Source organism: Helianthus annuus, chromosome 10 (genome assembly GCF_002127325.2).
Source record: "Helianthus annuus cultivar XRQ/B chromosome 10, HanXRQr2.0-SUNRISE, whole genome shotgun sequence".
Taxonomy (NCBI): Eukaryota; Viridiplantae; Streptophyta; class Magnoliopsida; order Asterales; family Asteraceae; genus Helianthus; species Helianthus annuus.
In genome coordinates, this window is record NC_035442.2 from 177,856,063 (window position 1) to 177,928,151 (window position 72,089).

The window sequence follows — 72,089 nt, forward strand, 5'->3', positions numbered from 1 at the left end:
CCAACAGGCCTCCCCCTACAAGACGTTTAAGCGTACAAGACACGCGCGATACAAGAAGGGAAACGGATAGTTACTATGAATATCCGTCGAACCTTCAACGAGGCCCTGTTCACAGCCGGCTCACGCCGCGCAACATGAACAATGAATGGGAAGAAACCGACCCATATGATCCTACATGGGAAGGTGACGAAGAATCATCAGTCTTTAATCGTTTACCAAAAAACCATGAGTACTATAAGCCAAGACAACACATTGGCTACACAGAAGAAGCTGAACGAGATTTCCGCCTGGCATACAGACCAGCGGAAGCTGCGGAGCACTCCAAGTTTATCCCAAAAATCGCACTCGCACCGCTCTCACGAGAGAAGCTACCCCCAACCGTTGGGAAATTCAATGGGTTGACTGACCCAGACGATCACGTCAGAACATTCACGAGTGTGGGCTGCATGGGAGGTTGGAACATGCCCATGTGGTGCCACCTGTTCATTCAAACTCTTACCGGAGCGGCTCGCGCCTGGTTTGACAGCCTTCCGCCCGGAAAGATTAAGTCATGGACAGATTTCAAGACGCAATTCTTAAGCTACTTTAGCCAACAACGTCGCTACCAACGCGACACAGCCGAAGTAGAAGATATTTGGAGAAGAGATGGTGAAGGTCTGGAGGACTTCATCACGCGTTTTAACAAAGAGTGCCTGGAAATAGGCGGCGTCAGTGAGCAACTCATGCGCTGTCACTTCAAAAAGGCTATACGCTGCGATAGTCTCATTAGAACCATCACAGGCAAAGATGGAATGCCGAAGGAGTGGGATAAACTGATGGAAGCCGCAAAAATCGTCGCGCAAACTGAGGAGTCCCTTGCTGGTGGAAAGGGCTACTATCCAGAAGATCGATTTTCAAGAGGAAGTACGCGCGACAACAACAACAAGCGCAACAAATACAAGAGTCATGACTGGAAGTCTGAGAGACCAAGAGGCCGTGACGACAGGCCACGTTACAGAGAAGATGCGCGAGAAACGATTGACCGAATCGGTTACAAGAAAGCAGTCAGAGACGACAATCGTGACAAACACTGGACTCCGCTCACAAAAACTCCAAAGGAGGTATTGATGACGGAGAATGTCGATTTCAAGGCGCCAAGGCCAATGACAAACAAGAAAGGGCAAGACCCTAACTTGTACTGCGATTTTCACAAAGATTCAGGGCACCTAACCGACGACTGTTACAGCTTGCGCCAAGAAATCGAGAGAGCGCTCAAAAGCGGCAAACTAAGCCATTTAGTGAAGAATGTACGCAAGGAAACCCGTCAACTCCAGCGCCATGATGAAGGTAACCACAGAAAGGTCCGACGACTAGAGACTCACATGGTCAACGGACCCAGGTACAGCGCGAAAGAGAAAGGCAAACGCCCTTATGAACCTTCGTGGCAAGAGCAGCAAGTTGTATTTCCAGTAGTGCGTGGCGGACCTCGCGCCACACGTCCTGTGGTCATCACCGGCATAATCGGGCATTATGAAACTGACTACATATTCATAGACCCGGGAAGTACTGCCGACATCATTTATGAACAATGTTTCAATCAGCTGGATGAAGAGGATAAAGCGCGACTCGAACCTGTCGATTATCCTTTGTCTGGATTTTGCAACGAGATGGTTTTTCCTCTCGGACAGATCAGTTTCCCCGTCACGCTCTCTGACGGGAAACACTCAAGAACAACAAATGTGAACTTTATGGTAATGCCAGTGAAATCGAGGCATGATGTGCTTCTTGGGAGGGAAACACAAGGCGAGCTAAACATGGTGACGTCAACGCCTCATTCTGCAATAGGTTTCCCAACCAAAACAGGAGTAGCAATCATATACGCCAAGAAAGAAGTAATGTCAACTGAAGAGCTGCGCCCAACAAAGGCGGCAAAGGTCTCCACGACTGAGCCGGAGAAATGGGTTTTAAACCGAAAATACCCCGAGCAGACCGTGACAATTGGCCACGCCATTTCGTCAGACGTCAGAACACGTCTAAAGCAACTGCTGTTTCGAAACATGGATATATTTGCCTGGACACCGTCAGACATGACCGGTGTCCCGCGCAACATCACCGAGCATTGCTTAAACACGTACCCATCTGTCGAGCCAAAGGTCCAAAGAAGGCGCAGCCTAGGGGCAGACAAGACAAAAGCAATGAACGAGCAGGTATGTGAGCTGCTCAAAGCCGGGATCCTGCGAGAGGTAAGATATCAGAGTTGGGTGGCGAACCCCGTGATGGTCGAAAAATCAAATGGCGGATGGCGCATGTGCGTAGACTACACTGATCTCAACAAGGCGTGCCCAAAGGATTGCTATTCCTTGCCTGAGATCGATAAAAAAATAGATTCTCTCGCGCCATACCGATGGAAGTGCTTTTTGGATTGCTATAAAGGATACCATCAAGTGCAGATGAAGCTAGAAGATGAAGACAAGACAGCATTCAGAACAGATCTTGGAATCTTCTGCTACACAAAGATGCCTTTTGGTCTGAAGAACGCAGGCGCGACATATCAACGCTTGATGGACAAAACCTTCGCAGGTGACATCGGAAAGCATATTGAGGTTTATATCGATGATCTAGTGGTGAAAAGTCCCGAGGAGGACCAAATGTTGAAAGACATCGAAAAAACGTTCAACTCATTGCGCAGCGTAAATATGAAGCTAAATCCAGCCAAGTGTTCCTTCGGCATGGAGGAAGGGAAGTTTCTGGGCTTCATTGTCACAAACGGCGGTTTCAAGGTGAATCCAGAGAAGGTACAAGCTATAGAACGAATGCCCTCACCAAGAAACATCAAGGAAATGCAACGACTAGCCGGCCGGCTGGCCGCGCTAAATCGATTTCTCTCCAATCACGCCGCAAAGTCGTATCCCTTCATTAGCACGTTGCGCAATTGTGTAAAGAAGCAAGAGTTCAAATGGACCCCGGAAGCCGAAACAGCTTTTCAACAAATGAAAGCGTGTCTGATCGAACTCCCTACCCTGACGGCACCATTTGAAAAAGAGCCCCTTGTGCTGTACTTGTCCTCCTCGGATAAGGCAGTAGGGTCAGTATTGTTGGTAGACAGGAACAGTGTGCAAACCCCGATCTATTACGTCAGCAGGGTACTCACAGACCCAGAAACAAGATATTCCACAATGGAAAAGCTGGTCCTTGCGCTATTACACGCCTCCCGAAGGCTGCGCCGATACTTCACGGGCCATGTGATAACTGTGCTTACAAACTTCCACATTGGCACTATACTACAGAAGCCTGAGACATCAGGCAGGTTGGCAAAATGGGCCATTGAACTGGGCGGCCATAACATCTTGTATAGGCCGCGCCCAGCCATCAAGGGGCAGGTCCTCGCCGACTTCATCACAGAAGTGCCGGCTGATAAAATCAAGGAATGCGAGATGATAGAGACTCCCAAGGAAAATACAACAGAGGAGACTTGGATGCTTTACACTGACGGGGCATCAAATGAAGATGGCGCGGGAGCAGGTTTACGTCTAGTGAGCCCAGAAAAGCACGAGTTTACTTACGCCATTAAGCTCGACTTCAAAAACACCAACAATGAAGCTGAGTACGAGGCTTTTCTGGCAGGCTTACGCCTCGCCATCAAGATGGGAGCAAAAAACTTGCGCGCACATGTTGATTCACTCCTGATAGCCAGTCAAGTAAATGGCATATACGACGCGAAGGGAGAAGTCATGGCTTTATATCTGGAACAAGCGAAAGAATTGCTCCAACAATTCAAAACCCACAAAGTCATACATATCAATCGCTCAGAAAACAAGCCCGCAGATGCCCTGAGCAAACTCGCCTCGACTTCCTTTCAACATCTCGCCAAGGATGTAAGGATAGAGGTACTCAAGAACCCGTCAGTATTGCTGCGACAGGTGAATGTGATCGAAACAGGGCAAACATCGTGGATGACCCCTATCATCCAATACTTGCAAGAGGGGGTGCTTCCCGAAAACAAAGCGGAAGCAAGAAAGATCCAAAACAAAGCCCTACAGTACGAAATGAACAGCGGTATCTTGTACCGAAAATCCTTCCTGGGACCACTACTGCGCTGTGTGGACCCCCAGGATGCGAATTATCTGATAAGGGAAATCCATGAGGGGATTTGCGGCATCCACTCCGGGCCACGGATGGTAGTCGCGAAGATCATGAGCGCCGGTTACTACTGGCCGGGTATGCATGTTGACGCAATGAAGGAGATCCGCAAGTGTGACTCTTGCCAGAGGCACTCTCCAAAAACGCTGCGCCCTAAAAATGATCTTATCCCCGTGTCCACCGCATGGCCCTTTCAACAATGGGGAATTGACATGGTGGGACCCTTCCCGGATGCTCCCGGCGCCGTAAAGTTCATCATAGTAGCTGTCGACTACTTCACAAAGTGGGTAGAAGCCAAAGCCCTTGCATCCACCACAGCTATGATTGTGCGCAAGTTCATATGGGAGCACATCATATGCAGATTTGGCCTCCCGCTCAAGATCGTGACAGACAATCGCACCAACTTTGCTTCGGACGATCTTAAGAGCTGGATGAAGGAGATGAACATTGAACACACTTTCACCTCCGTTGCGCACCCACAAGGCAACGGACAAGTGGAAAGTGTGAACAAATGCATCGTCGAAGGGATAAAGGCCAGATTAGGAACAAGGCGGCGCGGATGGGTTGATGAGCTTCCAAGCATTTTATGGGCTCATCGGACCATGCCAAAGACGAGTACCGGCGAGACCCCTTTCAGCCTGGTCTATGGCTCAGAGGCGGTAATCCCGGCGGAGATTGGCCTGCCCTCGCCACGCATGACAGCGGTCAACGCAGTTGACAATGAAGCGGAAAGGCGTCTAGACTTGGACCTGTTAGAAGAAAGACGCGAAATCGCAAGAATCAGAGAGGCCAAATACAAAACCCAGCTGGAAAGGTACTACAACACAAGGGTTCGCATTTGTACCTTCAACCCAGGGGAATACGTCTTTCGCGACAATGAAGCATCAAATGCGGAACGTCCAGGGAAATTGGCACCTAAATGGGAAGGCCCATATCTGATTCATGAGGTCCTGGGCAAAGGGGCCTACAAATTGCGCACCCTAGATGGCCACATCTTACCAAGAACTTGGAATGCGCAACAACTGCGCAAATGTTACATGTAATCTATTTCGGCCCTGCGCCATCTTTCAATTCACTAAGCCGGCTACAAGCCATTAGCAATTATGTATGAAGGCCTAAGCGCCCATTTCTGACTTGAATGAAAACATACGACATGTTTTTCTATTACATTTTTTCGTTACAAATGCATGCTAAACTTATGATTAGCGCGAAAACACTCCAGCATTTCAGGGTTGTTCAAACCACCTCCAAGGTCCTCCGCGAACAATAGCGCGAGACCGGGTGGATACCTTAATACTTAAAAGACGCTTCCATTTATTCGAGCCAATTTAACATAAAGTTTTTATAGCAATGCAATAATTGCAACGGAAAAAATCAAAATGTTTCATGTCATTTAAAACTTGCGCAAATGCGCAGCATTGTACATAGAGTATCCGAAGAAATTACAAAGCCGTAAATCCCTATCAACCACCTATTCAACAAACTATCCTATTCATCGCGGCGATCATCACCATCATCTCCGTCATCCTCACCATCATCATCGTTGCCATCATCATCACCATCGCCGCCATCATCACCAGCTGGCTCTTCGTCGGACAACTCGACGGTAACCGGTGGATCGAGGACTGCCTTAAGACGCTGGCACCAGTCGTCTTTCTTCAACGATTCAACAACCAACTCCATGATAGGCAAGGAAAGGTTGTCATAGAAGTTTTCAGCACTAGCCAATGCAGCATCAGCATGTTCCGTCACTGAGCAATGACTTATGTCAAATTCCTGCCCAAGCATCTGCTCAACGTGATCGGCACACTCCAGGTAGCCTCCCCGATGACCCACCGCACGCGCCGCATCTGTCAGAGCCGCTACGGCGCGGTCTAGCTCGCTCGCATTCAAGATGGAGTTGGCAACCTTCACAACAAACAAAAAGCATTAAAGATAAAACTCTCAACAAGAAAAAGCATAAGTCAAAGGCACTTACCAGCACTACTCCTCGAGTGCGCATCCATTCAGCCTCCGAGACAAGCGTATCAACGATGCCTTGGGTCTCGGAGTAGTTTGTCTGGGCCACATTAAGCGCAGCAGTGCTGACAGCACGCGCCTCCTCAGCATCAGCAGCCTTGACCTTCTCAGCCTCAAGGTCAATCTCCAAAGACTCGCATCTGTCGATTTGCTCATTCAAGCGACGTTTGAGTTCCGCAATCTCAACGTCCTTGGCGTGGAGATCCTTGTCCTTGTTGGACAATTGCACCTTGGCTTCAGTCAGCTCAACCTAAACATTGGCAAACGCCTTGAGAATTGACTTAGAGAAATCTCATAAACAAAAAAGGGAAGAGCGAGAGTCAGTAGAACTAACCTCCATCTGCTGCTTGGCAGCTCTTTCACCCTGCGCTTCCTCCACCTTTGAGGTCAAGTCCGCAACTTTAGCCTCAAGATCAACGATCTTCTGTCGTAGCGCATAAGCACGATCGTTGTCTTGGGCGCATATACGCTTAAACTCGGCCTTCTCCTTGGCCAGTTGCTCCTCAACATTGTGGAGTTTTTTCTGCAGCCCCTCGCGGCCCCACTCTTCAGCCTTCTTGTCAGCCTCAAACTTGGCTCTCTCCTCACCAAACGCGGTTTTCGACTTTTCGAATTCAGCAATACGTTTCAGCATACGCTCGCGATAAGCCTCCCAGTCGGCGCGCTCCCTAACCATCGTTCGCCATTCGCGAACTATTTGATGGTTGGCAGCACGAGCGTTGGCCTCACCAAGAATATAAGTACGATACAACATTTCGTGAGGTTTCGCCCTTTGCCGATGGACTTCAGCAGGTGTAAAGGAGTTCAGGAACCACTCGCGCGCAGGGCTGAACTCGACGAAAGTATCTTTCTGTTTTAAACTCCAGGGGGCTTGATGAGGAGCGTCCCCACGCTCTTCTTCAGTGTAAGTCTTGTAGTAAATATCCCCAACGGTGTCCTTCGCACCTATCACATTGGGGTTATAACCCCCAGCTCCACCAGAGCTCGCGCCGCTTGAGGAGAAGCGGCTGGAACCCTTGGAAGTAGTAACAGGACCGGTGTTGGTTGGTTTGGTGACCTCAGGACCTGGAGGTTTAAGAGGCTGATCCATAGCCTTTTTCGCCGATAGCTCCTTCTCCAAGGCCTGCTTCCTCGCCACTTCAGCCAACCTCTCCTGCTCCGCCCTCTGCTTCCTCTCCTCCTCCTCCTTTTTCTTTCTCTCCTCTTCTACCTCCTTCCTCTCTTCTTCTTTCTTTCTCTTCTCCTCCGCAACTCTCTTCTTCTCCTCCTCTCTCTTCCGGTCCTCCTCCACCTTTCGCTGTGCCTCAGCAGCCCTCGCGGCATCCTGAGCCGCAGTGTCAGTGGACTTGACGGTAATCTTGGGCCTCTTTACCCCGGCCTCACTAAACGTGACACCCTTCTCAGGGGTCTTCTTCTTGATTTCTGAAAAATAAAGCAAAAGCATTTGAGTAAAGAGAAAAGTATTAAGAAGAGAAGCGAAGAACTTACCAGGAGAAAATCTGTATAACGAGCGCAGCTTGCTCGTTTTCCCAACAACGGGAATCACAGCAGATGTAGGGGCGGAAGCCACACCAGTCGTGGCTTCGCTCCTACCCCTCTTCCGCCCAATAAGCCGGGCACCAGCATCTTCCTCTTCTACTTCTTCATCCTCTGGGAAAGACGGAGTCGCGCCAGCTTCAGGGTTGCGAGAACCCGCGCTCCCAGAACTCTTCGACCCACCAGCACCAGTTTTCCCCTTAGCTGCATGTGATAAACCTTCATATGAGTCACTGATTATCACATAGTCGTCTAAATCACGTTGACGAAGGCGAAGAGTACCTTTGACAGCAGCAGATGTTGCGCGACTAGGGCCGGTGCCCTTACTGGTCACCTCAGGCTCCACCTTTTTCTTCTTCTTCACCGGTTTTTTCTTCTTCTCCTCGGGGTCAATCCCCAGGTCGCGCAACACACCTGCAAAGATTTCAGACCAAGAGCTTAGCTCGCCGTTGGAAGAACCTACAGACTCCTCGCTGGAAAGATAGAAAGTTTCTTTCCCAGCGAGAGTCACAGAGCGCAATGGACGAGGTTTAGGGTATTGCGCACCTTCAGTAGCGGTTGGCGGCGAAGCGAAAGCATCAGCAGCTGGAAACATGAAGTTTCCTTTAATCTGGTCATACCAGCTTTCTTCATCATCGCGCACTGGGCGAACGCCCATGGAGCCACCAAACGTGGAGAAGGCAGCTTGATAGAGTTGCGCTTCTACACACAAAAATAAGTAAGTAACAAGGTAAAGCGAATACACTTAGAAAAGGAACAAAGAAAAGTCTAACCTTGATCACCGATCTTCAAGACCGGAACCTCCTTGCTGCTAGGTGACCACTGGTCACTCATCTTAGCAGCAACCAAAACACTTTCCCCAAACACCCGGTTAGGGGTTGGGGTTAGCTGCTGGTACCACCGAGCAGTCTTCGGGATCGGGAGATCTTCCTTGGGTATGACCTCAGTCCATTCCCTAAAAGGCATAGCGATTGGCAAAACTTCTTCCCTGATGAAGAAGAACTTGGGTTTCCAATCGTGGAAACTCTTAGGAGGATTCAGCAGAATCTTCTTCGCCGCACCTCGGCTCGCAAATGAGAAGAACCCCATCGTTCTCTGCAACTGGTAGAAAGCACGAAACTTATCTACCGATGGCTCAATGCCATGAGACCGGCACAGGAATTCGAAGTGCCGCACCCTCACCATCCCGGGTGGGCTCATCTGGGATATATGGAAGTTATAGTAAGAAAGAATACTGCCCAGGAAATTGGTCGCCGGCAGTCGGAAATTCCCTTGAAGAAAAAAGTCTTCATAAAGGGTGATATAACCGGGTGGTGCATCAGCCGCGGTCTGGCCCTGAGCCGGATACCGGGCATCCCACTCCGGTGGGAATCGGAAACTACGAACGATTTGTTCAAAAAGCCCTAAATCCCATCTGAGGACAGGAACGGGTCCTTCCTCACTAACAGGAGCCTCTTGATGTTCTTCACTCATCTTTGAAGAAGGATCTGGAAAAAAGGCTTGAAGAAAGTTTGAAGATTTGAAGAAATCTTGAAGAAACGAAGAACACTTTGAAGATTTAAAGAGTTTTTGAGAGAAAAGTGGAGAAGAAACGAAGAGAAGTGAGAATCTCTCACCTTCTCTTCGGATATATATACCCATCGCATTTAATGCGATGGGTAACCGTGCCGCATTCGCCGCTAGGCTAACCAACAGGAGGTTGCCACGTCAAGCGGAAAACCAGGAGTGACGGTTACCACGCGCGCGTGGGCTTCACTCTCCTGACATGAAGTGCAACCGCCGCAGGCGGCATGATGACACCCGTGCCAGGGGTCAACTCAAACGTCGCCCTCAGCGACTTATCTCACCAACCTGTCAGAAGTTCAAATTTTGAAGTTTCCCGCCATAAAACGGGCAATTAACTTCATGCAGAAGTCACATGAGTCGCGCCAGATATACGTAAACTACTATAACCTCGCGCGTCTAAAAGGCCAAGCAAGAAATCACTCGACACCTGCCTAGTCCCTGCGCGCTGAAAACGACAGTTTTCAACGTCCGCCATACAAGTCAGGATCAAAAGAATCATTTCCCCTTCTCCTATTTTTTATTAAGTCCAGAGCTCCAACCACTTGCGTTGCGCATGGTGCAGCACTGGACTGGGGGGACTTGAAGGGGTATGGTCCCAAAAAAGCCGCGCAAACCTCAGATCAGGTTGCGCGCGAGACCATACTCCTTAAACACAACAAGGTGTTAACAACAACCTCGCGCGACCTACATCACACTACGATTATCCCGCGCGAGAGAATGCACACAACAAACCCAGATATCAGCACTTAGCATAAAACAATGGAAGAAATGAGCCACTCGGTAGAGAAGCGCGCGACTACCTACAGTGGTACATAAGGTACGAGTGGCAGTAAAAGGAGCCAATGAGCGTCTAGCAGGCTCTGGTCAATCGTGCGCCACGATCGCCTGACGAGAAGTACACAAGGACGCCTACATGGCACCAATCAGAGGACGGAGACAACTGTCCCACGATCTCCACTTGTCTGCTGATGACAGAAGGACAACAAGGCCGACAACAATGACACGTGGCTCCAATCAAGGTGCGCCAGCACCAACGAGCATCTAGAAGCCACTAAGCGGTCGACGCCAGTGAGACAAAGAGCATATCCGTTTTGTTGTCCGCTTCTGGCCCAAGGCCCATCAGCCCATAACCCCTCACACCTCTCCGGCTATAAATAGAGACCTTACTTCACAGGTTAAACATTCTATTCTCTCGGCTCTTACTCTTGACACTTAATCACTCTCAAGGCAGTCGCTTATTCTCACGCCGGAGCCTGGTTAAGAGGGAAACCCCCACATTCCCCTCTTAACGAGTAACGGTGTTCTGTTTTGCAGGTTAGATCACCAAGTCGGAGCTTAAATATCTTGAAGAAGATTAACCAACATGAAAGGAACATAAACCAACCTAATTAACTCTCTAATTAGATCACTGTTTCTTCAAGTTCCCTCAGAAACCATACACGTATCTTGATAAATACCCAGAATGATTACAGAATTCAAAAGAAACGGGCAAATAAATGTTAACGTGTCAGCCCAACCCGAACAATAATAAGAAGTACCCCCTTTGACCAAACACGTTTTAACTTGTTACCCAAGCCATCAATTCTTTTTTTTTTAAACTCTACAAAGCATAAAATTTATGCTACCTGTTGAATCAACAGTTTGATGATGTTGTTCAAGTTCTTCCGTTAACCAAAGGAATTCAAAATCCTCTCAAGTTTTGAAGGAATTCAAGTAAAGTCATTAGAATCTTTGACCGGTCACGATGTGGAAAATGTTCAGACCTGAACTAGTCGGTGGCCGACTGAAACACCTCGCCCCGACCCAGCCCGTTACTGCTCCGAAACTCTTGACATAACCCGACCCGTTACGAACCAAAAACGTCTCGAACCGACCCAACCCATAAACGACTCGAAACATCTCAACCCAACCCAACCCGTTAATGAACCGGAAAGTATTGAACCAACCCGGCCCGATAATGACCCGAAAAGTCTTGACCCGACCCAACCTGTTAAAGACCCAAAAGGTCTCGACCCGACCCAGCAGTTGCTGACCCGAACTGGCTCACCCGATAACGAGATGAGATCGGTAGATTCCATTTCATTTCCCAACTGAACAATCAAGAATGGAATTAAGATTCCAATTCCAACAAATTCCACTCCCTATTGTAATGTTTAAATTCCAAATCCAATTCCTTCCAATTCCAACGCAAATTCTGATTCCAATTCCATTACATTCCATGAAACGAACACTACCTTATTGTTCTTCAAGCTTCCAATTTGTAGGTCTCATCTTTATTTCACCACAACTATGAGAGGTAATATGTTAATGGGCTAACTAGTAATATGTTGATTGGTGTATTCTCATTAATTCAATAATATTGAACGTATTAGCATATTTATTTATGGCAGCAGTCTAACATTGACCCTAACTCCAGGTAGATATGTTCATTTTTACGGGTCGAGTGGGTTGGTTAACCTGTATCCGCCAAGTAATTATTTTTTTTCAATTTGTAAAATAATTTGTCTTGAATATGATTAGGAAAATATATTGTTACAATAATAAGAGCTTTTTTTTTTTTACATAAAGTCATTTAATAGGCATTTTTTAACTGTTTTCTTTATGGCTACAACTTTTTTTTGGAACAGCCAATGAATCCTCTAAATGGGCTACTAGCGAAATTCACCACATCGGGATACACTCGCCTCCGAACTGGAAGCCCGTTAACACTCGCCCAAAGGCACGACACTGCGGTGAGGTAAAACCCGCTCAGTTTAAGGATCGAACTAGCGATCTCCGCCTACTCGCCTAGTCTCCCATCATCACCAGATGCCGCAGAAAATAACTGGGAGAGCAGGAATCGAACTTATGGCTACAACTTTTAATTTATCAATTTGACCCGTCAAAGTCAAGACAATTATGTGGCTTGCGATGCTTTGCAATTCGAAAGCTGATGTGATTTGTAAAAACTTACAAGTAAGGTATATTTCAAATGTATTACTGAATAAGAGATTCTAAAATTGGAGAAAATATCAAAGGGAAATATGGAATCCACCTTCATAAAGCATCAAATGGACAGCTTTCAAGAGTTATTGCAAACAAAGTTCCATATATGGGATGAAGTATTGGATTCCATACTTATTAGCTTTAAACTTGTTATTTAATTTATCTTTATTCATGCATGATTCACATGTTTCGGTAATATATTTGTTCAGCATCTGTAAATCTATGCTTGTTAAGTCCTTCTTAACACAAAATCCAATCCTAAGCTCTGCCCACATTATTTCTACCAGCCATCTTCATTTCCTAGACCCAACTTCAATTCATCATTTCTCCATCAAATCATCAGTTTCTTTCCCAGGAGTTATGGCTTACAACTCAACACATGAGTATCTTAATATTGTGGATAGACTCACTGATGTCTACAATATTCCTAACAATATTACGGATTCATTGTTGGGATACCTAAAGTTTGTATACCGATCAGAACTTGAAGATCGTTACAGCGCACCTATGTTATGGATTGGGATGTACATCGCGTTAGCGTCTCTGGTTTGCATCCTTTTCATGGTGGCTGATTTATTACATGGTTTACGTAGCAGAATGCTATGGGTTCCCTCTAAATATTTCACAATTAATTCTGCTTCTCTCACTGCAATATCTATTGCAATGAAGTTACCTGTGGATCTAACTGGTTCCATGCCGGGTTATGTGGACCAAGTGGCAAAGCTCGGAAGCATGGCCTTTATGTGTACCATGATGGCCAATTTACTGCCTTGTTTAGGAACCATGGACAGCAATGAGCTTTTGTCAAACATCACAGCTTTGGGGATTCTTGTAATCACGTTGGTTGTGAATGTTTGCATTCAAATGCAAACGGGAGCTGTATCCATATCAACCCATAAAGAAGATCCTCGTATCATCCAACTTACTTCACCTACACATATAAGTACCCATCCTAATCCTGTATTACCCTTTATTTATGTGATTTTGTTAGTTTTCTTATTGATAGTATATATATGTTCATCTTTGGCGATTCTAAAAACCAAACAGATGATGGACTCCAAATACCAAAAAGGTCATGATATAGCTTCAAAACACATTCAACCATCGCCAGGAAAAATAGTAACAGTTGATGAGCTAGAAAAGCATGTTAGAAATCACTGGGTAATGTTAGAAAGTGGCAGGTGCCTCCACTTCATAACAGCTTGCTTTAATACAACATCTGCTTCTGGGGTAATATGTGTTTTAGTCACCATCTTACATACTTATACTATGTCCGGGACTATTAAAGCTATGTTGGCTAAGGACTATGATTCGGATTATAGGTGGTCCATGCTAGTAATTCTCATAGTACAATCAATTGGAGTCCTGATTGGTACAATTGTACCACTTTCTAGATGTTTTGCAACCTTAAGCTTTGAAGGGTTCTTTTCAATCCACTTTAAGGTCTTTAAAGTAGAACGCTACTGGACTGATAAGTTAAATGATTGGAAACAAGCTAGTATAAGACTCCCATTTCATAGCCGCAGACTGAACGTAGTCATTGAGACTTCCAAAAGGCTATTTATCTACATTTGTCTACAACTTCAGAAGGGAGTTGTGGTGTTGTGCAAGATAATAGCCTTGATTCCATTAGTATTTGTGATGTGTGTCTGTTATTGTTGGATGCCCGTGTTTAGTTTATGGATAAGTGATGCTAATCGAAACATAAAGATATATATTTTGTATTTTAAAAATGGGATGTGGGTTGGTGAGAGAACAGTGGAAGGCTTTTCAAAATCAGTGAACCCATTGATACAAAATGGTGCAAAAGGCCAACCCAATTATCTAATAAAGCTCATTCGAGAAAAATCTACAGTTGGTTTTCATGGAGTTGCAGTATTTGACCAGACTGATGACTGTAATATTCCATCAGTATTTACTGATATTAAATCTTCAAATTGTTGGAGGTTAGCTGTGGTAACCCTTACAACGATTGCGGTTTCTCTTCCTGAAATCGAAAAGGAGGAAGTTGATTGCTTGTTGGAATGTGTTAGGGAAGGTCTATTATACGTTACATTGGTGGAAAAGAACCTCAATTTTATGTATGATTCTCAACAAGCAGCTGAAACTTTGTGGCGAGAAATTAGCACCAATAAATGGTTAAGAAAGGAGTTGCAAAACCCTGCTTTTCAAAAGTCTACAGCTGGACAGATTGTTAAATTGTTCAGGGATAACGCTACACATTACTTGGAGGGGGGAAGCTGGAATGAGGATATGCACATGCTTATTTGTGTCAACTCGATGTACCGTATAACCGAAACAATTCTGCATACCTACAACACCATTGATGATGGCACCGTGAGCCAAAAGGAACTATTTGATAGCTTATCATCAATGATCGCCGACATAATCGCAGCTTGTCTCACCAACTTACCACAAATCATAATAATGAAATGTCACTACATGTCTGCGATAAAGGAAAGGCGGACCCGTGTCAAAGATGCAGCCCAGCTTCTAGGTGAGACTACAGAAATAATCAGACTCCTTCAAGATCATCGTATTCCACGCATGAATCCAAGTGACATGCCATTTCTCAACAAATGGCGTGCTTATTTCAGGAATCCTTCTTCAAGTGATGAAGTAAGTTCATTTTTATTTGTTTTCATCTTTCGATTCCGTCCTTTTGTACATACTTATATTATTAACACTTGAGTATGAACCACAGTAACGCTAATGTGAATTTCATGGGCATGCATCTTTACTACTCGAAGTCTCAAAGTCATCCAGGACGGTCACTATGTTCCTTCAAGAAGTTGATTTGCACAATTAGCACCCACAAAGTATGGTGACCAAGTCCTTAGTTCTCATATTAATTTGTACTCTTTCCTGCTTTACTAGATTGTAAATTGTTGTCGGTTACAAGTGGTCGATTAGTATCTGGTGTGGCTTGAGGAATGCTTGGATGCATTTCTTTTTGGATTTGTTGTCGTGGTATACCACCGTTGGTTTGATTATACTCTCTGTTGGTGTTTATCTTATCATGTTAAACAAGTTACTACCGGTTTCACTTATTTAAGTTTTCCTCAAAACTAAAAAGTGACCACCACATTATTAATTAACTAATTTAGGTAGGTGTTATAACTTATAGCAATGGTGAAATTCGGTTTCATGTATATGAGGTATCGCTTAGGCCCAGGTCCAGTAGGCTTTCGAGTTCTGCCAAACCCAATGGACACAATGATTATGAAGGCAACAATTTTTTTTTTCAGTTAGTTTAACATTAGGTTTTCTTGGACGTTTTGGTGTCTTTGGGCTCAACAGCAGGCTGTCTTTGGGTGTAGTTTAGGGCTGTCTTGGAGCCCATTTGGTCTTGTATTCTTGCCTAATTTGAGGTTTTCAAAGCAATTATTCACTTTTAAAAAGATATTAATGTGTATATATCAAAGCGACTACAAAAGGACTCTGGCCTAGCTAGCACTCAAGAGGAATCCAGTTGTGTTAAATGGTGTCTATCGCCCCAATCTCGCTAACTGGGATGTTGTTACCATAAGAATAGTTACAAGGACCATTTTGTAATAATGTAGAAGTTAATAAGGTCTGGGGGGTTAATTGTAAAACTGTGATAGTATGGGGTTATTGTGTAAACAAGTTAGTTGGGTTAGTTAGTCGTTGTTAGTTGTACTTAAACGAACTAGAACAGTAATAACAATACGCTTGGTTTGATCGAATTCCTCTTCTGTTCCTTGTTTAATCGTGTCAAGTGGTATCAGAGCTGTTCAATCCTTGGACACTCTTGATTCATCGAAATTTCTTCAGTAACTGGCCTACATCCAGCTTCAATTTCACTCCATTCATTCAAAAATTTGGTATATTCGTTTCAATTCAATAAGAATTGATCAATTGTTCGGTCCATTTCAATTCGTTTCCATTCTATATTGATCATCATTAATGATGTATGGGAAGATGAGGGTGAAGAGGAAACATATGAGCCAACAGTTAATGATGCATTAGATCCTCAAATTTCATTAAATGCAATCATGGGTGTACCATCTTACTCCACTATGCAAGTCACTGGATCAACAGGAACTAAACCACTACATATCTTAATTGATTCTGGCTCAACCCATAACTTCTTGGATAAAAAGATTGCTTGCAGAATGAGATGCCCTACCTATTAAACCGAACCAAACCGAGCCACATCCACACAAAAGTGCATCAACACACGCGTCGAGCAGGGCTGGTTAACCTCTATCAGCCAAGTATTTTTTTTTTCTGTTTATAAAATAATTTGTCTTAGATATGATTAGAGAAAATATATTGTTCTTTTTAGATAAACCATTTCATAGGCATTTTATAACTGTTTTCTTTTTCGCTACAACTTTAAATTTATCAATTTGACCTGTCAAGTTAAGACTGTATATGCTGATGAATAAACCAATTTAAGCATTAAGAAAGCAAAGCAATTACAATGAAACCCAACCAATTAATATCACCCATGTTGACCACTCTGATCTGTAGCTTTCAAGAAGGATAATAACTGAGACAAACATATACCTGAGATGGATCCCACCCACAGTTTTGTTTTATTGGGTTGTAGGAGGAACACCATTATTGTCATAGCATTTCAGACATGGCAGATTAAAGAAAAATACATATACACCTCTTCAGACAGTTTTTCCTTAGATGCACATATAGATGCTCAAACTAATAGAATCACAAATAACTTGGACAAAATCAAATCAACATGCCGGGTTGTAGGTCCCTTTTCTCGGAGGATCGAGAACAACCTAAACCTTGTTATACTAACCCACTAGCGAGTGCGGAATCCAAGCTAGTAGGCAAACCGGGATGAAGCAAGAACAAACACAAGAACACACAAAGTTCACCGATTAACACCACTGTATTAATACGTATGAAGGTTACGGTTACAAGCACAATGTTTACAAAACCAAAGATGTAAACTCTCAAGTGTGTGTGTGTGTTTTCCAGCAGAATGCTCTCAAGCTCTCTATCTCTTGTCTGTGTGCATCTACCTAACACTAACACACTGCATGGGTATTTATACCCATACATAGCAGATCTGGTCGAAGGACTCGATAGATGGTCCGAAGGATCATCTATCGATGACAGGGAGCTCGAACGATCAGCATGGACATCGAAGGATCATCCTTCGATGTCTAATGGTTGAACCATGGTCGAACCATATCTTTCGAGCACCTCGAAGGATCAGCTGTATCCTTCGAGGCTATCCTTCGATCCAGACAACATCATGTTGTCCAAGTCAAACTAGGAGGATAGTTGACTTGGTCAACTTACAGACTGACTTAGGACATCGTTTTCATACAGACCGAACACAGACAAAGTACAGACACAAGTGCACCAACAAACTCCCCCTTGGCTGTAGCTTTGTCTTTATCTTCTATAGTTGCAGACTCGTCTTGAACTTCGACGGTCTTTGGTCTTCGAGTTACCAAAACTCTGATGTCCTTACAAGTCTTCAATGTCGGAGGATCTTCAAAGTCTTCACGTCTTGAAAGCAGAGAGTGTATCAACAAACTACCCGTATCATGTAGGAAGTGTGTTGACAAACTCCCCCTTAACATAAGCTCCCCTTTGAGTTATGCTCGTGAAATACTTTTAACTTTATGAAGTGAGATCCTGGTGGTGTTGATGATGGCCAGCGGCAACTCGATCATCTTCATCTTTTGAGCGCCTTCTCGTCGTGTCTTCATTCCAAAGCTTGTCATCGACCATGTTCTCCTAGCCTTTAGAATCTGCACATGCAAGAAATCTAAACGCGTAATGAGAACAACTGCTTGGAATAGTATAAACAAAAGACACACGAATGACCATGTCATAATCAAACACCGTCCGACAGTTTGAAAGTTTAATAAAATTTGTCAATTTTAGTCTTTAACTTTCAAAACTTGCAAATTTCGACCGTTTATGAAGATTTAGTCAGTTCAGTTTTCGTTCAGGTTTCAGGTAACGAAGACTCTAGCTCCAACATCGTACAATCGAAAATAAAGCAGAAATAAAATCTTTTTGGCTTTTATAAAGTTTATATTAAAACACTCCTAAAATCTTTTTGGTATTTTTGAAAGTAAAAGACAACAATTTAAAATCCTTTGAGTGTTATCAAACGACATCACCGCTAATGTCGTGCTGATATGCACCAAACGACGAAACTGTTTAAAAGAAATAATAAAAGTTAAGCAGTAAATAAATATATACAGACATTCTTTTTGTGAGTTTCGAGGGTAAGAGAATCATATCAGTGTACGGTTATGCCAAAACACTCTTGTTGTTCAGTTAGTTAATATTAAGATAAGCATCCTATAACAATTATCGGTATTGTTGTCCACTTAAACTCAACTTATCAGATGTAATCATGGCGAGGGGATACGTTAAGGTATGATTTATACTTACCGACCGATGTTCATCCACATCACGACACATTCCCGTATCAAGGTATGCACGAGAGTTCATCTTACCGGTGAGTATACCGATTATCATCTGTTTGACCGTATAAATTGTGAGATACTCACTTATTTTGATTTGAAAACAAGCCCTATGTGATATAATCACTTATTGATGAGGAACTTGATTTTCATATGCATGAGGGCACAGGTGCAAGTCCGTGAACAGGTCAGTACTTCCGTACAGCAGAGAGACGAACTTGACACCCGGATAAATGTGATATTTTTATCACTTATTTGTTTTGGACATGTGATTGTTTATCACTTATTGAGGACGAATGCAGTATGTAATATGTACACGTATGTATAGTATCATGGAAGATCTAGACTTGCGTCCCCGTTATTTTTCGGTAAAAGATACAACCATGATACCCAGATGATAAGCAGCATAAAGACCGAATATCTCAGAACCTCGGCAATCTATCAAACGAAATTTCGGTACTAAGACCATATGCCAATGAATGGTTCCCACCTGGTCTTCAGTCGATTAAGATTTATATCACCCTGCACACTTTAAAATGATTGTGAGCCTACCGATACATCTTATATAGAGCTGCTTATCGTTTTGCATTTAAGGTTTAAAGAGGTTTGGATAGACCACTGATGTACTATCATTTTCTCTTTTGCTCTCCAGGAAACTCATTTTTGTTTTTCTATTGTTTTTGTGTTTTTTTTTTTTGAAATTTTTCGATGTTTTTGTATTTTCCGATTTTTGGATTTACTCCCCCTAAAATCAACAAACTAAGACAAATTTAAAAAAAAACAAAGGTATTTACAAAAATGATTTTCCGATGTTGGTTTACTCTTGCTTGACCTTAATGCCGTTTACCAATAATAAGAAGTCAAATCTAGATTTGTCAAAAGCTTTGGTAAATAAGTCGGCACGTTGGTCATCGGTGTGGACCTTAACAACATCGATTAGCCTTTTCTCAAAGCAATCACGTATGAAGTGATATTTGATTTCGATGTGTTTGGTCCTTGAATGCTGCACAGGATTTTTAGTGATATCTAAAGCAGCAGAATTATCAACGTATATAGGAGTAGTTAGGAATTCAAAACCGTAGTCCCGCAATTGTTGTTGGATCCAAAGAACTTGTGAGCAACAACTTGAGGCAGCAGTGTATTCAGCTTCGCATGTTGATGTAGCTACACACGTCTGCTTCTTGCACTGCCATGTGACTAGGCGATTTCCTAAAAACTGACATCCAGCCGTTGTGGATTTGCCGTCGATTTTACATCCGCCAAAATCAGAATCACTGAATGCGACCAAGTCAAAGTTATTATCCCTAGGATACCACAGACCGGTGTCGGGGTAAGCCTTCAAATAACGAAAAATCCTTTTGACAGCTGCAAGATGTGAGGCCTTCGGATTAACTTGATATCTGGCAAGTAGGCACGTTGGGTACATTATATCTGGCCTTGATGCTGTGAGGTACATAAGGGATCCGATCATCGCGCGATAGTACGAAGGGCTAACAGGTTCACCCTTCAAGTCAGGAGTAATTCCGTGATTAGTTGGCAGTGGGGTACCAATGGGCGTTGCATCGGACATCTGGAACCGGCTCAAGATGTCTCCAACATATTTAGTCTGATGGATGAATATCCCAGACTCCGTTTGTTGCACTTGTAGGCCCAAAAAGAAATTCATTTCCCCCATAGCACTCATCTCGAATTTATCCTGCATGATGCGCTCGAAATTCCTACACAAAGCATCATTAGTAGAACCAAAAATAATATCATCAACATATACCTGAACCAGAAGAAGATCTCCATCTTGTTCTTTGATGAAGAGAGTACAATCGATAAGACCTCTTCGAAAACCGTTCTCCAGCAAATATGTAGATAAGGTTGCATACCAAGCTCGTGGTGCTTGATGAAGACCATATAGAGCTTTGTTAAGCAACCAAACCCGATCGGGATGAACAGGATCTTCAAAACCTGGAGGCTGTTCGACATATACCTCTTCTTCAACCACACCATGTAGAAATGCACTTTTGACGTCCATCTGGTAAACCTTGAATCCTTTGAATGAGGCATAAGCCAGAAAGATCCGAATAGCTTCCAGACGTGCAACAGGTGCATAGACTTCGTTGTAGTCGATCCCCTCTATCTGACGAAAACCTTGAACGACTAAACGAGCTTTGTTTCGAATAACCACTCCACGGTCGTCTTTCTTGCATTTGAAGACCCATCGAGTGCCAATCTTCTTGTAGTTCTCGGGTTTTTCAACAAGCTTCCAAACACCAAGCTTGTGAAATTGCTGTAATTCTTCCTGCATGGCTTCCACCCAGGCACTATCTTTCAAAGCGTCTTTCCACGACTTTGGTTCTTCTTGTGACACGTAACACGCGAAGGACCAGTCATTCTGTTGACCAGATTCTCTTATAGCTGAATACAAACCAGCATTCCGGTTGTTTCTCAGCTGATTACGCGTCTGCACACCGCGATGGACATCTCCTATGATATTCTGCTGGGGATGGGTATCATGAATCCTCATTTCAGGATTATCCGGTACACGAGCATTGATACCCAAATTATTCAGATTAAGATCAACAACCAACTCCACACCAGGAATGTAGGTAGAGGTGGATGCATTCCCTTCAGCAGTATCTACATTCTGCGTATGAGGTGTATCACCAGAGGCACCTTGAACAGGAGCAGCTGGAGCTGAAGATCCTTCAGCTGCATCATGATATTCATCATCTTCAGAAGAGTCATTATAATCAGCAGCATCTTCATAAACCTCATTTTGAACCATATTGTTGACAGACGTAGAAGCTTGAGGGTCAACAACAATAGGTCTAACCAATGGCGAGACAACAGCATTGTCACTTTCCAACAACATTCGAGCCGCTGCTGATTCTTCGTCAAAGGTTGGCAGATTGAAGGAGTCAAATAGCCCATCATAATCGAACATCCACGGATCACCCGGAGCCCTAACAGGACTCGTGTACCTTTGAACCCTAACTTCACTCCATAGCTCTATCTTTTTGGTAGCTAGATTCCAAACACGAAAATTAGGAGTAGCATATCCAAGGAAGAAACCCTCGATAGCTTTTGCACCAAACTTTCCATCCGGCTCAATCATAGTACAAGGAGCACCAAACGGTTCAAGGTAAGAAAGATCCGGTTTCCTTCTCTGAAGGAGTTCGAAACAAGTCTTGCCATGTCTCTTTACTGTAAGAACTCTGTTCAACGTGTAGCAAGCAGCCGATACAGCCTCTCCCCAGAATTGAATAGGGAGTTCCGACTCTACTAACATTGTTCTTGCAGTTTCAATAATCGTCCGATTCTTCCTCTCAGCGACACCATTTTGTTGTGGAGTATAACGAGAACTGTACTCATGAAGAATGCCTTTAGAAGTACAAAACTCATCCATAACTTGATTCTTGAATTCAGTTCCATTGTCGCTTCGGATCCTTTTCACTTTCAACGTATAGAGATTTTCCAACATTGTAAGAAGATCCTTGAGGATGCCAGGAGTTTCACTCTTGTGTGCCATAAAAGATACCCAAGAAAATCTAGAGTAGTCATCAGTAACTACTAAACAATAAGCATCACCAAACGTTGTCTTGTGCTTCATAGGTCCAAAAAGGTCCATATGAAGACGTTCGAGAGGCATGCTAACAGTGTTGATTTTCTTCAAAGGGTGAGACTTCTTCGTTTGCTTCCCCTTTTGGCACGAGACACAGATATCTTGCAAATGAAAACTTCTTACAGGCACACCATTCACAAGATTATTTTTCACCAAATGGTTCATCTTTCTCAAGTGAATGTGTCCCATTCTTCTGTGCCAAGATATAGACTCCTTTTCTGTGGCTTTTGAGACAAAGCAAGTAACTTGTGCAGATGTTGTAATCGCGTGGCTCATGTCGAGAATATAAAGATCATTAACTCTCGGAGCCGATAAGAGAACCCATTCTTGTGGAATTTTGAATCCAGGTTTCAGCACATAGCAGCCAGCGTCATCAAAAATCACTGAGAACTTTTTATCGCAGATTTGCGACAAACTCAGAAGATTGTGATCAATTTGTTTCACATAATTGATCTTATCAAAGCACACGATACCATTGGAGATACTTCCTTCTCCAGTGATGTATCCACCTTTGTCACCCGCAAAAGCAACATACCCTCCTCTGATATTTCTCACGTCATACAGGAGCCGTAAGTCGCCAGTCATGTGCCTGGATGCTCCACTATCAACAATCCAATGACTATTAATAGTTCCTCCTAGAACATCCTGCACTTGTCATTCGAACACATTAGTTGAGGATGGGGACCCAAGCCTTAGTGGTCTTGGGTCGTCCCTGAGCATCTCGAATAATGAGCTCGATTTGCTGATGGTTTTCAAACACATTTACTCCCCCTGAACTAGCACCCCTTTTAGGTCTCCTAGCTTGTTTTTGTTTACCAGATTGTGTATTATGTACAGTTTCTGATTTTAAAGGTTGTGACAAACTAGGTTTCCTTTTAACTGTTTTGACTTCAGATTTCAAAGCCTTTTCAACAGTTTTAATGTTATGACGTCGTTGTTTTGTTTCTTGTTCCTTAACAGTTCGTTTATCATGTTTTGGAGGAACAGGACGACGTTGTGGGTGAGACTGTTCAGATGGGGCTCGCTCAACGAAATTTGGTTTGGGCAAGTTGGTGCAATCCTTAATGATGTGCCCAACCTTCCCACATTTGAAACAAGTTCTCCTTTCAACAAACTTAGGAGAGCTTGATCGACTGACAGATGTTGAACCTGTAGAACCTGAGGTACTTGCTCTTTCATCACACCCATTTGTATGTTGGGTGTAATTGTTATCACTGTTACGTTTCAAAATGTTGACTTGTTGCACAAAATCATTGTTTGATTTGTTTTCAAAAGTCTCAATTTTATCTGTACCTCTAGATGCTACAAATTTAACATCTTTTCCTTTCTTCGTGTAACGAGCTCCTTTTGATTCAACCTTAGCCTTTGGCTTTGGAGCTCGTTGTGGTTGTTTACCCTTAGAAGCAGTCGGTTGTTGATTGGTTGGAGATTTTTGATTACCAAATTGTTTCCTAATCTCAGCCTTAGGAATTGGATCACATTGTGTTACCACAATTCCTGGAAGTGTTTTTCCCAAAAATTTGTTTGTATTGTCTTCAAAGACTTTATCAATCAAAGATTTATTTACATTTTTAATTGGAAAAACATGATCTGAGTAGATTTTATTATCTCCAACCAAAGTGTACAACACATTACTGCTTTTAACAGTAGACACATCTGCCTTGTCAACCTTGACAGGATCAATCACTTGCTTCTCAACAGATGGAACCTCAGGAGTATCAGGATCACAAAGGATGTGATTCTCTCGTGGAATATCTACTCCTTTCATCTTGCTAAGTGATTTATCCTGATCACTTACAGCCACTTCTGATTCATCATCCGATGTCTCATAGTCCTCGATAATTGGAGGACTTTGTTTCATGGATGGTGAAGTTTCTTGTTCCTTAGGGGCTGTGTTTGAAGAACTGTCCGGTTTGAACCCTAGGCCAGTAGAAAATTCCTCAAAGTTCAAAGGCACACTGGTTTCATACCGAGGCATTTCTTCTTCATCAGGCATCTTGGTATAGTTGTCCATCAAAGGGGGTGGACACGCCTTATACCCTACACCTTTCACGTTACCTTTCAGTTGTTGAACGTCTATGATGTGATCAAGCACAAATCGGGAGTTAGAATAACTCTCCAATTTTTGTTTGATCGCATCATGCTTGCATTGGGCAATGGCTAATTGCTTCTTAGTTTCTTCCACAAGGTTAATGTATTCGTTTATACTTACTTGTTTGTGATAAACTACTTTGTTAACCTCGGACACATTTTTCTTTAATGTTTCTATTACAGATTTAAATTCTTTTTCATTCCGGGTTAAAGCCATGTTTGCCTCTTGGCATTTCGACAGTTCAATAACCAAATTCTGGTTATGACTATGAAGCTTTTCTGATTCAAGCTTCATCTCTGCACATGATTTACAAATACTAGGAGCAGGAGGTTCAGAAGTTACCTGACTAGTAGAGGCTGAACCATTTGCCATAAAGGCAGTTTGAAAAGAAAAAGCTCCATCTTCAGAGAATAGCTTTTCCATTTCCTTTGATGCAGTAGCAGCCTTCCTAATCAGAATTGATTTCTGACATTTTAGCTCATCAGCTTCATTCAGAAGATCCTGAATATCTTCACTTTCTTCCTCCTCATCAGGCTCTGAGTGATTATCCCCAGAAACAGAGCCTTCTTCATCCGAACTGCCCGAATAACCAGAACTGTCATCGCTTCCAGAAGATTCTTCTTTTTGAACCTGCTCGATGACCTTAGCATACAGTGCAGTTCCACTTCCCTGATCTCCTTCACCAAACTGCACTGACCAGTCACATCCTTCATCAGCTTGAACAGCCAAAGCCCGATTGTGATTGGTAGTTCCAGGCTGTCCCTGATTGTTGTTCACTGCCACCATCCTCCTCTCACGGTTTTCTTGTTGGGCATTCACATTTGTCTGGTTTCTGAAAGGGTTGTGATTGCCGTGTTTTGTTGGTCGAGTGCACTCACGTTTAAAGTGCCCTTTCTCGCCACAATTAAAGCACGTGACGGCATTAATATCAAACCCATACTTCGTGTTTTTCTTTCCTTCCAACGAAGTTCTTCCAGTTCGTGCCATGAAATCTTTCGCCCTTCTAACCGCACTAGCAAAAGCCCATTTAATATCCATCAACTCCATTTCTTCCTTGTCGATCTGATCATAATCTTCATTGGTCATATTGATGTTTCCAAGCTGACCTGCTACCAAACCACAGTATGCACTGACCATGGTGTTGATAATCTCCATATGTTCTTTAGCAACTTCAATGCTAAGGTGTGAGAGATTTGAGTTGTCGACTCGGATTGTGTGATGACTTTGGGGTTGAGGTTGAGGATTGCTTGTATAGTGAGCTTGCTGTTGTTGTTGTTGAGGTTGTGGCTGTGGCTGTGTTGGAACAGGAATATAGGACCTCGGATCGAATTGAGGTTGTGGTGGAGCAGCTGTTGATTGAGGAAATGGAAAGGAACTCGTATTGGACACAAAAGCAGTTTGAAGCTTCGGTTGCTGAACAGAACTAGAACTAGCTGAAGGGCCAAAACCAGGCAAATACATTTCTGTGTTTTGAGGAGCTGGAGCACGCCTTGCTTTCCTAATTTCTTCATCATTTTTATGTTCCAGCTTCTGAATGAACTCATAGATGTTAATCGTTTCTAGAGCTTTAGTATGCTTCAACAGCTCAATAAACGAACTCCATTTTGGGGGTAGGGCGTCAGCAAACCTATTCACCATGTCTTGTTGAGTAGCTGCCACTCCATATGCACACATTTCACTAATCAAATGATAGAAACGTGTGGTCATATCATTTAGAGTCTCGTTTTCTAAAAACTGAAAGGATTCAAACTCTTTCTTCAACAAATCATGCCGAGACTTTCGAGCAGCTGCATTGCCTTCTCCTCTAGCAACTAAGGCATCCCACAATGCTTTCGTGGTCTTGCAATATGAAAACTGATGGTAGATGTCTTTGTTGAGTGCTTGAGTAAGTGTGGCATAGGCCTTTTTCTCCAATTCATAAGCCTTCTTGTCATTTTCAAGCATGTTGGCGTAACCTTCTGAAGTGGATGCTCTACTTTCAAGACTTTCATTGAATGCATTGACAAAACACATCCAAAGGTCGGTGCTTTGTCCTTGAACATATGTGTGAAAGCGGGTTTTCCATGACGGAAAGTCATTCATGTGGTTCAGCTTTGGTGGACGATTGTTGCTGCCTGTTTCACTCTCACTAATCAGAAGGTTCTGAAGACTTTGACTTTGATTGGATACCAAAGCCCATTGACATGAACTTATTGATTGTTGTTGTTTTGGAATGGCACTCGTCATATATTCAGCCATCGACATCTGTTTCAGATCTGGTTGTGGATCCGTACTCCAATCCCAAGGACTTGTGCAACTCATTGTGATAAAAAATTAACAAATAACCTACACACCACAAACTGTTAACAACAGACAGACAACAATTGAAAGATACAATCTGATCGAAAGATCAAGACTTGTTCGAAGGATCAACAGTGATCGAAAGATTACTGTTGAGTTTCGAGCAAAGTCTTCGAAAGATTCTCAATGAAAGATCCTTATCTTTCGACTGATTATCACGAAAGATTCACAGTTCGAAAGATCTATATCTTTCGAATACTGATCTCGAAAGATTCACAATGAAAGATCCTTATCTTTCGAGATGTATCCTTATCTTTCGGACAACCAACTTTCGAAAAGATTCCAACTACGAAGGATAACCCTTAGACTTCGAAAGACTACTCGAAGGATGCTAATCTTTCGAGCTGTCTCCAATCGAAAGGTGATCTTTCGAAATCGAAAGATATCCTTCGGAAGCTTACTGACACACTGACACGAAAGGACAGGTTGGTATACCAACTTTCGGCAGAAAGGATGTTCTGCCACCAACTTTTTCACCAACTTTTTGACTTTCAAAAAGTTTACCCAAAATGGCAACCTTATCCTCAAGTTCAGTCACCGGAGACAAACCGGAAGTATGGCCGGAAAGTTCAAAGTTTCACAAAAACGATTTTTATGTTACCCAAACCGACCCCGAACACTCCCGATAGGTTTAGTATTCGTTTTTCAGTTTCAAAATGCAAGGAAACTACCAAAAACGAGTGCTAAACCAAATGTCCAAACACACCAAAGAACTCGAACAAACCGGTTTTAAACAAGGTAAAGAGCGAGGCTCTGATACCACTTGTAGGTCCCTTTTCTCGGAGGATCGAGAACAACCTAAACCTTGTTATACTAACCCACTAGCGAGTGCGGAATCCAAGCTAGTAGGCAAACCGGGATGAAGCAAGAACAAACACAAGAACACACAAAGTTCACCGATTAACACCACTGTATTAATACGTATGAAGGTTACGGTTACAAGCACAATGTTTACAAAACCAAAGATGTAAACTCTCAAGTGTGTGTGTGTGTTTTCCAGCAGAATGCTCTCAAGCTCTCTATCTCTTGTCTGTGTGCATCTACCTAACACTAACACACTGCATGGGTATTTATACCCATACATAGCAGATCTGGTCGAAGGACTCGATAGATGGTCCGAAGGATCATCTATCGATGACAGGGAGCTCGAACGATCAGCATGGACATCGAAGGATCATCCTTCGATGTCTAATGGTTGAACCATGGTCGAACCATATCTTTCGAGCACCTCGAAGGATCAGCTGTATCCTTCGAGGCTATCCTTCGATCCAGACAACATCATGTTGTCCAAGTCAAACTAGGAGGATAGTTGACTTGGTCAACTTACAGACTGACTTAGGACATCGTTTTCATACAGACCGAACACAGACAAAGTACAGACACAAGTGCACCAACACGGGTTTAAAGGGTCAGGATCTAAGATTCTTTTACCGTTCTTTTATCGGACGATCAGGGGACTTAACCAAAATTTTAAGGGGGGCTATCGGTAGGCGCCTCCCCCCCCCTTCTTCTATCGGGGCGCCTGCCCCTTACACTCAATAGGGGCCATTATTGTATATAATTGGGATAAAATATTGCAAACAAAGTTTCATGTGTTGCCCGGGTGATGGGATAAAATATTGGATTTTACAATTATTATCTTTAAAGTTATTGAATTTATCTTTAATCATGCAGCAGCAGCAGCTAGGGAAGAGCATGATTCACGTGTTACGGTAATATATTAAGTCACCATCCTTGTAACATCGATCTTCATTTCCTAGACCCAACTTCAATTCATCATTTCTCCATCAAATCAAATCATAAGTTTCTTTCCCAGGAGTTATGGCTTACAACTCAACACATGAGTATCTTAACAATATTACAGATTCATTGCTGGGGTACCTAAAGTTTATATACAGATCAGAACTTGAAGATCGTTACAGCGCACCTATGTTATGGATTGGGATGTACATCGCGTTAGCGTCTCTGGTTTGCAACCTTGCCATGATGGCTGAATTAGTACATGGTTTTCGCAGCAGAATGTTATGGTTTCCCTCTAAATAGTTTACTATTAATTCTGCTTCTCTTACGGTAATATCTGTTGCAATGAAGTTACCTGTGGATCTAACTGGTTCCATGCCGGGTTATGTGGACCAAGTGGCAAAGCTCGGAAGCATGGCTTTTATGTGTACCATGATGGCTAACTTACTGCTTTCTTTAGGAACCATGGAGAGCAATGAGCTTTTGTCTAACATCGGAGCTTTGTGTGTTCAAGTCATCACGTTGGTTCTGAATGTTTGCATTCAAATGCAAACCGGAGCTGTATCCATATCAACCCATAAAGAAGATCCCCGTATCATACAACTTACTTCACCTAAACATATAAGTACCCATCCTAATCCTGTATTACCCTTTATTTATGTGATTTTGTTAGTTTTCTTATTGATAGTATATATATGTTCATCTTTGGCGATTCTAAAAACCAAACAGATGATGGACTCCAAATACCAAAAAGGTCATGATAGAGCTTCAAAACACATTCAACCATCACAAGGAAAAATAGTAACGGTTGATGAGCTAGAAAACCATGTGAGAAAGCATTGGATGATGGTAGAAAGTGGCAGCTGCCTCCATTTCATAACAGCTTGCTTTTATACAACATCTGCTTCTGGGGTAATATGTCTATTAGTCACCATCTTACACACTTATACTATGTCCGGGACTATTAAAGCCATGTTGGCTAAGGACTATGATTCGGATTATGGCTGGTCCATGCTAGTAATTCTCACAGTGCAATCGATTAGAGTCCTGATTGGTACAATTGTACCACTTTCTAGATGTTTTGCAACCTTAAGCTTTGAAGGGTCAATCCACTTCAAGGTCTTTAAAGTAGAACGTCATTGGACTCAAAAGTTAAATGATTGGAAGCAAGCTAGTATAAGACTACTGACGACGAGGATCCCCGCTTGGGCTCCCCGTCTGGGCTCATCGCCCTAGATTGGTGGCTGTGTTGGTGCACTTGTGTCTGTACTTTGTCTGTATTCGGTCACGATGTAAACGATGTCCTGTTCTTGTGTTGTAAGTTGACCAAGTCAACCATCCTCCGGTTTGACTTGGACAACAGTTGGTAAAAGTTGAAAGATGTACTGTCTCGAAGGATAAGGGATCGAAGGATGATGTGGATCCTTCGATCTCATCGAAAGATATGCTTCGAATGATTAGACCTCGAAAGATGATCTTTCGAGGTCCCTGCTGATCTTTCGAGTGACCTGCTGATCTTTCGAGTGACTTGTCTTCGATAGATGATCCTTCGGACCATCTATCGGATCCTTCGGACTGCACATCATGAGCTGGGTATAAATACCCATGCATTGTGTTGAGTTCAGTAAGACAGACAGATAGAACACACACCTCCGAGAGATAGCCTTGAGAGCTTTCTGTCCGGAACTCACACACACACTTTGAGAGTTTACAAGTTAGGTTTGTAAACATTGTGCTTGTAACCGAAACCTTCATTTGCATTAATACAAGTTGTGTTAATCGGTGAACCCGTGTGTTTGTGTTTATACTTGCTTAATCCCGGTTTGCTCGCTAGCTTGGATTCCGCACTCGCTAGCGGGTTAGTATAACAAGGTTTGAGGTTCGTCTCCGACAAAAGGGACCTACAAGTGGTATCAGAGCTTGGCTCTTTACCTTGTTTAAAACCGGGTTTTTCAAGTTCTTGGTGTGTGTTTGAACACTTGGTTTATCACCCGTTTTTGTTAGTTTTTCTACATCTTTAAACTGGAAAACGTGTTTTAAACTTATCGGGAGTGTTCGTAAGTGGGTTGGGTAACTTAAAACTTGTTTTTGAGTGATTTGGTGAATTCCGGCAATATTCCGGCTAAGGTTCCGGTCACCGGTTTCTGGGTTAAATTTACCATTTTGAGTAAATTCTTGTTTGAAAATCGTGGTTGGTAAGATAGTACAGTCTGCCATACCCTTTTGCCGAAAGTTGACTTACCAACCCATCACCTTTTCACCTACCCGTCACATCTGTGTCAGTGTGTCAGTGAGCATTCGAAAGATATCCTTCGATATCGAAAGATATCTTTCAACATCGAAAGACCATCCTTCGTTCAGAGACAGCTCGATAGATAAATATCTTTCGAGTAGTCCTCCTGTGTCCGAAACATATCTTTCGATAAGGGAATCTTTTCGAAAGATAGTTGTTCGAAAGATAAGGATTTATCTCGAAAGATAAGGATCTTTCAAGTGTGAATCTTTCGAGATTTTGAATCTTTCGAAGCCATTGCTCGAAAGTCAACAGTGATCTTTCGAACACTGTTGATCATTCGAACAAGTGTGATCTTTCGAAAGACAGATATACGAAAGATAAGGATATTTAACTCGAAAGATAAGGATCTTTCAAAAAGGGAATCCTTCGAGTTCTTGAATCTTTCGAAATTATTGTTCAAGACTCAACAGTAATCATTCGAGTACTGTTGATCCTTCGAACAATAGTTGATCTTTCGATTGTGGTCAGTTTATTGCTAACAAGTTTCTGTGATCACAAATCTTTCGACCAGGATTCTTCGGCTGTGTGATCTTTCGGAGTATTCAGTTAGCATTTATTTTGCTCATTAATCATGAATCCGAGTTGGTGGAATCCTGCTCCAGATAGTGGTAAATATACAAGTTCAGGAGTTACTCCTTCATGGTGGGGTACACCGGCTCCTGATAGTGGAAAATACACGTGTACAAGTCTATCACCATCATGGGCCGAATCTCCAGTATCTACATCTTCACAAGCAAATGCTTTACCATCAAATCAATGGGCATTAGTAACGGGTCAAACTCCGAGTGTACAAAGTATCTTATTAAGCGAAAGCGAAACAGGAAGTTTGAATCGACCCCCAAAACTGATGAGTTTGAATGAATATCCAGGATGGGCTGAGAGGTTTAAAACATATGTTCTTGGTCAAAATACGGAACTGTGGATACGCTTCACCACAGATTTCGATCAAGCCATAGAGGTTGCTGCTTCAGAGACTGCGTCATTTGCTGATCTTCCCGAAGATAAAAAGAAAACGTATGATCTGGAAAAGAAAGCATACGCCATTCTCACTCAGGCTTTGAGCAAGGATATTTATCACCAGTTTGTCAGCTTCAAGACAACTAAGAAGTTGTGGGACGGGTTGAAAACAAGAGGAGTAGGGAATGAAGCAACACGTCAGTTGCGTCATGATCTGCTCAAGAAAGAATTTGACAGCTTCGCTTGCATGGATAAGGAGTCTCTGGGAGACATGACAAGTCGTTTCTATCACCTGCTTACCGAGTTGAACAATTTTGGAGTTACAACAACTCAAGCAGAGGTGGTAAAGAAGTTTGCTGATGCCTTACCTCCTCAATGGAGTAGTTTCTTGGAAATCCTTAAGTATAACGGAGCGTTGAGAACTACAAGTTTTAACGACTTCGTGCAGCTTTTGGAAAACAAGGATCAGGAGGAAACATTGAAGGCGAAGAGAGTTCCATTGCCACAGAATCCAGAAATGTATTATGGAACTTCCAGCTCTTCGTCTGCAAGAACTGGTTCACATGCTCCAATTCAAACGGCGTTTGTCACAAGCACAGATTGTTTTGGCAATCCAATACAAGTTCCTGTTAAGCCGCCTCCCACCACAGATATATTTGGAAATCCAATCCAACCACCTCCACCTCCTCCTGCTCAACAACAACGTGCATGTTATGGAGGAACATCATCTGCTGATCAACAATCAAAGCCAAATACAGTACAGCTCGACACTTCAAGCTTTTCTAAAGTCAGTGTAGAAGTAGCCAAGGAACACATGGAACTACTTAACACTATAGTGAGCGCGTACTGTGGGTTGATAGAAGGCCAGATTGGCAACATTAATCTGACACAGGAAGACTATCGGCAGATAGATAAAGAAGAGATGGACTTGATGGACATCAAGTGGGCCTTTGCTAGTGCTGTGAGAAGAGCAAAGGATTGGATGGAAAGTACTGGAAGAACCAGCTTGGAAAGTAAGAGAGACACCAAGTATGGGTTCGATAAACAAGCAGTAAGGTGCTTCAACTGTGGTGAACGGGGTCACTTTAAACGGGAATGTGCAAAGCCAGCACAGCATGGAAACCAGAACCCCTTCAGAAACCAGGGCAACCAGCAGAACCAGAACAGAAATAATGAACGTACATTAGTGCCTGTCAACAATCAAGCCAACCAGGCACTTGTAGTTCAGATGGATGAAGGTTGCGACTGGTCAATCCAGTTTGGTGGTGATGCTCCTAATGGTACAGCTTGCTTTGCTCAAGTTGTGAAGGATGTAGTTAACACCAGTGGTGGAGAATCTTCCGCCAGTGGTGGTGAATCTTCTGAGGATGAAGACTCTTCTGGGTACAGCAGGAGTGTTGATGAAGATTCATCTAGGTCAGGCGATGAGAATATGGGTGAGACATCTGGTGTCTCGGTTGATGCTGATATTGATGAACGTTTGGATGAAGCTGCAGCACTAAGTGTTGGAACATCTGTTCTGGTGGACCAAGCTGCTTGTACTTCGTCTTCTCTCCATTCAGCCTTTATGGCTAATGTCGACAGTTCTTCAAGTCAGGTATGTGTCGATGAACCCATTGCTGTAAACTGTGATAACTGTGATAGCTTGCAGGCTAAATGTGTTAAGTTAGAGGCAAACATGTCTGAGTTGCAAGCCAAACATGATGCTTTACAAGCTAGTTTGTTTGACTTGCAAGACAAACATGGTTCCTTGAATGATGAGTGGTGTGCATTGCAAAGCAAACACGAGGCTTTGCAAGAAAAATATGATGTGACATTCATCCACAATCAGAAGTTGACTGTGGATCTTTCAAAATGCACAGAAGCCAATATGTTTTATGAAAACCATGAAAAGGAATTTAAGTCAATGATTGAGACATTAAAGAAAGATAAAACTGAATTGTCTAAAATGGTTTCTAGAAAACAAACGGACATTAATTTGTATATATCTCGCCTTGAGATGATGCAAAAGGAAATGGCTTGTGTCAAAACTGAAAGTGATGCGATCCAACTTAAGCTAGACAGTTATTTGAGCTCTAGCTATGTGTTGGATCACATCATTGACGTTCAGAAAGAAAAACGGGATGTCACATGCATAGGATACAAAAAATGTCCACCACCAGTCAGACACAATTATGATGCCATGCCTGATGAGGAGGATAGAGTGTTCTTCGAACCATCTGTTCCTCTTGATGTGAAGGAGTTTGCAGCAGGACTCGGATACCAGAAAGAAGTATCCTCAGATTCAAATGTGTCAGCAAATACATCTGTAACTGCTGAACAGAAACAGGATCCTCCAGTTGAGGTTGAGGATGCTGATTCTTCAGATGATGAATCTGATGATGCTGCTCCAGCAAAGTCTGATGCGGTAGTCAAAAATGAGGACATACCTCTTGAGAATCACATTCTATGTGATCCCTCTGTACAACCCGCTAAGACTGTTGCAACTGAGTCCTCATCTGCAGAAGAGCCGGAGAGTGTGAATTTGCTGTACACTCTAGTTGGTGATGATAAAATTTACTCAGACAAAGATTTTCCCATTAAGAATGTTAATCAATCCTTAATCTGCAAAGTCTTTGAAAATTCGACAAGTAAGTTTTTGGGAAAGACAGGACCACGTGTTACAGTTACACAGTGTCCTCCTATTCCAAAGACTGAAATTCGAAAACAATTTGGCAACAAGAAATTACCAGCAATGCCAAAACAGCAAAATCACACCAAGCCCAAAGGAAAGGCACCGGCTCAAGTCCAGAAGAAGCCGAATCAAAAGAAGAAGAAAAATGTTAACTTTGTGAAATCGACGGGAACGGACAAAATTGAAACGTTTGAAAATAAATCTAACTTAGATTTTGTCAAGAAAGCTACTGTTTTGAAAAGAAATGAACAAAACAGTTCACAGCCTAGTACCTCGGGTTCACAAAGTTCAACATCATCGGCTAAGAGAACACATGATTCTTCGAGGTATGTTGAACGAAGATCATGTTTTGAGTGTGGAACCATTGGGCATATAATTCGAAATTGCCCTTATCTTCATAAGCAAAAAGGAAAGGTTGATGATCCCCGTGGCAAGACTGACCGTAAGCCATCTGTTTCCACAAAACAAGATCCCCGACTTGTAAAAGAAAGGGAGAAGAAGCAGAAACGCCAACAGGTCAAAAGGATTGAAAAAGCAATTAAAACCGATGTGGTTCAAAAACAATCTGTTTCTGTAAAATCAACAAATTCAAAAACTTCAAACTGTAATGAAGTTAAAATTTTAAAGAATGACACTGATAAAACAAAACAGACATGGAAACCTAAATCGGTTACTGAATCAGGGGGACCATCACAATTTACAAACCATCAAAGACAAGAAGTTATTGTCATTGATGAAAATGGAAGACCCAAGACCACAATGGCTTGGGTCCCACTCTCCAACTAATCTCTGAGTGAGTGTGCAGGAAGTTCCAGGAGGAACTATTGATAGTCTTAGGATTGTTGATAGTGGAATGTCCTTGCACAAGATAGGCGACAGAAGAAATTGTTGCCTTTGATGGAGAGAGAGAAAAGAAAAAGAAAATTTGGATGAATGAAGTTGCAAAATTCGACCTAATGAAGAACGTGTCAAAATTTGGTCATTATGGTTTTTTTTTTATCGGGTCCACAGGAACGAATGAAGTGAAATGTGTGTCGATGCCTTGGCGTGGATTGAACATCCGCACACCATTTCTGAAAGAGAAAGTCAAAGACCTTCGCTGGTGAAATGTGGAAGACCAGCCGGACCCGGAGGTTTATGATTTTATTGCTGTCAAGAGACTTTTCAGTAGTTGCAAATTCGACTTTGAAGTCCACACCGGGTGGATATCCAGTTGGGAGAGTGCTTAGATTCCTTGCAATGCACGGAACAGTTGCAGGATACGCCTTTAAATTCTTAATCTCTCCTATACTTGTCGATATTTAAGCTACTTTGTAAATTATTATTATCTCGAACAGCACTCTTTGACCTGACACGTTGATCTCGGATATCACCTCACACGTGATTGTTTCAATGTGAAACTCATCAATGTTGTCATGGTCCGCACCGCTTACCGACATGCCAACTCATTTTTCCAAAATTTGTTAAATCTTTTCTGATAAAACTTAATTTTGGTAAACGGCATTAAGGTCAAGCACAAGAGTAAACCAACATCGGAAAATCATTTTTGAAAATGTCTTTGTGTGTTTTAAATTTATCTTAGTTTATTGATTTTAGGGGGAGTAAATCCAAAAATCTGAAAATCCAAAAACATCGAAAAATTTCAAAAACACAAAAACAATAGAAAAACAAAAATGAGTTTCCTGGCGAGCAAAAGAGAAAATGATAGTACATCAGTGGTCTATCCAAACCTCTTTAAACCTTAAATGCAAAACGATAAGCAGCTCTATATAAGATGTATCGGTAGGCTCACAATCATTTTAAAGTGTGCAGGGTGATATAAATCTAAATCGACTGAAGACCAGGTGGGAACCACTCATTGGCATATGGTCTTAGTACCGAAATTTCGTTTGATAGATTGCCGAGGTTCTGAGATATTCGGTCTTTATGCTGCTTATCATCTGGGTATCATGGTTGTATCTATTACCGAAAAATAACGGGGACGCAAGTCTAGATCTTCCATGATACTATACATACGTGTACATATTACATACTGCATTCGACCTCAATAAGTGATAAACAATCACATGTCCAAATCAAATAAGTGATATAATATCACATTTTTCCGGGTGTCAAGTTCGTCTCTCTGCTGTACGGAAGTACTGACCTGTTCACGGACTTGCACCTGTGCCCTCATGCATACGAAAATCAAGTTCCTCATCAATAAGTGATTATATCACAAAGGGCTTGTTTTCAAATCAAAATAAGTGAGTATCTCACAGCTTATACGGTCAAACAGATGATAATCGGTATACTCACCGGTAAGATGAACTCTCGTGCATACCTTGATAATGGAATGTGTCGTGATGTGGATGAACACCGGTCGGTAAGTATAAATCATACCTTAACGTATCCCCTCGTCATGATTACATCTGATAAGTTGAGCTTAAGTGGACAACAATACTGATAATTGTTATAGGATGCTTATCTTAATATTAACTAACTGAACAACAAGAGTGTTTTGGCATGACCGTACACTGATATGATTCTCTTACCCTCGAAACTCGCAAAAAGAATGTTTGTATATATTTATTTATTTACTGCTTAACTTTTATTGTTTTCTTTTAAAACAGTTTCGTCGTTTGGTGCATATCAGCACGACATTAGCGGTGATGTCGTTTGATAACACTCAAAGGATTTTAAATTGTTGTCTTTTACTTTCAAAAATACCAAAAAGATTTTAAGTGTGTTTTAATATAAACTTTTTAAAAGCCAAAAAGATTTTATTTCTGCTTTATTTCGATCGTACGATGTTGGAGCTCGAGTCTTCGTTACCTGAAACCTGACTGAAAACCGAATTGACTAAATCTTCATAAACGGTCAAAAATTTGCAGATTTTGAAAGTTAGAATTTAAAATTGATAAATTTATTAAACTTTCAAACTGTCGGACGGTGTTTGATTGTGACATGGTCATTCGTGTGTCATTTGTTTATACTATATTCCAAGCAGTTGTTCTCATTACGCGTTTAGATTTCTTGCATGTGCAGATTCTAAAGGCTAGGAGAACATGGTCGATGACAAGCCTTGGAATGAAGACACGACGAGAAGGGGCTCAAAAGATGAAGATGATCGAGTTGCCGCTGGCCATCATCAACACCACAAGGATCTCACTTCATAAAGATAAAGTCCATTCACGAGCATAACTCAAGGGGGAGCTTATGTTAAGGGGGAGTTTGTCAACACACTTCCTACATGATACGGGTAGTTTGTTGATACACTTTCTGCTTTCAAGACGTGAAGACTTTGAAGATCCTCCGACTTTGAAGACTTGAAAGGACATCAGAGTTCTGAGAACTCGAAGACCAAAGACCGTCGAAGTTCGAGACGAGTCTACAACTATAGAAGATAAAGACAAAGCTACAGCCAAGGGGGAGTTTGTTGGTGCACTTGTGTCTGTACTTTGTCTGTATTCGGTCACGATGTAAACGATGTCCTGTTCTTGTGTTGTAAGTTGACCAAGTCAACCATCCTCCGGTTTGACTTGGACAACAGTTGGTAAAAGTTGAAAGATGTACTGTCTCGAAGGATAAGGGATCGAAGGATGATGTGGATCCTTCGATCTCATCGAAAGATATGCTTCGAATGATTAGACCTCGAAAGATGATCTTTCGAGGTCCCTGCTGATCTTTCGAGTGACCTGCTGATCTTTCGAGTGACTTGTCTTCGATAGATGATCCTTCGGACCATCTATCGGATCCTTCGGACTGCACATCATGAGCTGGGTATAAATACCCATGCATTGTGTTGAGTTCAGTAAGACAGACAGATAGAACACACACCTCCGAGAGATAGCCTTGAGAGCTTTCTGTCCGGAACTCACACACACACTTTGAGAGTTTACAAGTTAGGTTTGTAAACATTGTGCTTGTAACCGAAACCTTCATTTGCATTAATACAAGTTGTGTTAATCGGTGAACCCGTGTGTTTGTGTTTATACTTGCTTAATCCCGGTTTGCTCGCTAGCTTGGATTCCGCACTCGCTAGCGGGTTAGTATAACAAGGTTTGAGGTTCGTCTCCGACAAAAGGGACCTACAGGCTGGGCTCAAGCCCACTTGTGCCTTTCTCGGTATGTTTAGTTGGTTTGAGTGGGCCATGTCCTGATAAGCCCACTCTTGGACCGGCCCATTAGGGCTATGGCCCAAATGTCTCACTATATAAAGGAAGCTCATCTTCTAAGAAGAGGCAGACAATATCTCCCACCACTTGAGGTTACTACTTCCTCCTCTTCTCTCATATTACTCCGGTCCCTCTACTTTCTCTCTCTAAATTATACTTGCACTTATAACATCTTTACTACATAAGATACTGACTTGAGCATCGGAGTGCCCACGGGGTGAACCCCCTCGGGCCCTCTAACTAGATCTACCTGTGGCTGCAGCCCAAGACCCGACATCCCGCAAGAGGAACCGCCACCATGACGACAAGATGACGGACCTGAACCGGAGCTCACTGAATCTAAGGTTAGTACCGCCAAACACTCTGAACGACTTCAGGGATTTGGGGATTCGACATTGGCGCCATCCGTGGGACCGGATGCAAGCATGTGTTGATCTCTTCACACAAACGGCTGGACTTGCCCTCTCCGCTACGGTCACGTCTGCATTTTGACTTCGGTTAACAGGTTCTAAATCTCTAAACTTTTTCCATTGTCAACGATACTTGACCTAGTGCAACCTACGGATCTTGAGATTGTGAAAAGGCTATATATATTTTAGTTTCCAAACTTTTCCATATCCTCACCTAAAAAACCACAGATCTGTTGAAGTATATGAGCCTTCTTGCTTTTACTGTATGCATATTTGTTTTCTATCTAAAAGAAAAAGGAATGTATATAATATTGCAAATGCTATTGCAAATAGTGCAAGTATGAGATGCATGGCTATGACATACCTTCACGAAGGTAGTAACTGACATCATACATTTAATTTACTTGAAAAATTAGATTACAAATGTTTATGCATCATGTATTAATATATGATGCACAACCTTGGTATTTAAGTACAGTGTCCAAGTTACAAAAAGTAAATTGCACATACATATATCCATATTTATATACTGTGCAAAAATATAAGTTTGAAGTATCCTCCATGAATAAAGACAGGTTGTGCCATATATTTTAATAAAAAATAAAAATAAGGGCAACCTTGTAGGATGGTTTGATATTTTATTGGTGACTAATTGTTCTATCTAATCATCTAAAGAAAGAAAAAGTTGCTTTCTTGTCAGAAGTTGGGTGTAACTTTATTTCATGGTCATGAGGGTAATTGCTTTGTTAAAATCCAACTCTTGACAGAGGTTAGACGTCATTTTTTATTTTAAAAACTGACATATTATGGAGTACACTTTAATAAAAAAGTACACTCTAAAAAAGGGGATGTGACTCTCCAATATACGAGTACAACTCTTGTAGCCTATAGTACATACTTTTATTAAAAGTGATTTGACCTTACCTTTTGAAAAAAAAGAAGAGAGAGAAAAGATGACAATAGCTGTTACTTTGTACGTATGTATCTCCCATAAATGCATGTTACTAGAAGTACATCTCTAAAGTCAAACCTTACATATTACTGACATTCTCTTCATATTATTTTCACTATTTTGACAAATAAAAAAAAAAGAAGGAAAGAAAAAAGCTAAGTAGTTATCTTTCCAAGATGATGTGACCTTACTTTTTCAAAGAGTTAATGACTTTTTACTCTTACCAAGGTGATAAGGTTTCTTTATAAAAAGAAAGTTACTTTGACTCTCTTACGAAAAGTAATAATCTTTTACTAGTACAAGGCCCTTCCACAGGCTCTTTCCAGGTCCTTTCGCGAGGCACCTTTCCCTGGCCCCTTCCTCAGGTCCTTTCATAGGGTCCTTCCCCAGGCCCTTCTACCAAGGTCCTTCCCTAAGACCTTCCTCAGGTCCTTCACCCAAGGTCCTTCCCTAAGACCTTCCTCAGGTCCTTCACCCAAGGTCCTTCCCTAGGTCCTCCCTCAGGTCCTTTCACAGGGTCCTTCTACCAAGGTCCTTCCACATGGCCTTTCCCCAGGTCCTTCCACAGGGTCCTTCCTCAGGCCCTTCCACATGGCCTTTCCCCAGGTCCTTCCACAAGGGTCCTTCCCCAGGTCCTTCCTCAGGCCCTTCCACATGGCCTTTCCCCAAGTCCTTCCACTGGGTCCTTCCCCGGGTCCTTCCTCAGGCCCTTCCACCTGGCCTTTCCTCAGGTCCTTTAGCAGGGTCCTTCCTCAGGCCTTTCCACCTGTCCTTCCTCAGGTCCTTTCTACACGGTCCTTCTCCAGGTCCTTTCACGGGGTCCTTTCCACTAGCCCCTTCCTCAGATCTCTTCACAAGGTCTTTCCTGAGACCCTTCCGCCAGGTCCTTTTCTAGACCCTAACATAAAACATTTACGCAAGGCCTTTCTCCGAAGTCTTGCATTGTACACCACTTCTAGACACAGATTTATCGTTCCCATTACAACGTTGTTAGGGTACGTAGGCTACCCCCTTAATGATATGATGGCATCACGTCTTCACAAAAAGGCACAAGCACTTGTACACACAACACAACATGTTTAATACATAAGTAAATTGATCTTTGGTATGACTTACCTCTTTGAAAGTGTTCTCGTGGCAAGTATCGAAGCATGAACATGAGCAACACAAAGAGCTATTAGTCACGACCTACGGGATAGGTCGACAAAGGCTAATATTGGACTGGATGATATGTACCAGAGAAACAAGGCATGATCTTTGAAAAGACATTGAAAAATAGCGATCACCTTAAACATCCTTAAACAAGGATATAGCTTCGGGTAGGAGGAAAGTGACACAACATTAGTAAAAGCAAGAAATACCTTTGTGCAACATTGAACTGGGGGACTAGTATGTCTAGGGGGATATTGTGGGACAGAGTTTTTGCTAACCTCGGGCTACCCTCATTCAACAAAGAATCATATGCTAATCTACCGGATACATCTATCGATTATATCCTTGCGTGCTATCGTGTCTCGGATGAAGACATCACTCATTAGAAGTGATTATGATTTAGAAGACTTTCGATACTCATCAAAAGTAACGATGTTCTTCGTTCACAACCGATGGTCTAGACAGACGGGCTCAGGAACAACCTATTTTATAAGATTCAGTATTACCAACTACGCTTGACAACACTGAACTGGGGAGCTAGCATGGTATAACACCATGGGATCCTATATTGAAGACTTCTCGAAAGGATCTTTATTTTTGTATTACCTCCTCCGAAAAGGATTAAGCCCCTCCATAAGTTCTCATCGAAGATCTCAAAAAAAAAAAAAAAAAGGGAGGGAGGGGGAATGGGCATGGACTGCCTTACTAGTTCCTCCCTTGAAGAAAGGAAAAGCCTGGGTTGTGCATTTAGCTCCTTCTCTGAAGAAAAAAAGAATCAGAGGATCACGTTATCAATCTTCCATTTGAAGAAACGAGGAGTCTGGGCTACGCAGATGACTCCCCTCCTGAAGGGGAAAGAATCGTCGGACTATGTTATTAGTCCTTAAGGAGAATCCAAACGCTCTCCTTGAAGACAGAAGACTCCTTGGACTACGTTGTTAGTCCTTGAGGAAACCTTGGACGGTCCTTCCTTGAAAAAGGAAGAACCCTTGAGCTGCATTATTAGTCCCTCTCTTGAAGAAGGAAAGAACCTGAGCAGGACAATACGAGAGGTAATTTCCCAACACTCATATTTGTACTTTAGATGGAAATAAGCTCCCTCTATCAGCTCCCATCTACAAAGATTCTACAGGGAAAAAGAAAGAGGGGGAAACCTTAATAAGAGCATTTTCGCTCTAAGAGGAAAGTGAAATCCTCCCACGGTCTGTCGTGCTCAAGAAACCCTTATTTGCCGGAACAAAACGATATTCTCTCCTAAAGACTAAAGCATTTCGGAAGTCCCTTCCATCAACAAGAAAGTCCCTTCTCTTATGGACAAGGTACCTCAGCAGTCGCTTGCTAGAACAGGAACGTATACTTTCCATGGAATTACGTCCAGAAAAAGTTCCTTCCAAGAATACGAAGAATATCCCATTATCTGGGATCAAGTATTTTAGAAGTCCCTTTCGTAAACAGGAACATAGCCCTTACTCGGGACTAAGTCTTGAAGAAACTTCTTCCAAGAATAGGAAGGAACATATCTCTCCAGCGGGATCCAATCTTAAAGAAACTTCTTCCAAGAATAGGAAGGAACATATCCCTCACTCGAGATTCAGCCTTGAAAAAACTCCTTCCAAGAATATGAAATGAGAGAGTACAGGGGCCGTTCGGTCATTAATCAAAAGTTGAATTGAATGAAAATACAAGAAGAACGTGGGAGGTAATTAAAGTGGGAGTAAATGAGTTGGGGATCCAATGTGTCATTATTTGAAACTTAAATGTGGGAAGTAATTAAAGTGGGAGTTTCACGATGGGGATTAGTATCTCTGAGGATTAAGTCTTGGAGGAGCCGCCTCCGAAAAAATGAGGATGTCCCCCCTAGGTGATTAGGGGTCTCGTAAGTCTCTTCAACGAACAGGAACAAGTTTCTCCCAAGAAAAAGAAGGGTATCCCCTTCCATGGGATTAAGTATTGCAGAAGTCTATTCAACGAACAGAAGTACACCCGGCCACGGGATCAAGTATTGGTAAAGTTCCTTCTAAGGACGGGAAAATACATCCCCGGGATTTGATATATGAGAAAAATCCTCCTTGAAATTTCGCACCTGAACAACTTATTCAAAAGGGGGGGGGGGGGAAGCCCCCTTGACAAGGGACTTCGAATCTGAAGTATCCCTTCCTTGAAAAGAAAAGATCTCTGCCACAGGTCTGTGTTTTAGAAAGTATCTCTCCAAAGAAGAGGAGCCCCATCTCGGGGTCACATACGTTTGAAGAAGTCTCTCCAAGAGGAGAGGGTTGCACATTCCATGGGCACCCATTCTTAGAGAATTACAACACCTCTCCAGGGTAGGAAAGAGCCCTTAATAGGGACTCACATAGGAGGTTTTCCTTTTGCATAACAAGTGTTTTTAAAGGCCTCATAAAACCCCTCCAAAAGGAGAAGATGCCACCCCTTCTTGAAGAACAAAAACCTGAACGGTTTGAGGACCTTGCTAACGGGTCAAACAGGATCATCTAGGCAGACGTGCCGAACGATCCTATAATAAAATGAACATGTACATAGGCATACAAACATGCCGCCTTAATCAAAACAAGGCAAAGCCCGGCCGTGGGGCTAGGACTAAGTCGACTACGTCCAAAAAATGCCGAAGCAAGCATATGAAAGTCCAAGTGGCCCAAACGCCATTGGACAACAGGCCCAACAGAAGCTTTAACAACTTAAAACAAGTTACAAAGCGGGCCTAGGCAAAGCCTTTACAACTCAAGCAAGTTACGAAGCAAACTTATATAAAGCTTTAACAACTCAAACGAGTGACAAAGCAAACTTATATAAAGCTTTAACAACTCAAACGAGTGACAAACCAAACTTATATAAAGCTTTAACAACTTAAACGAGTGACAAAGCAAACTATAGAAAGCTCTAACAACCCAAGCAGGTTACGAAGCAAACTTGTACAAAGCTTTAACAACTTAAACCAGCGACAAAGCAAACTATAGAAAGCTTTAGCAACCCAAACACGTTACAAGGCAAACTCATAGGAAAGTTTTAACAACTCAAGCAAGCTACGAAGCAAACTTATACAAAGTTTCAAACGAGTCACAAAACGTGTCCATACAAAGCTTTAACAACTCAAAAAGTTACAAAGCGACCCCTAGAAAGTCTTAACGGCTTAAACAGGGTACGAAGAAAACTCATAACTTTTAATAGTTCAAGCAATACAAAAACCCTCACTAGAGGAACACAGTCCAAAGAGTACAACACGGTAAATAAGGCATACCGGTCAATGCCCTTTGGGAAACTACTCTCGAGCGAGTACTTTGATTGAAATGCATCTAAGAAGTATATGCAAAGATGATCTAAATAGCATAAACGCTACAAAAAGCACTATCGAACAAGTGCATTGGAAAAAATGCCTTCAAGGAGGCATAAATTGAAGTAAGGTATTGGGCTACCCTACTTAAGGGGTCACCTGGCTATTTTAAGTACTAAATGCAAGGTCACCCCAAGGACAACAGAGTAGATTGGTTTGGCATGACGTGCCTTAGGCTATGCTTACCCGACGGATAGAGGGAACGGCTGAAGGGCGGATAACAACCCGCCTAGATTGTCAGGGACTGGAACAAGTCCTGCGCCCATTCACGAGTAAATAGACTTGGACTAAGGATGACTTGACGATGAGGATCCCCGCTTGGGCTCCCCGTCCGGGCTCATCGCCCTAGATTGGTGGCTGGGCTCAAGCCCACTTGTGCCTTTCTCGGTATGTTTAGTTGGTTTGAGTGGGCCATGTCCTGATAAGCCCACTCTTGGATCGGCCCATTAGGGCTATGGCCTAGGGCTGTAAACGAACCGAACGAACACGAACAAGGCTATATTCGTGTTCGTTCGTTAAGGAAATTTGGATGTTCGTGAACTGTTCGTGAACACATGACGAACAGAAGTTTGTGTTCGTGTTCGTTCGTTAAGGAATTTTGTTTGTTCGCGAACAGTTCGTGAACACTAACCACAAACGCAAACGAGCACAAATGAACATTAATTTTGAAAATTAGAAAAAGGCACCGTTAAGGCCATATGGGTAATTAGTTTTTACTAATTTTTTAATATAATTAGTGTACTGAAGTGTAGGAATTAGGCGGGAAAGTAAAAAAAGTGGGAAAGGTAAACAAAAAGAGAGGGAAATAATACTTATGGGAGAAAGTAAAAAATTAATAAAACATTAAAAAACTTTTAAAAAAATAAACATAAAAGATCAAACACGAGCGAACACGAATGAACATAAACGAACGAACATAAACGAACATATTACCGAACGTTCACGAACGCAGTCGAACGAACGAGACCTTTGTTCGTGTTCGTTCGTTAAGCTAATCGAACGAAACTTTTTGTTTGTGTTCGTTCGTTAAGCTTATCGAACGAACATAAACGAACTTCCCGTCGAACGGTTTACAAACTGTTCGCTGAACGTTCGGTTCGTTTACAGCCCTACTATGGCCCAAATGTCTCACTATATAAAGGAAGCTCATCTTCTAAGAAGAGGCAGACAATATCTCCCACCACTTGAGGTTACTACTTCCTCCTCTTCTCTCATATTACTCCGGTCCCTCTACTTTCTCTCTCTAAATTATACTTGCACTTATAACATCTTTACTACATAAGATACTGACTTGAGCGTCGGAGTGCCCACGGGGTGAACCCCCTCGGGCCCTCTAACTAGATCTACCTGTGGCTGCAGCCCAAGACCCGACATCCTGCAAGAGGAACCGTCACCGTGACGACAAGATGACGAACCTAAACCGGAGCTCACTGAATCTAAGGTTAGTACCGCCAACTCTGAACGACTTCAGGGATTTGGGGATTCGACAACTACCATTTCTTAGTGGCAGACTGAACACAGTCATCGAGTCTTCGAAAAGGCTAATTATCTACATTTGTATACAACTTCAGAAGGGAGTTGTGGTGTTGTGCAAGATAATAGCCTTGATCCTGTTAGTGTTTGTGATATGTGTCTCTTATTTCAATTATTTGGATTGTTTGAAAGATTGTTTGAAGTCCGTGTTTAGTTCATTGAGAGATGATGCTATGACCTTGGAACGTCGCCCATATCCAAATAATCCTACGCGTCTAATTAGCCCATATATTTTGCATATTGAAGAAAATGGGATGTGGGTTGGTGTGAGAACAATAGAAGGCTTTTCAAAATCAGTGAACCCATTGATACAAAAGGGTGCAAAAGGCCAACCCAATTATCTAATAAAGCTCATTCGAGAAAAATCTACCCAAGGTTTTCGAGGAGTTGCAGACTATAATATTCCATCAGTACCATTTTCTGATATTCAATCTTCAAATTGTTGGAGGTTAGCTGTGGTAACCCCTACAACGATTGCGGTTTCTCTTCCTGAAATCGAAAAGGAGGAAGTTGATTGCTTGTTGGAATTTGTTAGGGAAGGTCTATTATATGTTACGTTGGTGGAAAAAAGCCTGGATGTTATTTACGCTCACATAATTCTTCAACATGCAGCTGAATCTTTGTGGCAAGAAATTAGATTCACCAAAAAATGGTTAGGAAACGAGTTGCAAAACCCTGATTTTCAAGAGTATACAGTTGGATAAATTGTTAAATGGTTCAGGGATAAGGCTAAAGATTACGTGGTGGATGAATACTGGAATTTTAACAATGATCATCCAAAGCACAGGTTTATTTGTGGCAGCTCGATGTACTGTATAACCGAATCAATTATGCATACCTACAACACCATTGATGATGGCACCATGAGCCAAAAGGAACTATTTGATAGGTTATCATCAATGATCGCCGACATAATTGCAGCTTGTCTCACCAACTTACCACAAATCATAATAATGAAATGTCACTACATGTCTGCGATAAAGGAAAGGGAGGCCAGTGTTAAAGATGCAGCCCAGCTTCTAGGTGAGACTACAGAAATAATCAGATGCCTTGAATGTCGTGGTATTCTGTAGGTCCCTTTTTCGCGGAGGATAACGAACCTAAACCTTGTTATACAAACCTACTAGCGAGTGCGGAATCCAAGCTAGCAAGCAAACCGAGTTAGTAGCAAGTAGAGAAACAAACACACAAGTTCACCGATTAACACAACTTGTATTAATGCAATGAGGGTTCGGTTACAAGCTCAATGTTTACAGAAATGTTCTATAAACTCTCTAAGTGTGTGTGTGAGTTCTGGACAGAATGCTCTCAAAGTTTCTGTCTGTCTTCTGTCTGTGTGTATGTGTGTCTACTGAACTCAACACATTGCATGGGTATATATACCCAAACACAGCAGGTCTGCTCGAAGGATCTGATAGATGGTCCGAAGGATCATCTATCGAAGACAACATGTTCGAAAGATGAGCATGGACCTCGAAGGATGATCCTTCGAGGTCTAATGTTCGAACCATATCTTTCGATGAGGTCGAAGGATCCACATTATCCTTCGACCTCTTGTCCTTCGATACAGAACATCTTTCAACTTATTGGCCAAGTCAAACTAGGAGGATAGTTGACTTGGTCAACTTACAGACTACCAAGGACATCGTTTACATACAGACCGAATACAGACAAAGTACAGACACAAGTGCACCAACAAACTCCCCCTTGGCTGTAGCTTTGTCTTTATCTTCTATAGTTGTAGACTCGTCTCGAACTTCGACGGTCTTGGGTCTTTGAGTTCTCAAAAACTCTGATGTCCTTTCAAGTCTTCAAAGTCGGAGGATCTTCAAAGTCTTCACGTCTTGAAAGCAGAGAGTGTATCAACAAACTACCCGTATCATGTAGGAAGTGTGTTGACAAACTCCCCCTTAACATAAGCTCCCCCTTGAGTTATGCTCGTGAAAAGACTTTATCTTTATGAAGTGAGATCCTTGTGGTGTTGATGATGGCCAGCGGCAACTCGATCATCTTCATCTTTTGAGCGCCTTCTCGTCGTGTCTTCATTCCAAAGCTTGTCATCGACCATGTTCTCCTAGCCTTTAGAATCTGCACATGCAAGAAATCTAAACGCGTAATGAGAACAACTGCTTGGAATACAGCATAAACAAATGACACACAAATGACCATGTCATAATCAAACACCGTCCGACAGTTTGAAAGTTTAATAAATTTTTCAAATTTTAGATTCTAACTTTCAAAATCTGCAAATTTTGACCGTTTATGAAGATTAAGTCAATTCGGTTTTCGGTCAGGTTTCAGGTAACGAAGACTCGAGCTCCAACATCGTACGATCGAAAATAAAGCAGAAATAAAATCTTTTTGGCTTTTAAGAGATTTATATTAAAACACACCTAAAATCTTTTTGGTATTTTTGAAAGTAAAAGACAACAATTTAAGATCCTTTGAGTGTTATCAAACGACATCACCGCTAATGTCGTGCTGATATGCACCAAACGACGAAATTGTTTAAAAGAAATAATAAAAGTTAAGCAGTAAATAAATATATACAGACATTCTTTTTGCGAGTTTCGAGGGTAAGAGAATCATATCAGTGTACGGTCATGCCAAAACACTCTTGTTGTTCAGTTAGTTAACATTAAGATAAGCATCCTATAACAATTATCGGTATTGTTGTCCACTTAAGCTCAACATATCAGATGTAATCATGTTTAGAGGATAAGTTAAGGTATGATTTATACTTACCGACCGGTGTTCATCCACATCACGACACATTCCCGTATCAAGGTATGCACGAGAGATCATCTTACCGGTGAGTATACCGATTATCATCTGTTTGACCGTATAAATTGTGAGATACTCACTTATTTTGATTTGAAAACAAGCCCTATGTGATATAATCACTTATTGATGAGGAACTTGATTTTCGTATGCATGAGGGCACAGGTGCAAGTCCGTGAACAGGTCAGTACTTCCGTACAGCAGAGAGACGAACTTGACACCCGGATAGATGTGATATTTTATCACTTATTTGATTTGGACATGTGATTGTTTATCACTTATTGAGGTCGAATGCAGTATGCAATATGTACACGTATGTATAGTATCATGGAAGATCTAGACTTGCGTCCCCGTTATTTTTCGGTAAAAGATACAACCATGATACCCAGATGATAAGCAGCATAAAGACCGAATATCTCAGAACCTCGGCAATCTATCAAACGAAATTTCGGTACTAAGACCATATGCCAATGAATGGTTCCCACCTGGTCTTCAGTCAATTAAGATTTATATCACCCTGCACACTTTAAAATGATTGTGAGCCTACCGATACATCTTATATAGAGCTGCTTATCGTTTTTCATTTAAGGTTTAAAGAGGTTTGGATAGACCACTGATGTACTATCATTTTCTCTTTTGCTCTCCAGGAAACTCATTTTTGATTTTCTATTGTTTTTGTGTTTTTTGAAATTTTTCGATGTTTTTGGATTTTCAGATTTTTGGATTTACTCCCCCTAAAATCAATAAACTAAGACAAATTTAAAAGACACAAAGATATTTTCAAAAATGATTTTCCGATGTTGGTTTACTCTTGTGCTTGACCTTAATGCCGTTTACCAAAATTTAGTTTTATCCGAAAAGATTTAACAAATTTTGGAAAAATGAGTTGGCATGTCGGTAAGCGGTGCGGACCTTGACAACATTGATGAGTTTCATATTGAAACAATCACGTGTGAGGTGATATCCGAGATCAACGTGTCAGGTCAAAGAGTGCTGTACGAGATAATAACAATTCACAAAGCAGCTAAAATATCGACAAGTATAGGAGAGATTAAGAATTTAAAGGCGTATCCTGCAACTGCTCCGTGCATTGCAAGGAATCTAAGCACTCCCCCAACTTAATATTCACCGGTGTGAACTTCAAAGTCGAATGTGCAGCTACTGAGAAATCTCTTGACAGCAACAAAGTCATAAACCTCCGGGTCCGGCTGGTCTTCCACATTTCACCAGCGAAGGTCTTTGACTTTCTCTTTCAGAAATGGTGTGCGGATGTTCAATGCACTCCAAGGCATCGACACACATTTCACTTCATTCGTTCCTGAGGACCCGATCAAAAACCAGAATGACCAAATTTTCGGCACGTTCTTCATTTGGTCGAATTTTGCAACTTCATTCAGCCACATTTTCTTTTTCTTTCCTCCCTCTCCATCAAAGGCAACAATTTTTTTTTTGTCGCCTATCTTGTGCAAGGACATCCCACTATCAACAATCCTAAGACTATCAATAGTTCCTCCTGGAACTTCCTGCACACTCATTCAGAGATTAGTTGGAGAGAGGGACCCAAGCCATTGTGGTCTTGGGTCTTCCATTTTCATCAATGACAATAACTTCTTGTCTTTGATGGTTTGTAAGTTGTGATGGTCCCCCTGATTTAGTAACCGATTTAGGTTTCCATGTCTGTTTTGTTTTATCAGTGTCATTCTTTAAAATTTTAACTTCATTACAGTTTGAAGTTTTTGAATGTGTTGATTTTACAGAAACAGATTGTTTTTGAACCACATCGGTTTTAATTGCTTTTTCAATCCTTTTGACCTGTTGGCGTTTCTGCTTCTTCTCCCTTTCTTTTACAAGTCGGGGATCTTGTTTTGTTGAAACAGATGGCTTACGGTCATTGTGATCACGGGGAGCATCAACCTATTCTTTTTGCTTATGAAGATAAGGGCAATTCCGAATTATATGCCCAATAGTTCCACACTCAAAACATGATCTTCGTTCAACATACCTCGAAGAATCATGTGTTCTCTTAGCCGATGATGTTGAACTTTGTGAACCCGAGGTACTAGGCTGTGAACTGTTTTGTTCATTTCTTTTCAAAACAGTAGCTTTCTTGACAAAATCTAAGTTAGATTTATTTTCAAACGTTTCAATTTTGTCTGTTCCCGTCGATTTCACAAAGTTAACATTTTTCTTCTTCTTTTGATTCGGCTTCTTCTGGACTTGAGCCGGTGCCTTTCCTTTGGGCTTGGTGTGATTTTGCTGTTTTGGCATTGCTGGTAATTTCTTGTTGCCAAATTGTTTTCGAACTTCAGCCTTTGTGATTGGAGGACACTGTGTAACTGTAACATGTGGTCCTTTCTTCCCCAAAAACTTACTTGTCGAATTTTCAAAGACTTTATCGATTAAGGATTGATTAACATTCTTAATAGGAAAATCTTTGTCTGAGTAAATTTTATCATCACCAACCAAAGTGTACAGCAAGGTCACACTCTCCGACTCCTTCTCAGACGAGGACTCAGTTGCAACAGTCTTAGCGGGTGTGGCAGGGGGATCACATAGAATGTGATTCTCAAGAGGTATGTCCTCATTTTTGACTACCGCATCAGACTTTGCTGGAGCAGCATCATCAGATTCATCATCTGAAGAATCAGCATCCTCAACCTCAACTGGAGGATCCTGTTTCTGTTCAGCAGTTACAGATGTATCTGCTGACACATCCGAATCTGAGGATACTTCTTTCTGGTATCCGAGTCCTGCTGCAAACTCCTTCACATCAAGAGGAACAGATGGTTCGAAGAACACTCTATCCTCCTCATCAGGCATGGCATCATAATTGTGTCTGACTGGTGGTGGACATTTTTTGTATCCTATGCATGTGACATCCCGTTTTTCTTTCTGAACGTCAATGATGTGATCCAACACGTAGCTAGAGCTCAAATAGCTGTCTAGCTTGAGTTGGATTGCCTCACTTTCCGTTTTTACACAGACCATTTCTTTTTGCATTGCCTCAAGACGTGAGATGTACAAATTAATGTCCGTTTGTTTTCTGGAAACCATTTTAGTCAATTCAGTTTTATCTTTCTTTAATGTCTCTATCATTGACTTAAATTCCTTTTCATGGTTTTCATAAAACATATTGGCTTCTGTGCATTTTGAAAGATCCACAGTCAACTTCTGATTGTGGATGAATGTCACATCATATTTTTCTTGCAAAGCCTCGTGTTTGCTTTGCAATGCACACCACTCATCATTCAAGGAACCATGTTTGTCTTGCAAGTCAAACAAACTAGCTTGTAAAGCATCATGTTTGGCTTGCAACTCAGACATGCTTGCCTCAAACTCAGCACATTTAGCCTGCAAGCTATCACAGTTATCACAGTTTACAGCAATGGGTTCATCGACACATACCTGATTTGAAGAACTGTCGACATTAGCCATAAAGGCTGAATGGAGAGAAGACGAAGTACAAGCAGCTTGATCCATCAGAACAGATCTTCTTTGAGTTTCTGCTGCAGCTTCCTCCAAAAGTTCATCAATATCAGCATCAACTGAGACACCAGATGTCTCGCCCATATTCTCATCGCCTGACCTAGATGAATCTTCATCAACACTCCTGCTGTACCCAGAAGAGTCTTCATCTTCAGAAGATTCACCACCACTGGCGGAAGATTCTCCACCACTGGTGCTAACTACATTCTTCACAACTTGAGCAAAGCAAGCTGTACCATTTGGAGCATCACCACCAAACTGGATTGACCAGTCGCAACCTTCATCCATCTGAACTACAAGTGCCCGGTTGGCTTGATTGTTGACAGGCACTAATGTACGTTCATTATTCCTGTTCTGGTTCTGCTGGTTGCCCTGGTTTCTGAAGGGGTTCTGGTTTCCATGCTGTGCTGGCTTTGCACACTCCCGTTTAAAGTGACCCCGTTCACCACAGTTGAAGCACCTTACTGCTTGTTTATCGAACCCATACTTGGTGTCTCTCTTACTTTCCAAGCTGGTTCTTCCAGTACTTTCCATCCAATCCTTTGCTCTTCTCACAGCACTTGCAAAGGCCCACTTGATATCCATCAAGTCCATCTCTTCTTTATCTATCTGCCGATAGTCTTCCTGTGTCAGATTAATGTTGCCAATCTGACCTTCTATCAACCCACAGTACGCGCTCACTATAGTGTTAAGTAGCTCCATGTGTTCCTTGGCTACTTCTACACTGACTTTAGAAAAGCTTGAAGTGTCGAGCTGTACTGTATTTGGCTTTGATTGTTGACCAGCAGATGATGTTCCTCCATAACATGCACGTTGTTGTTGAGCAGGAGGAGGTGGAGGTGGTTGGATTGGATTTCCAAATATGTCTGTGGTGGGAGGTGGCTTAACAGGAACTTGTATTGGATTGCCAAAACAATCTGTACTTGTGACAAACGCCGTTTGAATTGGAGCATGTGAACCAGTTCTTGCAGACGAAGAGCTGGAAGTTCCATAATACACTTCTGGATTCTGTGGCAATGGAACTCTCTTCGCCTTCAATGTTTCCTCCTGATCCTTGTTTTCCAAAAGCTGCACGAAGTCGTTAAAAGTTGTAGTTCTCAACGCTCCGTTATACTTAAGGATTTCCAAGAAACTACTCCATTGAGGAGGTAAGGCATCAGCAAACTTCTTTACCACCTCTGCTTGAGTTGTTGTAACTCCAAAATTGTTCAACTCAGTAAGCAGGTGATAGAAACGACTTGTCATGTCTCCCAGAGACTCCTTATCCATGCAAGCGAAGCTGTCAAATTCTTTCTTGAGTAGGTCATGACGCAGCTGACGTGTTGCTTCATTCCCTACTCCTCTTGTTTTCAACCCGTCCCACAACTTCTTAGTTGTCTTGAAGCTGACAAACTGGTGATAAATATCCTTGCTCAAAGCCTGGGTGAGAATGGCGTATGCTTTCTTTTCCAGATCATACGTTTTCTTTTTATCTTCGGGAAGATCAGCAAATGACGCAGTCTCTGAAGCAGCAACCTCTATGGCTTGATCGAAATCTGTGGTGAAACGTATCCACAGTTCCGTATTTTGACCAAGAACATATGTTTTAAACCTCTCAGCCCATCCTGGATATTCATTCAAACTCATCAGTTTTGGGGGTCGATTCAAACTTCCTGTTTCGCTTTCGCTTAATAAGATACTTTGTACACTCGGAGTTTGACCCGTTACTAATGCCCATTGATTTGATGGTAAAGCATTTGCTTGTGAAGATGTAGATACTGGAGATTCGGCCCATGATGGTGATAGACTTGTACACGTGTACTTTCCACTATCAGGAGCCGGTGTACCCCACCATGAAGGAGTAACTCCTGAACTTGTATATTTACCACTATCTGGAGCAGGATTCCACCAACTCGGATTCATGATTGATAAGCAAAATAAATGCTAAGTGAATAATCCGAGAGATCACACAGCCGAACGATCCTGTTCGAAAGATCTGAAATCACAGAAACTTGTTAACAATAAACAGACCACAATCGAAAGATCAACTACTGTTCGAAGGATCAACAGTACTCGAAGGATTACTGTTGAGTCTTGAACAATAATTTCGAAAGATTCAAGAACTCGAAGGATTCCCTTTTGAAAGATCCTTATCTTTCGAGTCAAATCCCTATCTTTCGGACACTTATCTTTCGAATAGCTAACTTCCGAAGGATCACACTTGTTCGAATGATCAACAGTGTTCGAAGGATCACTGTTGACTTTCGAGCACTGGCTTCGAAAGACTCAAAATCTCGAAAGATTCACACTTGAAAGATCCTTATCTTTCGAGATAAAACAACTATCTTTCGAAAAGATTCCCTGATCGAAAGATATGTTTCGAACTTCGAAGGACTACTCGAAAGATGTTTATCTATCGAGCTGTCACTGATCGAAGGATTGTCTTTCGATGTCGAAGGATATCTTTCGATGTCGAAGGATATCTTTCGAATGAGCACTGACACACTGACACAGATATGACGGGTTGGTGAAAAGGTGATTGGTTGGTAAGTCAACTTTCGGCAAAAGGGTATGGCAGGCTGACAACAATCTTACCAACCAAGATTTGAAATAAACTATGCCAAAAATGGATAATCTTATCTTCAAACCAGTCACCGGAAGTTTAACCGGAGCTTTCGCCGGAAAACACAAAGTTACTCAAAAACAAGTTTTCAAGTTACCCAACCCCACTTTAAACACTCCCGGTTAGTTTAGACACGTTTTTACTCAAAGAAAATGCAAGAAACTAAGTAAAAACAGGTGCAAAACCAAGTGTTTCAACACACCAAAAACTTGTAAAAACCCGGTTTTAAACAAGGTAAAGAGCGAGGCTCTGATACCACTTGTAGGTCCCTTTTTCGCGGAGGATAACGAACCTAAACCTTGTTATACAAACCTACTAGCGAGTGCGGAATCCAAGCTAGCAAGCAAACCGAGTTAGTAGCAAGTAGAGAAACAAACACACAAGTTCACCGATTAACACAACTTGTATTAATGCAATGAGGGTTCGGTTACAAGCTCAATGTTTACAGAAATGTTCTATAAACTCTCTAAGTGTGTGTGTGAGTTCTGGACAGAATGCTCTCAAAGTTTCTGTCTGTCTTCTGTCTGTGTGTATGTGTGTCTACTGAACTCAACACATTGCATGGGTATATATACCCAAACACAGCAGGTCTGCTCGAAGGATCTGATAGATGGTCCGAAGGATCATCTATCGAAGACAACATGTTCGAAAGATGAGCATGGACCTCGAAGGATGATCCTTCGAGGTCTAATGTTCGAACCATATCTTTCGATGAGGTCGAAGGATCCACATTATCCTTCGACCTCTTGTCCTTCGATACAGAACATCTTTCAACTTATTGGCCAAGTCAAACTAGGAGGATAGTTGACTTGGTCAACTTACAGACTACCAAGGACATCGTTTACATACAGACCGAATACAGACAAAGTACAGACACAAGTGCACCAACATATTCCAAGCATGAATCCAAGTGACATGCCATTTCTCGACAAATGGTGTGCTTATTTTACGAATTCCAGATAAAGAAAAACTTCTTTGTTCTTCAAGTGATCGATGAAGTAAGTTCATTTTTATTTGTTTTCCTTTTTCGATTCCGTCCTTTTGTACATACTTATATTATTAACACTTGAGTATGAACCACAGTAACGCTAATGTGATTTTCATGGGCATGCATCTTTACTACTCGAAGTCTCAAAGTCATCCAGGACGGTCAACTATGTTCCTTCAAGAAGTGATTTGCACAATTAGCACCCACAAAGTATGGTGACCAAGTCCTTAGTTCTCATATTAATTTGTACTCTTCCAAGTTTTACTAGATTGTAAATTGTTGTCGGTTACAAGTAGTCGATTAGTATCTGGTGTGGCTTGAGGAATGCTTGGATGCATTTCTTTTTGGATTTGTTGTCGTGGTATACCACCGTTGGTTTGATTATACTCTCTGTTGGTGTTTATCTTATCATGTTAACAAGTTACTACCGGTTTCACTTATTTAAGTTTTCCTCAAAATTAAAAAGTGACCACCACATTATTAATTAACTAATTTAGGTTGGTGTTATAACTTATAGCAATGGTGAAATTCGGTTTCATGTATATCAGTATATGAGGTATGGCTTTAGGCCCATGTCCAGTAGGCTTTCGAGTTCTGCCAAACCCAATGGACACAACGATTATGAAGGCAACATTTTTTTTTTTCAGTTTGTTTAACATTAGGTTTTCTTGGACGTTTTGGTGTCTTTGGGCTCAACAGCAGGCTGTCTTTGGGTGTAGTTTAGGGCTGTCTTGGAGCCCACTTGGTCTTGTATTCTTGGCTGATTTGACGTTTTCAAAGCAATTATTCACTTTTAAAAAGATATTAATGTGTATATATCAAAGCGACTACAAAAGGACTCTGGCCTAGCGCTCAAGCGGTATCCAGTTGTGTTAAATGGTGTCTATTGCCCCGATCTCGCTAGCTGGAACGTTGTTACTATAAGAATAGTTACAAGGACCATTTTGTAATAATGTAGAAGTTAACAAGGTCTGGGGGGTTAATTGTAAAACTGTGATAGTATGGAGTTATTGTGTAAACAAGTTAGTTGGGTTAGTTAGTCGTTGTTAGTTGTACTTAAACGAACTAGAACAGTAATAACAATACGCTTGGTTTGATCGAATTCCTCTTCTGTTTCTTGTTTAATCGTGTCAAGTGGTATCAGAGCTTTTCAATCCTTGGACACTCTTGATTCTTCGAAATTTCTTTAGTAACTGGCCTACATCCTGCTTCAATTTCACTCCGTTCATCCAAAAAATCCGTATATTCGTTTCAATTCAATAGGAATTGATCAATTGTTCGGTCCATTTCAATTTGTTTCTATTCTATATTGATCATCATTAATGATGTATGGGAAGATGAGGGTGAAGAGGAAACATATGAGCCAACAGTTAATGATGCATTAGATCCTCAAATTTCATTAAATGCAATCATGGGTGTACCATCTTACTCCACTATGCAAGTCACTGGATCAACAGGAACTAAACCACTACATATCTTAATTGATTCTGGCTCAACCCATAACTTCTTGGATAAAAAGATTGCTTGCAGAATGAGATGCCCTACCTATTAAACCGAACCGAACCAAGCCACATCCACACAAAAGTGCATCAACACACGCGTCGAGCAGGGTTGGTTAACCTCTATCAGCCAAGTATTTTTTTTTCAGTTTATAAAATAATTTGTCTTAGATATGATTAGAGAAAATATATTGTTTTTTAGATAAACCATTTCATAGGCATTTTATAACTGTTTTCTTTTACGCTACAACTTTAAAATTATCAATTTGACCAGTCAAAGTTAAGACAATATATGCTGATGAATAAACCAATTTAAGCATTAAGAAAGCAAAGCATTTTATACAATGCAACCCAACCAATATCACCCATGTTGACCATTCTGATCTGAAGCTTTCAAGAAGGATAATAACTGAAACAAACATATACCTGAGATGGATCCCACCCACAGTTTTGTTTTATTGGGTTGTAGGGGGAACACCATTATTGTCATAGCATTTCAAACATGGCAGATTATAGAAAAATACATATACACCTCTTCAGACAGTTTTTCCTTAGAAGCACATATAGATGCTCAAACTAATAGAATCACAAATAACTTGGACAAAATCAAATCAACATGCAGGGTTTAAAGGGTCAGGATCTAAGATTCTTTTACCGGGCGATCAGGGGACTTAACCAAACTTTTAAGGGGGCTATCAGTAGGCGCCTCCCCCCCATCTCGGGGCCCCTCCCCCTTAGACTATAGGGTGTGGAGGGGCTTGGGTTGGGGCCATTGCTCAACACGTGGCGAGGGTGAGATCCACAAGGTAATACTAAAAAACTAGGGGTGTGGTGTGGCGTAGCGTGGCTTAGCTTGGCGTTGCCAGCCATGAGGATTTTTGTTTTTTTTTGGTTTGGCAACGGCTAGATCGAATCAGCCAACCAAAGCCAGCCATCTCACCCACCTCACACCCCCCCACAACCCCCCCCCCCACGCGAGGCTCAATCCCCACGCCAAAGGGGCAACACCATGCCCAACGCTTGCCCGGGGTGGAGCAGCCGGCGTTGAACCCAAACCTCCGCCCCAACCCACGCCCCACACCCCACAGTCTTACACTCATAGGGGCCATTATTGTATATAATTGGTACGTATATTTTGTTGGGGATCAGAACTTGAATTTGCAGCGGAAGTATTAACATCATTCGAATACACATTTGATAATGAACCGAATTGGATTTGCATAGTGTGTGTGTTTGTGATGAAATCAAGATATAGAACAATAGTGGACAGATCGTTATTGAATAAGGAAATGTCTTGGTACCGGATATTGTTTCCGGTGACATCAATATATACATATGAGTTTTGGCGGTTTGGGAATTGGCGGGTAACTGTTCTTGACAGTTATTTGAAAAGCTTTCCCGCTTATCTACCAATTATTACATAAGTATATCATTAACTAACTAATAAGTGGTTCTAATTATATATATATCCGAACAGAAATAATAACATGTAAACATAACTTAGTTTAATAAATCTAACATAACCCCCTTAAACTAGGTTATGTTTACGAGCTTGATCCAGTACGCTACGATTTGCTTCATCCATTGCCCATTTTGCATAGTTGAAATTGAAACGCTTCCTTCGTTTTCCTTTATTCCAGTCTTCATCATCAACACCTGCAAATAAGGCAACTGGTTCCATCTCGGCAGAATCTTGTTGAGTAACTCCTGCATTCTTTGAACTTCCTTGACGACCGCCGGTGGACGTTCCTTCTTCCAAAACAGTCTCCTTGTCCTGCATTTTCTTTTGAACTTGCTTGAACTTGTAGTAGTACTCTAGGACATCAAGATACACGGCATATGTGACTCTCATGTAATCACCGTCTTCATAATTGAATCCCAGATCCTTAGCTATTGCAGGCCATATGTTTTCCGTGGTTACATTTCGATAACCCCCGTCCATGGCCACGAGTAAATACAGACTCAGCAGATTAACCTTTCTCATGTATGAAGCTATTGGTGGAACCGGTCTAGTTTTTACTCCCATGTAATCGAACAAGAACCATTTAACCAATTCTTCAAACTTTGAATCAAGTATATGTTTATACTTGAGAACAAAGTCTCGATCATCCAATAAATCCAAAAACGCTCTGCACTCTTCGAATTCTTTGAATTCCATGGCCTTAACAATCATGATACTCCAATCTGTCTCTTGTGTAGACAGATGAAGTTCTTCAAAATAGGAATTCAAATATTTTTCTTTGAATTCATCGTCATACACGCTTTCATCTAATATTCTCTGTTTTTCATTTAACCCGATTTCCTCCTCTCTTGTGAGACCATTCAAGTTATTCACAGGATTATTCACCGGAGAAGAAAACATTGGATAAATTCTACAAGTATCACCGGCCATTTTGACCGTATATCCTTGCAGTGTCAATTGATCCAAACTTAATACATTCCGATCGAGTTCCGGTGAATAAAAGACGCTTTGAATTCTCATGGTTTCATTACTTGTTTTTATTTCTATTGATCCAACCCCTCGTGTAAACAGGAAATTATGTTCACCAGTGCGTGTATCAACCCCAATGATGTGTTTAATTCGTTTAAACACGTTTAAGTTTCTGGCAATATGATGTTTAAATACAGAACTTACGTACCAAATGTCGCTCCATAGCCCTCCTTCGGTACCAACGACAATCATTTCCTGATGATTGTTAATCTCTCCTTCTTGTCTCTGTATACCCTCATTTACTGATTGTCGTATTAACTGTGTCGCTTCATCGGTTTCTTTCCTTTTACACGCGTGAATCTGATGCCCTGGTTGGTAACAATAGTAACATGTCTTCTCTCTCTGATTTCGTTTGGTTTTGCCTTTTGCTTCATTCGTGCAGTGTTGACAAGGGAGCAACGTGGAACTGGGTTTGATTTCGGTTTTGTTCATCTTCCCCAACACCGCTCTGATACCACTATGTTGGGGATCAGAACTTGAATTTGCAGTGGAAGTATTAACATCATTCGAATACATATTTGATAATGAACCGAATTGGATTTGCATAGTGTGTGTGTTTGTGATGAAATCAAGATATAGAACAATAGTGGACAGATCATTATTGAATAAGGAAATGTCTTGGTACCGGATATTGTTTCCGGTGACATCAATATATACATACGAGTTTTGGTGGTTCGGGAATTGGCGGGTAACTGTTCTTGACAGTTATTTGAAAAGCTTTCCCGCTTATCTACCGATTATTACATAAGTATATCATTAACTAACTAATAAGTGGTTCTAATTATATATATATCCGAACAGAAATAATAACATGTAAACATAACTTAGTTTAATAAATCTAACATATTTCAAATGCATTATTGAATATGTTGGATATAAATTTGCACTTGCAGCGGAATCGATTGATGGTTTAGAATTCATGATTATCAAAGTAATGTGCAGGAATATTATTGGAGTACAAAATCGAATGATATCGTCTTTTGGTGCCGGACATAACTGCCGGAAATCTACATATATAGTTGTCATAACTTCAAAGATTAAACCACAATACAAGATAAAATGCAACTTTATTAATAAACTTCTCCGAATAATCAATACAAGAACACTAGCCAGTCATCACAGATTGACAGGCTTTACAGATGAATCAAATGATTAAAACAAGAACAAAGTATTCCTCACGAATGTACGTGTGAGGGATCAGTAGATGTTTAGGGTTTTGAGAAGGAGAAACAATGAGAGGCGGTGCACATGATCCCGAGGCAGAGCCCTCCTTTAATAGCACAGAACATCCAAGCCCACAATCTTAAGCAGCCCATCAAGAGATCCAAGCCCAACCGGGTAAACCTCAAAGGAAAGACATAAGCAAACAATAGCAACAGTTATAAAGTTATAATAGGAAATGAATAAGGACCAAAATGGAAAACATTTAAACTGAATAAATTATAATTTTAACATCCCCCCTCAGTTTAAATGTTTAAAACAGATTTGTAAGCCCTAATGACTTACACATTTTGTCATGATTTCTTGGCAGCAACCCTTTTGTAAACATATCAGCAAGTTGAAACTCTGTTTTTATACCGGTTGTCTTGATAATACCGGCAGCTATTTTTTCTCTTAAGAAGAATAGGTCAATCTCGAAATGCTTCGTCTTATCATGAAATACAGGATTGGCAGCTATAGATAAAGCTGCAGTATTGGCACACGTGAGAGTTACCGGAAGGTCAACTTTGATCTTTAATTCCCTTAAGATATTTAATAGCCACAGAATTTCACATGAAGCACTGCACATAGACCTGTACTCAGCTTCCGCCGAGGAACGAGAGACAACACTTTGTTTTTTGCTCTTCCAAGAAACTAAAGAGTTCCCAAGAAAAATACAGAACCCTGTGACAGATCTTCTACTGTCAATGCACTTAGCCCAGTCTGAATCAGCATAGGCAGATAAACTAAACGAATCACTTTGTTTAAACATGATTCCGCAACCAGGTGCATTTTTTAGGTATCTCAGCAGCCTAAAGGCAATCTAAGAGTGAGCTTCGGTTGGCTTATGCATGTATTGGGACAGATAGTGAACAACATAGGCAATGTCAGGACGTGTGTGGGAAAGATAAAAAAGTTTCCCAACAAGTTTTTGATATTCAGTAACACTAACTTCTTTTAACTCTTCATTTTTACTCATTTTAGTCAAAATATGATTTTGTTCTATGGGACAGTTGACCGGTTTACATCCGCTCATCCCATATTCATTTAAAAGATCCATACAGTATTTTCTTTGTGTAAGACAAATACCATCTTTGTTGTTAATGACTTCAATACCAAGAAAGTATTTCAAAAAACCGAGATCTTTGATTTGAAATTCCTTTTTTAAGAAGGATTTGACTTTGTTAATTTCATCAGAGTTGTTTCCTGTTAGCAAAATATCGTCCACATAGACTAATAAAATAGTAAACACAGAGTTATCAGACTTAACAAACATAGAATGATCACACTTGGACTGAATAAAGCCAATTTTAACAAGAACTTGAACAAGTTTTTCGTTCCACATGCGAGGAGCCTGCTTTAGGCCATATAGGGACCGTTTTAATTTGCAAACCTTATTTTTGTTATTTAAGTTTAAACCATCAGGAGGGGTCATATAGACATCTTCCTTTAGGTTACCATAAAGGAAGACATTGTTGACGTCAAGTTGATAAATGGGCCAATCATTTTGCACAGAGAGACTAATAATACATCTGACTGTGACCATTTTGACCACAAGAGAAAATGTCTCCTCAAAGTCTATGCCCTCAATTTGACTAAAGCCTTTGGCCACCAGCCTGACTTTAAATCTATCTATTTCACCGTTTGATTTGTATTTGACTTTGTAAACCCATTTACTCCCAATGGGTTTCTTCCCATTTGGAAGATCAACAATGTCCCAAGTATCATTACTATATAAAGCAGAGAGTTCATCATTCATTGCATCAATCCACCTTTTATCTTTACATGCTTCTTTATAGTTAATGGGTTCCGAGGTCTTATTTAAGTTGGCAGCAAAGCACATATTTTCACTAGATAGATTCGCATAGTTGACAACCTTATCATAACTATACTTAGCATTTCCAACAATGAAGTCATTGAACCTCTTAGGGGCAGACACATGTCTAGTGGACTTTCTAAGGTTAGATTGGTTACCCTCAGGAAGGACTGATTCGTAATGCGTACCACTGGACTCAACCCTCACAGACTCACTTTGAGACTCACTATGGTGCTGAACATTAGCCATGTCAGGGGTGAATGACTGCTGAGCGTCAGCAACATCAACTGACTCATTTGAGCTACTGTGTTGCTGTATCTCAGGTACAGAATCAGACAACTCCTTCTCTTCATCATTGGGATTTGTATCACTTGAGGACTCATAGATGTCAAAAAAATTCGAATGATTCAAAAAGTTTGTTTTGTCTAGGTCAGCTTCAGAAAATAGTTTAGTTTTGAAAGGAAAAACAGTTTCATAAAAGCTGACATCTCGTGAGAAGGAGAATGTCCTTTGATCCAAACTCCAGAGTTTGTATCCCTTTTTTAGATTTGAGTAACCCATAAAGACACATCTTTCAGCTCTCTCTTCAAGTTTATCAGTATTAGTTAAAACAGTAAAATAACATAGACATCCAAAGACTTTCAAGTGATCAAGAGAAGGTTTAAACCCATAAAGTAATTCATAAGGGGTTCTACCACCTAAGACAGAAGAGGAAGTCCTGTTAATCAAATAAGCATCAGTGAGGACACATTCAGACCAGAACCTTAAAGGAATACTAGATTGAAACAATAAAGCCCTTGTAACATTCAGAAGGTGCCTATGTTTTCTTTCAGCAATCCCATTTTGTTGGGGAGTGTAAGTACAAGATGGTTGATGAATAATGCCATGAATTTTAACAAAATTTTCCATTTGAGAGTTAATAAATTTAGACCCATTGTCACTTCTAAAAATTTTGACTTTTGTTTCAAACTGAGTTAAAACAAGATCATAGAAACTTTTAATATTTTCAAACACTTCAGTTTTGGATTTCATTAGGTAGACCCAGACTGATCTGGTGTAGTCGTCTACAATAGCGAGGAAAAATTTATACCCATCAAGACTAGGTCGTTTGTATGGACCCCAGACATCAAGATGAACAAGGTCACCTACCCTTTTGGATTTATGGTCACTTAAAGGAAAAGGAATTCTATGCTGTTTGGCCTTATGACAAGTGTCACATGGTTCAATTTGACCTGTTTCATTTTTAAGATTTAGGACATGTAGGACTTGGTCTGAGGGATGACCAAGTCTGGAATGCCAAAGCTTTATTGTTTCACTCTTATTAAAACAAGCAATAACAGGTATACTAGAGTTACCACAGAAATAGAGCCCATCAGTTTGCCTACCAATCACCAGGTTTTTCTTTAAGGATACATCCTGAATATAACAATTATGTTCGTCAAAAACAACTTTAAGTTTGTTATCTTTAGCAAGTTTGTGAACAGAGATAAGATTCACACAATATTCAGGAACAACGAGACATCTTTCAAGATCACATCTTCAGACAGTTTAAAACATCCTATTTGTTTAACTTTAGCATCAGTCCCATTAGGGTGTTTAATAGTAATATCATACTCAGACACATCAACAAGATTAAACATGTTGTCATTTTTCATAACCATGTGTTGGTTAGCCCCCGAATCAATGATCCTTTTTAGCTTATTTAGATGGAAAAAACTGGGGTTAAAACAATAGGTGTTTTTATATGACCCAAGAGAAGTGAAAGCATTATAGCACTTACCACTCATATTAGATTTGTGAGGGTCTTCCAGCTTATTTTCATTTAGAAGGCCTAGCAACTTGGAAAACTGATCAGCAGTTAAAGCATTTAAGGAGGAGTTAACAGGTTGATCATTCATAGCATTGGCAACAGAGCTATTCGCAGACAGGTTGGTTTTAGGCCATTGAGAGTTGTTTTGATTTGATTTATTTCTATAATTTGATGGATAGCCATGAAGTTCAAAACACTTTTCAATCACATGACCAACCTTGTTACAGTGAGTGCATTTCAAGTTGGGATTAGGACCTTTGTTAAAACGTTTTTTGTTGTCATTATATTGTGTTGCCTTGGCCATAAAACCAACATTTGGTGTTTTTGAGGATTTATTTGAATCTCTATGAGATTCTTCTCTAGAGATGACAGAAAAAGCAGTTTTAACAGTTGGTAAAGGATCCCTGGTTAACAGGTTAGTTCTAACAGGTAGATAAATGTCATCTAATCCTATTAGAAACTGCATAAGTTTGATCAGTTGACTGAACTCATTGTATTTAGATGAAGCATCACAAGTACAGGAAGGCAATTGAACCATGGCATCAAATTGTTTCCACATAGTGTTGAGTCTATGATAATATTCAGAGACACCAGTGCCATTTTGGCTAACACAATTAATCTTTTGGTATAACCCAAACACAACCGACCCATCAACCCTATCATAGGTGTCTTTTAGATCACTCCAGACTTCACTAGCAAGGCTGGAGTAAACTTGACCAACATATAATTCCTCAGAGACAGAGTTGAGAATCCAAGTTAAGACAACAGAATTACACCTATCCCATTGACTTGCTAACACATCATCTTTAGTGGATTTGGTGCAAGTACCATTTATAAACCCTAGCTTGTTTTTAGCAGTTAAAGCAAGTTTCATAGCATTTGACCACACCACATAATTTTCAGTTCCTTTAAGTTTAATATTGACAATAGAAAGACTACTAGAGTCACTAGCATGAAGATATAACAGATCACTGGCATCCAATTTACTAACCAAGGTGACAGATGATTCACCTTGTTTTTCTGTATCAGGCATGATAACACACAGCCACAATAAAGCAAATAATCACAAGAGCAGTAACAGCAAATGAACCAGTCACCAATAGAAAAAAAAAACACAGACACAGTAACAGCACAGCAACAAAAACAAACAGAGGCAAGGGACAAAAAAGGTCAAGGACGAAGCGAAGCCTGAACAGAGGTCCGATCTGAGGTTCATCACTCAAAGGTGCCTCCGCAGACAGTATTCAGGGAGCTTAAAAACACGGACAAATGCAATAGAGTGGACCCTCTCTGTATCCCAAATCAAACCGGTCTCACCTAAAACCCGGTATCAATATGCCTAGACACAAACAGTAAGAATGATGCAGGCAAAGAGAAAAAATAAAAAATAAAAGGAAAGATCTCACAGTGGGTGCGTGTGAAGTCCAGAGGATCAAGACTTGTAATCTTCACTTAGGGTTACAAGAGCTTGATCAGAAGACAGAAGACCAGATCTGCTGGTTTGCCCTAAAGGGACCAACAAGAAATTCTTCAAGCAATCCGATGAGAAAACCCTAAAAATTAGGGTTTCGTATATCCAACTGCGGCGCAGCAACCACGATCAAATGATTAAAACAAGAACAAAGTATTCCTCACGAATGTACGTGTGAGGGATCAATAGATGTTTAGGGTTTTGAGAAGGAGAAACAATGAGAGGCGGTGCACATGATCCCGAGGCAGAGCCCTCCTTTAATAGCACAGAACATCCAAGCCCACAATCTTAAGCAGCCCATCAAGAGATCCAAGCCCAACCGGGTAAACCTCAAAGGAAAGACATAAGCAAAGAATAGCAACGGTTATAAAGTTATAATAGGAAATGAATAAGGACCAAAATGGAAAACATTTAAACTGAATAAGTTATAATTTTAACAATAGTGTCGGTTGGTGGCGGTTGAATTCGAAGGGAAAACCAACCATTTAAACGGTGTCAACCATTTGCCACATAACCGTTCACATATTACATATTGTTACATACATTAAGCATACATTAAACATATTATTTGAATATAATACATATACATAACATATTAAGTTTATAATGCTAACAGAATAAAAGATTTTTTAATTGAAAAAGACAATCAGATGGGTATATGGAATCCACTTTTAGAAAAGTAGCATCAAATGGAGAGCTTTCCAGAACTGTTTTCCACAATTATTGCAAACAAAGTTTCATGGGTGGCCCGGGTGATGGGATAATATATTGGATTTTACAATTATTAGCTTTAAAGTTGTTATTGAATTTTTCTTTAATCATGCAACAGCAGCAGCTTTAGGGAAGAGCATGATTCACGTGTTACGGTAATATATTAAGTCACCATCCTTGTTAAGTCCTTCCTAACACAAAATCCAATCCTAAGCTCTGCCCACATTTCCTAGACCCAACTTCACTTCATCATTTCTCCATCAAATCTGTAGGTCCCTTTTCTCGGAGGATCGAGAACAACCTAAACCTTGTTATACTAACCCACTGGCGAGTGCGGAATCCAAGCTAGCGGGCAAACCGGGATGAAGCAAGAACAAGCACAAGAACACACAAAGTTCACCGATTAACACCACTGTATTAATACGTATGAAGGTTTACGGTTACAAGCACAATGTTTACAAAACCAAAGATGTAAACTCTCAAGTGTGTGTGTGTGTTTTCCAGCAGAATGCTCTCAAGCTCTCTATCTCTCGTGTGTGTGCATCTACTTAACACTAACACACTGCATGGGTATTTATACCCATACAAAGCAGATCTGGTCGAAGGACTCGATAGATGGTCCGAAGGATCATCTATCGATGACAGGGAGCTCGAACGATCAGCATGGACATCGAAGGATCATCCTTCGATGTCTAATGGTTGAACCATGGTCGAACCATATCTTTCGAGCACCTCGAAGGATCAGTTGTATCCTTCGAGGCTATCCTTCGATCCAGACAACATCATGTTGTCCAAGTCAAACTAGGAGGATAGTTGACTTGGTCAACTTACAGACTGACTTAGGACATCGTTTTCATACAGACCGAACACAGACAAAGTACAGACACAAGTGCACCAACAAACTCCCCCTTGGCTGTAGCTTTGTCTTTATCTTCTATAGTTGCAGACTCGTCTTGAACTTCGACGGTCTTTGGTCTTCGAGTTACCAAAACTCTGATGTCCTTACAAGTCTTCAATGTCGGAGGATCTTCAAAGTCTTCACGTCTTGAAAGCAGAGAGTGTATCAACAAACTACCCGTATTGTGTAGGAAGTGTGTTGACAAACTCCCCCTTAACATAAGCTCCCCCTTGAGTTATGCTCGTGAAATACTTTAACTTTATGAAGTGAGATCCTTGTGGTGTTGATGATGGTCAGCGGCTACTCGATCATCTTCATCTTTTGAGCGCCTTCTCGTCGTGTCTTCATTCCAAAGCTTGTCATCGACCATGTTCTCCTAGCCTTTAGAATCTGCACATGCAAGAAATCTAAACGCGTAATGAGAACAACTGCTTGGAATATAGTATAAACAAATGACACACGAATGACCACGTCACAATCAAACACCGTCCGACAGTTTGAAAGTTTAATAAATTTGTCAATTTTAGCCTTTAACTTTCAAAACTTGCAAATTTCGACCGTTTATGAAGATTTAGTCGATTCGGTTTTCGTTCAGGTTTCAGGTAACGAAGACTCGAGCTCCAACATCGTACGATCGAAAATAAAGTAGAAGTAAAATCTTTTTGGCTTTTATAAAGTTTATATTAAAACACACCTAAAATTTTTTTTGGTATTTTTTGAAAGTAAAAGACAACAATTTAAAATCCTTTGAGTGTTATCAAACGACATCACCGCTAATGTCGTGCTGATATGCACCAAACGACGAAACTGTTTAAAAGAAGAACAATAAAGGTTAAGCAGTAAATAAATATATACAAACATTCTTTTTGCGAGTTTCGAGGGTAAGAGAATCATATCAGTGTACGGTCATGCCAAAACACTCTTGTTGTTCAGTTAGTTAACATTAAGATAAGCATCCTATAACAATTATCGGTATTGTTGTCCACTTAAGCTCAACTTATCAGATGTAATCATGTTTAGAGGATATGTTAATGTATGATTTATACTTACCGACCGGTGTTCATCCACATCACGACACATTCCCGTATCAAGGTATGCACGAGAGTTCATCTTACCGGTGAGTATACCGATTATCATCTGTTTGACCGTATAAATTGTGAGATACTCACTTATTTTGATTTGAAAACAAGTCCTATGTGATATAATCACTTATTGATGAGGAACTTGATTTTCGTATGCATGAGGGCACAGGTGCAAGTCCGTGAACAGGTCAGTACTTCCGTACAGCAGAGAGACGAACTTGACACCCGGATAAATGTGATATTTTATCACTTATTTGATTTGGACATGTGATTGTTTATCACTTATTGAGGTCGAATGCAGTATGCAATATGTACACGTATGTATAGTATCATGGAAGATCTAGACTTGCGTCCCCGTTATTTTTCGGTAAAAGATACAACCATGATACCCAGATGATAAGCAGCATAAAGACCGAATATCTCAGAACCTCGGCAATCTATCAAACGAAATTTCGGTACTAAGACCATATGCCAATGAATGGTTCCCACCTGATCTTCAGTCGATTGAGATTTATATCACCCTGCACACTTTAAAATGATTGTGAGCCTACCGATACATCTTATATAGAGCTGCTTATCGTTTTGCATTTAAGGTTTAAAGAGATTTGGATAGACCACTGATGTACTATCATTTTCTCTTTTCCTCGCCAGGAAACTCATTTTTGTTTTTCTATTGTTTTTGTGTTTTTGAAATTTTTTCGATGTTTTTGTATTTTCCGATTTTTGGATTTACTCCCCCTAAAATCAACAAACTAAGATAAATTTAAAAACACACAAAGATATTTACAAAAATGATTTTCCGATATTGGTTTACTCTTGCTTGACCTTAATGCCGTTTACCAATAATAAGAAGTCAAATCTAGATTTGTCAAAAGCTTTGGTAAATAAGTCGGCACGTTGGTCATCGGTGTGGACCTTAACAACATCGATTAGCCTTTTCTCAAAGCAATCACGTATGAAGTGATATTTGATTTCGATGTGTTTGGTCTTTGAATGCTGCACAGGATTTTTAGTGATATCTAAAGCAGCAGAATTATCAACGTATATAGGAGTAGTTAGGAATTCAAAACCGTAGTCCCGCAATTGTTGTTGGATCCAAAGAACTTGTGAGCAACAACTTGAGGCAGCAATGTATTCAGCTTCGCATGTTGATGTAGCTACACACGTCTGCTTCTTGCACTGCCATGTGACTAGGCGATTTCCTAAAAACTGACATCCAGCCGTTGTGGATTTGCCGTCGATTTTACATCCGCCAAAATCAGAATCACTGAATGCGACCAAGTCAAAGTTATTATCCCTAGGATACCACAGACCGGTGTCGGGGTAAGCCTTCAAATAACGAAAAATCCTTTTGACAGCTGCAAGATGTGAGGCCTTCGGATTAACTTGATATCTGGCAAGTAGGCACGTTGGGTACATTATATCTGGCCTTGATGCTGTGAGGTACATAAGGGATCCGATCATCGCGCGATAGTATGAAGGGCTAACAGGTTCACCCTTCAAGTCAGGAGTTATTCCGTGATTAGTTGGCAATGGGGTACCAATGGGCGTTGCATCGGACATCTGGAACCGGCTCAAGATGTCTCCAACATATTTAGTCTGATGGATGAATATCCCAGACTCCGTTTGTTGCACTTGTAGGCCCAAAAAGAAATTCATTTCCCCCATAGCACTCATCTCGAACTTATCCTGCATGATGCGCTCGAAATTCCTACACAAAACATCATTAGTAGAACCAAAAATAATATCATCAACATATACCTGTACCAGAAGAAGATCTCCATCTTGTTCTTTGATGAAGAGAGTACAATCGATAAGACCTCTTCGAAAACCGTTCTCCAGCAGATATGTAGATAAGGTTGCATACCAAGCTCGTGGCGCTTGATGAAGACCATAGAGAGCTTTGTTGAGCAACCAAACCCTATCAGGATGGACAGGATCTTCAAAACCTGGAGGCTGTTCGACATATACCTCTTCTTCAACCACACCATGTAGAAATGCACTTTTGACGTCCATCTGGTAAACCTTGAATCCTTTGAATGAGGCATAGGCCAGAAAGATCCGAATAGCTTCCAGACGTGCAACAGGTGCATAGACTTCGTTGTAGTCGATCCCCTCTATCTGACGAAAACCTTGAACGACTAAACGAGCTTTGTTTCGAATAACCACTCCACGGTCGTCTTTCTTGCATTTGAAGACCCATCGAGTGCCAATCTTCTTGTAGTTCTCAGGCTTTTCAACAAGCTTCCAAACACCAAGCTTGTGAAATTGCTGTAATTCTTCTTGCATGGCTTCAACCCAGGCACTATCTTTCAAAGCGTCTTTCCACGACTTTGGTTCTTCTTGTGACACGTAACACGCGAAGGACCAGTCATTTTGTTGACCAGATTCTCTTATAGCTGAATACAAACCAGCATTCCGGTTGTTTCTCAGCTGATTACGCGTCTGCACACCGCGATGGACATCTCCTATGATATTCTGCTGGGGATGGGTATCGTGAATCCTCATTTCAGGATTATCCGGTACACGAGCATTGATACCCAAATTGGTAAGATTAAGATCAACAACCAACTCCACACCAGGAATGTGGGTAGAGGTGGATGCATTCCCTTCAGCAGTATCTACATTCTGCGTATGAGGTGTATCACCAGAGGCACCTTGAACAGGAGCAGCTGGAGCTGAAGATCCTTCGGCTGCATCATGATATTCATCATCTTCAGAAGAGTCATTATAATCAGCAGCATCTTCATAAACCTCATTTTGAACCATATTGTTGACTGACGTAGAAGCTTGAGGGTCAACAACAATAGGTCTAACCAATGGCGAGACAGCAGCGTTGTCACTTTCCAACAACATCCGAGCCGCTGCTGATTCTTCGTCAAAGGTTGGCAGATTGAAGGAGTCAAATAGCCCATCATAATCGAACATCCACGGATCACCCGGAGCCCTAACAGGACTCGTGTACCTTTGAACTCTAACTTCGCTCCATAGCTCAATTTTTTTAGTAGCTAGATTCCAAACACGAAAATTCGGAGTAGCATATCCAAGGAAGAAACCCTCGATAGCTCTTGCACCAAACTTTCCATCCGGCTCAATCATAGTACAAGGAGCACCAAACGGTTCAAGGTAAGAAAGATCCGGTTTCCTTCTCTGAAGGAGTTCGAAGCAAGTCTTGCCATGTCTCTTAACTGTAAGAACTCTGTTCAACGTGTAGCAAGCAGCCGATACAGCCTCTCCCCAGAATTGAATAGGGAGTTCCGACTCTACTAACATTGTTCTTGCAGTTTCAATAATAGTCCGATTCTTCCTCTCAGCGACACCATT

At 41.3% G+C, this 72,089-nt stretch overlaps 3 protein-coding genes across 3 annotated transcripts; 2 read left to right on the forward strand and 1 right to left on the reverse strand.

Annotated features, from left to right (window-relative positions):
- Positions 1 to 5,839: 5,839 nt before the first annotated feature.
- On the reverse strand, positions 5,840 to 9,315 carry LOC110883555. Its single transcript, XM_035978435.1, has 4 exons — positions 8,448 to 9,315; positions 7,627 to 8,376; positions 6,473 to 7,560; positions 5,840 to 6,388 (listed from the first exon to the last, which is right to left on the reverse strand). Exons 1-4 carry the CDS (start codon positions 9,313 to 9,315, stop codon positions 5,912 to 5,914), a joined length of 3,183 nt encoding a protein of 1,060 aa, XP_035834328.1. The 3' UTR covers positions 5,840 to 5,911.
- A 3,108-nt stretch (positions 9,316 to 12,423) lies between these two features.
- Positions 12,424 to 15,259, forward strand: LOC110886861. Its single transcript, XM_022134724.2, has 2 exons — positions 12,424 to 14,844; positions 14,930 to 15,259. Exons 1-2 carry the CDS (start codon positions 12,448 to 12,450, stop codon positions 14,930 to 14,932), a joined length of 2,400 nt encoding a protein of 799 aa, XP_021990416.2. The 5' UTR covers positions 12,424 to 12,447; the 3' UTR covers positions 14,933 to 15,259.
- A 13,272-nt stretch (positions 15,260 to 28,531) lies between these two features.
- LOC118482774 lies at positions 28,532 to 29,686 on the forward strand. The gene is made up of 3 exons (XM_035978436.1): positions 28,532 to 28,678; positions 28,802 to 29,042; positions 29,139 to 29,686. Exons 1-3 carry the CDS (start codon positions 28,532 to 28,534, stop codon positions 29,684 to 29,686), a joined length of 936 nt encoding a protein of 311 aa, XP_035834329.1.
- Positions 29,687 to 72,089: the final 42,403 nt, after the last annotated feature.

Bases quoted from the DNA above. Each gene is read 5' to 3' on its own strand.
- LOC110883555 (XM_035978435.1), bottom strand. From the start codon at position 9,315: ATGGGTATATATATCCGAAGAGAAGGTGAGAGATTCTCACTTCTCTTC. The intron at 8,377-8,447 runs GTTAGACTTTTC...TTTTGTGTGTAG, and splicing joins CTTGAAGATCGGTGATCAAG to AAGCGCAACTCTATCAAGCT. The intron at 6,389-6,472 runs GTTAGTTCTACT...GCCAATGTTTAG, and splicing joins CTGCCAAGCAGCAGATGGAG to GTTGAGCTGACTGAAGCCAA.
- LOC110886861 (XM_022134724.2), top strand. From the start codon at position 12,448: ATGCTTGTTAAGTCCTTCTTAACACAAAATCCAATCCTAAGCTCTGCC.
- LOC118482774 (XM_035978436.1), top strand. From the start codon at position 28,532: ATGGCTTACAACTCAACACATGAGTATCTTAACAATATTACAGATTCA. The intron at 28,679-28,801 runs GTTTGCAACCTT...GTTGCAATGAAG, and splicing joins ACATCGCGTTAGCGTCTCTG to TTACCTGTGGATCTAACTGG. The intron at 29,043-29,138 runs GTATCATACAAC...TCTTATTGATAG, and splicing joins AACCCATAAAGAAGATCCCC to TATATATATGTTCATCTTTG.